General features: G+C 43.6%; 1 protein-coding gene across 2 annotated transcripts; it reads left to right on the forward strand.

Moving 5' to 3' along the window:
* Positions 1 to 17,168: 17,168 nt before the first annotated feature.
* Positions 17,169 to 31,308, forward strand: LOC121557162 (sialoadhesin). 2 transcript variants are annotated; one of them, XM_041871004.2, is made up of 12 exons: positions 17,169 to 17,542; positions 17,825 to 18,136; positions 24,930 to 25,157; positions 25,415 to 25,774; positions 25,895 to 26,119; positions 26,334 to 26,660; positions 26,821 to 27,075; positions 27,246 to 27,509; positions 30,225 to 30,321; positions 30,406 to 30,460; positions 30,550 to 30,767; positions 31,180 to 31,308. In XM_041871004.2, the coding sequence occupies exons 1-12, from the start codon at positions 17,488 to 17,490 to the stop codon at positions 31,259 to 31,261; spliced, it is 2,478 nt and encodes an 825-aa protein (XP_041726938.2). In that variant the 5' UTR covers positions 17,169 to 17,487; the 3' UTR covers positions 31,262 to 31,308. The 2 variants fall into 2 exon arrangements, with proteins under 2 accessions (XP_041726938.2, XP_045063923.1); XM_045207988.1 differs by lacking the exons at positions 30,225 to 30,321; positions 31,180 to 31,308 and having other exon boundaries at positions 30,550 to 30,679.
* The last annotated feature ends 40,781 nt before the right edge of the window (positions 31,309 to 72,089 follow it).

The raw sequence follows: 72,089 nt of genomic DNA on the forward strand, positions 1-72,089 counted from the left end.
GGTTAAAATAGGAGAGCAGATAGTAGTAGAGAGAATAGTGATACTATCATGGAGGACAGGATGAGGTCTTTGATTTTAATGACAGACAAGGAGAGGTATCTGATCAGTACCGCTCGTTAGGGAAGAGAGAAACTAAAGGGAGTGGTTTGATTCTTCTGTTGTGAAAATTAGAGATAGATGGGCAGGTTCCAGCAGCTCATTCTGTAAGATCAGTGAGGAATCTTGAGGGTCCATGTCTGGTGAGAATTCCACCACCAAACATGTTAGAGACGGTCGTTCGACCTCTATCAAGTATGTGTCAATCTTATGCTTTGTCATGACTGTGGTATCAGCAACAGTCAGTAACAGATAAAATAATGTCATTGTCAAAACATTTGTTTAAGGTTAGGGTTAGGTGGTATTGGGTTAAGTGAATTAACTTGTGTGCATTTGTTAGATGGAAAGTAAAATCAGGTAACAGCAAGCCCTGAAGTATTGGAGGTGAAACCAGTGAGGGTTAAAAGTTGTTTTTGTTCTAATAAAACATATGAGGTAAGGGGTATGTTTATGGGAATATCAGATTGTGATGTTATATGATAACTTTGGGTATGTATGACCTTAAGGGTAGTAATGAGAAATATGTTACTTTTTATGTACCAGTTAGTAGGAACAGCAGGACTTTGATGGTTAAAAGATTAGCTTTTGCCTGACAATGTGACTATGGGGAATTTTAGAGATATTTGGAGGGTTTGTGGTGATAAAGCATATATATTCTTACATTATGGATGGACAGGATTTTGTTACATGTCAACGTTGAAGCTTCCATATGAGGTTTCTACCATTATAAGAGGGGTAGCACCGGATACAGAAATCTGAAGCTATATTTGAAATTGGATGAAAAGAGACATGCTACATGTCATAGTCTTCAAGCCTATCATTGAAGTATAAATCTAAGGGAGAAGGGGGGACTTTTTCCATGGTATGGTGTAACATTTGGGAAGATCATATTGATAATATTAGGTATACTTTGAGTCCAGATAGTTCAGATGGTTATATATGCATTGAAGAATATAAGGGATGTGTTTGGGAGATCTGAGAAGTCTTGGTTGCAAAATCAGGTAGGCCAGTAGGGGCAGTGATGGGTTACATTTAGTTTCAGCTTTGATAACACTGTGTGATGTTTGTAATTTGTTACTGACCTTTGAGAAAGCTATGATATTGAGATAGGTTGGAGAGTGATGCCTGGAGACAACACTCAGATGCCGGTGTTGACTGTTCCTGATCTGGATAAAGATGGACAAGTAGAACTGAATGGATAAATATCATTTTTGATTATTTGATGATTTTTCAATTTTTTCAATATTAGTGTGATTTTTAGTATGATTTATGAATCAAAGGGGGGAATAGGTTTATGTGATTCATGCATCATTTATATATCATTTTTATATTCTTAGTGGATATTGATGTTTAATTTGAAAGGGTTGTTTTGCAAAAGATACTGTTTGGTCGTTTCTTTTCTTTTCTTCCAGAAGCATTTGGGGGAACATGTGACTCAAACAAGGACAATATGAAGGGACAATATGAAACAATATGACTGGAGGAGATGAAACAAGGAGGGTGTGGCCGATTCCATCATCAACAGTCCATTGGAAGAGGAGACTACGGGGAGATGAAGTGTAGTGGACTACATTCCAGTGTCTGCAATGAAATATTTGCATGTGTAATACATAATTGTGTCATATTCTTAGGGATTAATTTTTGTAGAAGGATATTTGATGTTATTGAATACATGTGAGGATCTTAGATGTTTTTGTTTATTTCGTGAATGATTAGGGACAGGGAATTAGGCAGGGAGAGGTTCACTGTAAGGTCCAATGGGTTGACCAGCCTTGCAATGGATGTTTTTGGATAGGATTTTGTTTGCAGGGGCTTACATGTGTATTTAATTGCATCATACTTTCAAATGCATTTACATGGGTTATGAGTTTATCTGGAGTACCGAAGGTAGTTGCCTGGGGCAGAGGGACCGTGAGAGAATTTTACTGTCTTGATTGATGGATGGAAGGTTGCCGGACAGTTTTTCGCTCCTACACTCCATAGAGATTTGTTCATATTTCATAGTAATGTATTCACACTTCATAAAGATAGTAATGTATTCACACTTCATAAACAGTTATTCATATTTCATAGAAAGGTATTTACACTCTAGAGGAGAATGTTTTTGGTTTAATGTTAAACCTACTCAATAAGATAAATTGTTACTAGTCATAATCCTATTCTGTTTGTTTTCGAGACTGTTCGTCTCGAAGGGGGGAATATCGTATATGAAGATTATGTCTTTGTTAAATGTTTTTCATGAAGAAATGGAATGTTGTTTATGTTAGTATATGTTTTAGTGTAACGTCATGTACAACAGACAGGAAGTGTGTTGTAGACAGGGGAGACTGGTGATTGGCCAGAAGAGGGAGCATCATTGTCTATAAATAGGGGCTAGACTACAGAAAGGGCGGAACGGCCATGACAATCTGAGGAGCCGTTCTCCGGACACCGCGGGTCTGTACTTATGCTGTAACCTCGTGATTTTAATAAAAGCCTCTAACATGATGCAGCTTGAACGGACTCTTTGTTGACAGAAATAATGGCCACCATTCACTCGATACGACAGCTGTAACATTGCCTTTAAAAAGCCATATCGTCTACAAGCGCATTAGATTGAATCAAGGCCTAGATACGTTGTTAGTTGTTACCTGGAAGAAGTTGTTAATCTGATCCTAGATATGTGGTTAGTTGTTACCTGGAAGAAGTTGTTAATCTGACATTAGATCTGTGGTTGGTTTTGTTACCTGGAAGAGTTGTTAATCTGATCCTAGATCGGTGGTTAGTTGTGTTGTATGGAAGAAGTTGTTAATCTGATCCTAGATATGTGGTTAGTTGTGTTACCTGAAATAAGTTGTTAATCTGATCCTAGATCTGTGGTTAGTTGAGTTACCTGTTGAATTGTTCTGCATTCAGTGGTACGTCCACATTCCGATCATACTGTATCATAGATGGAGTGCATGATATCAGTCATCTCCAGGAACACACACACAAACACACTCACACACATACGCATGCGCGCACACACTGTCACACACACACACACACACACACACAGTCATACCAGGCCAATAGGGCTCTGGTCAAAAGTAGTGCACTATATAGGGATTAGGGACGCATTCAGTGTAACAGAATATGACAGCGGCATGTTTTACTACTACAGACATCAGTGTTTGTGTGATTAAATGTGGCTTTGTTAAGTAGTAGCCAGTGTTGTGTTTCACCATTCAATCTGATTCATTTCCAGTTTGTTATATTGTTATTAGACCAACATTATAGAGGACATTGTTATTAGGAGGCTGCAGTAATGTTGAGATGCCAGTAGGGGGAGCTCTAGTCTAGAACACTGGAACCTTCAGTAGCACTTTGATTTTACATTTTTAGTCATTTAGCAGACGCTCTTATCCAGAGCGACTTACAGTTAGTGAATACATATTTATTATTTACTTTATTTTTATACTGTCCACCCCCCCCGTGGGAATCAAACCCACAACCCTGGCGTTGCAAACGTCTACCTCCACTTTTATACTGCCCCCCTCCCCTACACTGGGCCAATTGTGCGCCGCCCATGAGTCTCCCGGTCGCGGCCGGCTGCGACAGAGCCTGGATTCGAACCAGGATCTCTAGTGGCACAGTTAGCACTGCGATGCAGTGCCTTAGACCACTGGGCCACTCGGGAGTGGTGCAGCTGATGAGGAGTGTAAATTGAATGGGTTTGTAGAATAGAATGAATGACATCATAGAACTGACCAAATGAAAATTGAACTTTGACCTGTTCCATGTAGAACTCAGAGGGAGAAAGGTAACACATTCTAAGATATTATAAACATTCCAAATAGTAGGCTATAGTAAACACATTCTAAGATATTATAAACATTCCAAATAGTAGGCTATAGTAAACACATTCTAAGATATTATAAACATTCCAAATAGTAGGCTATAGTAAACACATTCTAAGATATTATAAACATTCCAAATAGTAGGCTATAGTAAACACATTCTAAGATATTATAAACATTCCAAATAGTAGGCTATAGTAAACACATTCTAAGATATTATAAACATTCCAAATAGTAGGCTATAGTAAACACATTCTAAGATACTATAAACATTCCAAATATTAGGCTATAGTAAACACATTCTAAGATACTATAAACATTCCAAATAGTAGGCTATAGTAAACACATTCTAATATACTATAAACATTCCAAATAGTAGGCTATAGTAAACACATTCTAAGATACTATAAACATTCCAAATAGTAGGCTATAGTAAACACATTGTTTACATGAAAGTGTATGTGGTCAAAAGAATACAGTGGAAATAGCCCACATTTTGCCCATTAGAAAAAATGTAAGACCAATCCTCAAATGAAAAAAGGCAACTATATATGCATTCTGTTGTACATTTTCTATTGAAATAAAACCTCCCGCTTATGACGCGCTGGTCTGGTCCTCATACATGTCAAAGAGGAAGGAAAGGAAGTTCTGCATCAGCTACCACCTACTTCTTGTTTCCGCGCACTGCCAGTCAGTTGACTCACTGTACAAGACCTCTCTCCTTCACTCTGTAAGTACTCTTGACAATATCTTGAAATTTAGTCATATACTAAATATACATTTTACTTCTTGTTACCTTCGTAGCTTGTTAGGCAACATAGCAGAAACATTCAATCTCTGCTCTGTGTTATGAACACAATTATATCGTATCTACTTTTGACTTCATATTTACGTTGTTGTTGTTGTTTCACGCCTGAGAGTGCCTGTAATTACGCCAGCTGGCTGCCTACAATGATTACATAAAATAATTGCCTACCATTCAGCTGTTTTCTAACCTCATTGTCTGAACCGTTAATGTTAGGTAGCAAGTGGCTACTGTGCTTGAAAATTAGCAAGCTTGTTGCAACCTGGGTAGCTACTTGTAAACAATAGCTGGAACGACCGAGCGAACAGACGCGAACTGGCTGAGCGAACAGACGCGAACTGGCTGAGTCAATTCAGTGGCTAGCTTTGCACTTGGCTAGCTAACAGTAGCTGCTAGGGGTAAGTCATAACCTACACTTGTGTTTTGTTTTTTACATATTGATAGCCCGAGTCGCTCAAGGAATTCGGGACATGGGTGACTAGTTAATGTTAGTTTGGCTCTCTCTGTGTGTTCGTGCCGTGAAAGGAGGGGTTCTTCTTTGTCTGAAAGCAATGGCTAGCTAGTTTGCTAACTAACTGGCTGAATAAGTTGACGACGGACTCGCTCAAGCTGTCGGGACTAACCCACAACGTTAGACACGGACACGAACGATCTGCTTGCATGTTGATACACTGGTGGTTGTTGTGGCTGAGTATTGGTGCTAAACCCTGCTGTTGGAGACCGGCATGCTAGCTGGCTGTGGCGTCTTATGACGAGGTGCCCGGACGTTTTTCACGGAATAATACTGCACCTAGTTAGCTAGCTGAATAAACTAGGTTAGTCTATTCCTAGAAAACATTGAACCGCTGTAGTTTACAACAATTATAGTTTCTGAGGTGGAAGTTGGGAGAGTTATATTTTGGAGTTGTGGTGAGGGAGGCCCCGCTCTCTCCTTTCCCAGATGTTAAGTTCATTTTATTCCGATCTCCTCTGCATTATTGTAGCCATCTGCTGCAGCCTGTCAACTATGCCTCTGCCTATCCCTGTTCTCTCCTCTCCGCACAGGCTACACAAACGCCTCACACCGCGTGGCTGCTGCCTCTCTAACCTGGTGGTCCCTGCACGCACGACCCATGTGGAGTTCCAGGTCTCAGGCAGCCTCTGGAACTGCCGTTCTGCTGCCAACAAGGCAGACTTCATCCCAGCCTATGCTACCCTCCAGTCCCTCGACTTCTTGGCGCTGACGGAAACATGGATTACCACTGAAAACACTGCTACTCCTGCTGCTCTCTCCTCGTCTGACCATGTGTTCTCGCATACCCCGAGAGCATCTGGTCAGCGGGGGAGGTGGCACAGGAATCCTCATCTCTCCCAAGTGGACATTCTCAATTTTTCCCCTGACCCATCTGTCTATCTCCTCATTTGAATTCCATGCTGTCACAGTCACTAGCCCATTTAAGCTTAATATCCTTGTCATCTATCGCCCTCCAGGTTCCCTTGGAGAGTTCATCAATGAGCTTGACGCCTTGATAAGTTCCTTTCCTGAGGATGGCTCACCCCTCACAGTTCTGGGGGATTTCAACCTCCCTACGTCTACATTGACTCATTTCTCTCTGCCTCCTTCTTTCCACTCCTCTCCTCTTTTGACCTCACCCTCTCACCGTCCCCCCCCTACTCACAAGGCAGGCAATACGCTTGACCTCATCTTTACTAGATGCTGTTCTTCTACTAATCTCACTGCAACTCCCCTCCAAGTCTCCGACCACTACTTTGTATCCTTTTCTCTCTCCCTCTCCTCCAACACTACTCACTCTGCCCCTACACAGATGGTAATGCGCCGTCGCAACCTTCCCTCTCTCTCTCCCGCTACTCTCTTCTCTTCCATCCTATCATCTCTTCCCTCTGCTCAATCCTTCTCCCTCCAATCTCCTGATTCTGCCTCCTCAACCCTCCTCTCCTCCCTTTCTGCATCCTTTGACTCTCTATGTCCCCTATCCTCCCGGCCGGCCCGGTCCTCCCCTCCAGCTCCGTGGCTTGATGACTCATTGCGAGCTCACAGAACAGAGCTCCGGGCAGCTGAGCGGAAATGGAAGAAAACTAGACTCCCTGCAGACCTGGCATCTTTTCACTCCCTCCTCTCTACATTTTCTTCATCTGTTTCTGCTGCTAAGGCCACTTTCTACCACTCTAAATTCCAAGCATCCGCCTCTAACCCTAGGAAGCTCTTTGCCACATTCTCCTCCCTCTCTGTGGATGACTTCGTCAACCATTTTGAAAAGAAGGTTGACGACATCCGATCCTCGTTTGTTAAGTCAAATGACACTGCTGGTCCTGCTCACACTGCCCTACCCTATGCTTTGACTTCTTTCTCCCCTCTCTCTCCAGATAAAATCTTGCGACTTGTGACGGCAGGCCGCCCAACAACCTGCCCGCTTGACCCTATCCCCTCCTCTCTTTTCCAGACCATCTCCGGTGACCTTCTCCCTTACCTCACCTCGCTGATCAACTCATCCTTGACCGCTGGCTATGTCCCTTCAGTCTTCAAGAGAGCGAGAGTTGCACCCCTTCTCAAAAAACCAACACTCGATCCCTCTGATGTCAACAACTACAGACCAGTATCCCTTCTTTCTTTTCTCTCCAAAACTATTGAGCGTGCCGTCTTTAGCCAACTCTCTTGCTATCTCTCTCAGAATGACCTTCTTGATCCAAACCAGTCAGGTTTCAAGACTGGTCATTCAACTGAGACTGCTCTTCTCTGTGTCACAGAGGCTCTCCGCACTGCTAAAGCTAACTCTCTCTCCTCTGCTCTTGTCCTTCTAGACCTGTCTGCTGCCTTTGATACTGTGAACCATCAGAACCTCCTCTCCACCCTCTCCGAGCTGGGCATCTCCGGCGCGGCTCACTCTTGGATTGCGTCCTACCTGACCGGTCGCTCCTACCAAGTGGCGTGGCGAGAAGCTGTCTCCGCACCACGTGCTCTCACCACTGGTGTCCCCCAGGGCTCAGTTCTAGGCCCTCTCCTATTCTCGCTATACACCAAGTCACTTGGCTCTGTCATATCCTCACATGGCCTCTCCTATCATTGCTACGCTGACGACACACAACTAATCTTCTCCCTTTCCCCCTTCTGATAACCAGGTGGCGAATCGCATCTCTGCATGTCTGGCAGACATATCAGTATGGATGACGGATCACCACCTCAAGCTGAACCTCGGCAAGACGGAGCTGCTCTTCCTCCCGGGGAAGGACTGCCCTTTCCATGATCTCGCCATCACGGTTGACAACTCCGTTGTGTCCTCCTCCCAGAGTGCGAAGAGCCTTGGCGTGACCCTGGACAACACCCTGTCGTTCTCCGCTAACATCAAGGCGGTGACCCGATCCTGTAGGTTCATGCTCTACAACATTCGGAGAGTATGACCCTGCCTTACACAGGAAGCGGCACAGGTCCTAATCCAGGCACTTGTCATCTCCCGTCTGGATTACTGCAACTCGCTGTTGGCTGGGCTCCCTGCCTGTGCCATTAAACCCCTACAACTCATCCAGAATTCCGCAGCCCGTCTGGTGTTCAACCTTCCCAAGTTCTCTCACGTCACTCCGCTCCTCCGCACACTCCACTGGCTTCCAGTTGAAGCTCGCATCTGCTACAAGACCATGGTGCTTGCCTACGGAGCTGTGAGGGGAACAGCACCTCCGTACCTTCAGGCTCTGATCAATCCCTACACCCAAACGAGGGCACTGCGTTCATCCACCTCTGGCCTGCTGGCTCCCCTACCTCTGCGGAAGCATAGTTCCCGCTCAGCCCAGTCAAAACTGTTCGCTGCTCTGGCATCCCAATGGTGGAACAAGCTCCCTCACGACGCCAGGACAGCGGAGTCACTCACCACCTTCCGGAGACATTTGAAACCCCACCTCTTTAAGGAATACCTGGGATAGGATAAAGTAATCCTTCTACCCCCCCCCCCCCCCACCCCAAAAAAAAAAAAAAAAAAAAAAAACATTGTAAAGTGGTTATCCCACTGGCTATAAGGTGAATGCACCTATTTGTAAGTCGCTCTGGATAAGAGCGTCTGCTAAATGACGTAAATGTAAATGTAAATGTACATCAGGGCCAGTATTCATAAAGTGTCTCAGTGTCCCCCAGTGTTGATCCAGGATCAGAGCCCCCGGTCCATATAATTATTATTTAAAAGGTATGTATGTACATTACCAGTGAAAAGTTTGGACACACCAACTCATTCAAGGGTTTTTCTTTATTTTTTCTATGTTTTACATTGTAGAATAATAGTGAAGACATCAAAACTATGAAATAACACACATGGAATCATGTACGGTCGTGGTCAAAGGTTTTGAGAATGACACAAATATTAATTAAAGTCTGCTGCCTCAGTTTTTATGATGGCAATTTACATATGATCCAGACAGTTATGAAGAGTGATCAGATGAATTGCAATTAATTACAAAGTCCCTCTTTGCCATGAAAATGAACTTAATCCCCCAAAAACTTTTCCAATGCATTTCAGCCATGACACAAAAGGACCAGCTGACATCATGTCAGTGATTCTCTCGTTAACACAGGTGAGAGTGTTGAATTGAGTTAGAATAACAGACTGGAAGCTTTAAAAGGAGGGTGGTGCTTGAAATCATTGTTCTTCCTCTGTTAACTACACTGCTCAAAAAAATAAAGGGAACACTTAAACAACACAATGTAACTCCAAGTCAATCACACTTCTGTGAAATCAAACTGTCCACTTAGGAAGCAACACTGATTGACAATACATTTCACATGCTGTTGTGGAAATGGAATAGACAACAGGTGGAAATTATAGGCAATTAGCAAGACACCCCCAATAAAGAAGTGGTTCTGCAGGTGGTGATCACAGACCACTTCTCAGTTCCTATGCTTCCTGGCTGATGTTTTGGTCACTTTTGAATGCTGGCGGTGCTTTCACTCTAGTGGTAGCATGAGACGGAGTCTACAACCCACACAAGTGGCTCAGGTAGTGCAGCTCATCCAGGATGGCACATCAATGCGAGCTGTGGCAAGAAGGTTTGCTGTGTCTGTCAGCGTAGTGTCCAGAGCATGGAGGCGCTACCAGGAGACAGGCCAGTACATCAGGAGACGTGGAGGAGGCCGTAGGAGGGCAACAACCCAGCAGCAGGACCGCTACCTCCGCCTTTGTGCAAGGAGGAGCAGGAGGAGCACTGCCAGAGCCCTGCAAAATGACCTCCAGCAGGCCACAAATGTGCATGTGTCTGCTCAAACCGGGCCCGACGTCCACAGGTGGGGGTTGTGCTTACAGCCCAAAACCGTGCAGGACGTTTGGCATTTGCCAGAGAACACCAAGATTGGCAAATTCGCCACTGGCGCCCTGTGCTCTTCACAGATGAAAGCAGGTTCACACTGAGCACATGTGACAGACGTGACAGAGTCTGGAGACGCCGTGGAGAACGTTCTGCTGCCTGCAACATCCTCCAGCATGACCGGTTTGGCGGTGGGTCAGTCATGGTGTGGGGTGGCATTTCTTTGGGGGGCCGCACAGCCCTCCATGTGCTCGCCAGAGGTAGCCTGACTGCCATTAGGTACCGAGATGAGATCCTCAGACCCCTTGTGAGACCATATGCTGGTGCGGTTGGCCCTGGGTTCCTCCTAATGCAAGACAATGCTAGACCTCATGTGGCTGGAGTGTGTCCGCAGTTCCTGCAAGAGGAAGGCATTGATGCTATGGACCGCCCGTTCCCCAGACCTGAATCCAATTGAGCACATCTGGGACATCATGTCTCGCTCCATCCACCAACGCCACGTTGCACCACAGACTGTCCAGGAGTTGGCGGATGCTTTAGTCCAGGTCTGGGAGGAGATCCCTCAGGAGTCCGTCCGCCACCTCATAAGGAGCATGCCCAGGCATTGTAGGGAGGTCATACAGGCACGTGGAGGCCACACACACTACTGAGCCTCATTTTGACTTGTTTTAAGGACATTACATCAAAGTTGGATCAGCCAGTAGTGTGGTTTTCCACTTTAATTTTGAGGGTGACTCCAAATCCAGACCTCCATGGGTTGATACATTTGATTTCCATTGATAATTTTTGTGTGATTTTGTTGTCAGCACATTCAACTATGTAAAGAAAAAAGTATTTAATAAGATTATTTCATTCATTCAGATCTAGGATGTGTTGTTTAAGTGTTCCCTTTATTTTTTGAGCAGTGTATGTTTACCTGCAAGGAAACACGTGCCGTCAACATTGTTTTGCACAAAAAGGGCTTCATAGGCAAGGATATTGGGCGCCCAAGAAAGTCCAGCAAGCGCCAGGACCATCTCCTAAAGTTGATTCAGCTGCGGGATCGGGGCACCACCAGTGCAGAGCTTGCTCAGGAATGTTAGCAGGCAGGTGTGAGTGCATCTGCACGCACAGTGAGGCGAAGGCTTTTGGAGGATGGCCTGGTGTCAAGAAGGGCAGCGAGGAAGCCACTTCTCTCCAGGAAAAACATCAGGGACAGACTGATATTCTGCAAAAGGTACAGAGATTGGACTGCTGAGGATTGGGGTAAAGTAATTTTCTCTGATGAATCCCCTTTCCGATTGTTTGGGGCATCTGGAAAACACCTTGTCCGGAGAAGACAAGGTGAGCACTACCATCAGTCCTGTGTCATACCAACAGTAAAGCATCCTGAGATCATTCATGTGTGGGGTTGCTTCTCAGGCAAGGGAGTGGGCTCACTCACAATTTTGCCTAAGAAGACAGCCATGAATAAAGAATGGTACCAACACATCCTCCGAGAGCAACTTCTCCCAACCATCCAAGAATAGTTTGGTGATGAACAATGCCTTTTCCAGCATGATGGAGCACCTTGCCATAAGGCAAACGTGATAACTAAATGGCTCGGGGAACAAAACATCGACATTTTGGGTCCATGGCCAGGAAACTCCCCAGACCTTAATCCCATTGAGAACTTGTGATCAATCCTCAAGAGGCGGGTGGACAACCAAAAACCCACAAATTCGGACAAATTCCAAGCATTGATTATGCAAGAATGGGCTGACATCAGTCAGGATGTGGCCCAGAAGTTAATTGACAGCTTGCCAGAGTGGATTACAGAGGTCTTGAATAAGAAGGGTCAACACTGCAAATATTGACTCTTTGCATAAACTTAATGTAATTGTCAATAAAAGCCTTTGGCACTTCTGGAATGCTTGTAATTATACTTCAGCATCCCATAGTAACATTTGACAAAAATATCTAAAAACACTGAAGCAGCAAACTTTGTGAAGACCAATACTTGTGTCATTCTCAAAACTTTTGATCACGACTGTAGTAACCAAAGAAGTGTTAAACAAATCAAAATATATTTTCTATTTGAGATTCTTCAAATAGCCACCCTTTGCCTTGATGACAGCTTTGCACACTCATGGTATTCTCTCAACCAGCTTCATGAGGTTGTCACCTGGAATGCATTTCAAATAACAGGTGTGCCTTCTTAAAATATAATTTGTGGAATTTCTTTCCATTTCAATGCGTTTGAGCCAATCAGTTGTGTTGTGACAAGGTAGGGGGGGTATACAGAAGATAGCCCTATTTGGTAAAATACATTTACATTTTAGCAGACGCTCTTATCCAGAGCGACTTACTTGAGCAATTAGGGTTAAGTGCCTTGCACATTGACAGATTTTTCACCTAGTTGGCTCAGGGATTAGAACCAGTGACCTTTCGGTTACTGGCACAACGCTCTTACCCACTAAGCTACCTGCCGCCCTACCTGCTGCCCAAGTCCATATTGTGGCAAGAACAGCTCAAATAAGCCCAGAGAAATTACAGTCCATCATTACTTGAATTTCAAGAACTTTGAAAGTTTCTTCAAGTGCAGTCGCAAAAACCATCAAGCGCTATGATGAAACTGGCTCTCATGAGGACAGCCACAGGAATGGAAGACCCAGAGTTACCTCTGCTGCAGAGGATAAGTTCATTAGAGTTACCAGCCTCAGAAATTGAAGCCCAAACAAATGCTTCACAGAGTTCAAGTAACAGACACATCTCAACATCAACTGTTCAGAGGAGACTGTGTGAATCAGGCCTTCATGGTTGAATTGCTGCAAAGAAACCACTACTAAAAGACACCAATAAGAAGAAGAGACTTGCTTGGGCCAAGAAACAAGAGCAATGGACATTAGACCGGTGGAAATGTGTCCTTTGGGTTGGAGTCCAAATTGGAGATGTTTGGTTCCAACCACTGTGTCTTTGTGAGACGTGATGTGGGTGAACAGATGATCACTGCATGTGTATTTCCCACCGTAAAGCATGAAGGATGAGGTGTTATGGTGTGGGGGTGCTTTGCTGGTGACACTGTCTGTTTGTCTGTTATTTAGAATTCAATGCACACTTAACCCAATGGCTACCACAGCATTCTGCAGTGATACGCCATCCCATCTGGTTTGGGCTTAGTGGGAATATCATTTGTTTTTCAAAAGGACAATTACCCCAAACACCTCCAGGCTGTATAAGGGATATTTTACCAAGAAGGAGAGCGATGGAGTGCTGCATCAGATGACCTGGACTCCACAATTCCCCGACCTCAACCAAATTGAGATGGTTTGGGATGAGTCGGACCGCAGAGTGAAGGAAAAGCAGCCAACAAGTGCTCAGCATATGTGGGAACTCCTTCAAGACTGTTGGAAAAGCATTCCAGGTGAAGCTGGTTGAGAGAATGCCAAGAGTGTGCAAAGCTGTCATCAAGGCAAAGGGTGGCTATTTGAAGAATCTCAAATATAAAATATATATTTTTTGGTTACTACATGATTCCATGTGTGTTATTTCATAGTTTTGATGCCTTCAATATTATTATACAATGTAACAAATAGGACAAATAAAGAAAAACCCTTGAATGAGTAGGTGTTTTAAAACTTTTGACCGGTAGTGTATGTATGTATGTATAAATGTATATACAGTGGGGAGAACAAGTATTTGATACACTGCCGATTTTGCAGGTTTTCCTACTTCCAAAGCATGTAGAGGTCTGTAATTTTTATCATAGGTACACTTCAACTGTGAGAGATGGAATCTAAAACAAAAATCCAGAAAATCACATTGTATGATTTTTAAATAATCATTTTGCATTTTATTGAATGACATTGCATGACATAAGTATTTGTAATACCAACATGTTTCAAGCAAACCACCATAGTCCCCGTGCCCAAGGACTCTAAGATAACCTGCCTAAATGACTACCGACCCGTAGCACTGACGTCTGTAGCCATGAAGTGCTTTGAAAGGCTGGTCATGGCTCACATCAACAGCATTATCCCAGAAACCCTAGACCCACTCCAATTTGAATACCGCCCCAACAGATCCACAGATGATGCAATCTCTATTGCACTCCACACTGCCCTTTCCCACCTGGACAAGAGGAACACCTACGTGAGAATGCTATTCATTGACTACAGCTCAGCATTCAACACCATAGAGCCCTCTAAGCTCATCACTAAGCTAAGGATCCTGGGACTAAACACCTCCCTCTGCAACTGGATCCTGGACTTCCTGACGGGCCGCCCCCAGGTGGTAAGGGTAGGTAACAACACATCTGCCACACTGATCCTCAACACGGGGGCCCCTCAGGGGGTGCATGCTCAGTCCCCTCCTGTACTCCCTGTTCACCCATGACTGCATGGCCAGGCACGACTCCAACACCATCATTAAGTTTGCCGACGACACAACAGTGGTAGGCCTGATCACCGACAACGATGAGACAGCCTATAGGGAGGAGGTCAGAGACCTGGCCGTGTGGTGCCAGGACAACAACCTCTCCCTCAACGTGACCAAGACAAAAGAGATGATTGTGGACTACAGGAAAAAAAAGAGGACTGAGCACGCCCCTATTCCATCGACGGGGCTGTAGTGGAACAGGTTGAGAGCTTCAAGTTCCTTGGTGTCCACATCACCAACAAACTATCATGGTCCAAACACACCAAGACAGTCGTGAAGAGGGCATGACAAAGCCTATTCCCCCTCAGGAGACTGAAAAGATTTGGCATGGGTCCTCAGATCCTCATAAAATTCTACAGCTGCACCATCGAGAGCATCCTGACTGGTTGCATCACCGCCTGGTATGGCAACTGCTTGGCCTCCAACCACAAGACACTACAGAGGGTAGTGCGTACGGCCCAGTACATCACTGGGGCCAAGCTTCCTGCCATCCAGGAAATCTATATCAGGCGGTGTCAGAGGAAGGCCCTCAAAATTGTCAAAGACTCCAGCCACCCTAGTCATAGACTGTTCTCTCTGCTACCGCACGGCAAGCGGTACCGGAGTGCCAAGTCTAGGTCCAAAAGACTTCTCAACAGCTTCTACCCCCAAGCCTTAAGACTCCTGAACAGCTAATCATGGCTACCCGGACTATTTGCACTGCCCCCCACCCCATCCTTTTACGCTGCTGCTACTCTGTTAATTATTTATGCATAGTCACTTTAACTCTACCCACATGTACATATACTTCAACTACCTCAACTATCCGGTGCCCCCGCACATTGACTCTGCACCGGTACCCCCCTGTATATATAGCCTCCCTACTGTTATTTTATTTTACTTCTGCTCTTTTTTTCTCAACACTTTTTTTGTTGTTGTTTTATTTTTACTTTTTTTGTTAAAAAGAAATGCACTGTTGGTTAAGGGCTGTAAGTAAGCATTTCACTGTAATGTCTGCACCTGTTGTATTCGGCGCATGTGGCCAATAAAATTTGATTTGATTTTATTTGATTTGATACATCAGAAAAGCAGAACTTAATATTTGGTACACAAACTTTTGTTTGCAATTACAGAGATCATACGTTTCCTGTAGGTCTTGACCAGGTTTGCACACACTGAAGCAGGGATTTTGGCCCACTCCTCCATTCAGACCTTCTCCAGATCCTTCAGGTTTCGGGGCTGTCGCTGGGCAATACGGACTTTCAGCTCCCTCCAAAGATTTTCTATTGGCTTCAGGTCTGGAGACTGGCTAGGCCACTCCAGGACCTTGAGATGCTTCTTACGGAGCCACTCATTAGTTGCCCTGGCTGTGTGTTTCGGGTCGTTGTCATGCTGGAAGACCCAGCCAAGACCCATCTTCAATGCTCTTACTGTTGGAAGGAGGTTGTTGGCCAAGATCTCGCGATACATGGCCCCATCCATCCTCCCCTCAATACGGTGCAGTCGTCCTGTCCCCTTTGCAGAAAAGAGTCCCCAAATAATTATGTTTCCACCTCCACGCTTCACGGTTGGGATGGTGTTCTTGGGGTTGTACTCATCCTTCTTCTTCCTCCAAACATGGTGAGTGGAGTTTAGACCAAAAAGCTCTATTTTTGTCTCATCAGACCAAATGACCTTCTCCCATTCCTCCTCTGGATCATCTAGATGGTCACTGGCAAACTTCAGATGGGCCTGGACATGGGCTGGCTTGAGCAGGGGGACCTTGCGTGCGCTACAGGATTTTAATCCATGACGGCGTAGTGTGTTACTAATGGTTTTCTTTGAGACTGTGGTCCCAGCTCTCTTCAGGTCATTGACCAGGTCCTGCCGTGTAGTTCTGGGCTGATCCCTCACCTTCCTCATGATCATTGACGCCCCACGAGGTGAGATCTTGCATGGAGCCCCAGACCGAGGGTGATTGACCGTCATCTTGAACTTCTTCCATTTTCTAATAATTGCACCAACAGTTGTTGCCTTCTCACCAAGCTGCTTGCCTATTGTCCTGTTGCCCATCCCAGCCTTGTGCAGGTCTACAATTTTATCCCTGATGTCCTCACACAGCTCTCTGGTCTTGGCCATTGTGGAGAGGTTGGAGTCTGTTTGATTGAGTGTGTGGACAGGTGTCTTTTATACAGGTAACGAGTTCAAACAGGTTCAGTTAATACAGGTAATGAGTGGAGAACAGGAGGGCTTCTTACAGAAAAACTAACAGGTCTGTGAGAGCCGGAATTCTTACTGGTTGCTAGGTGATCAAATACTTATGTCATGCAATAAAATGCAAATTAATTACTTAAAAATCATACAATGTGATTTTCTGGATTTTTGTTTTAGATTCCGTCTCTCACAGTTGAAGTGTACCTATGATAAAAATGACAGACCTCTACATGCTTTGGAAGTAGGAAAACCTGCAAAATCGGCAGTGTATCAAATACTTGTTCTCCCCACTGTATGTATGTATGTATGTATGTATGTATGTATGTGTGTGTATGTGTGTATGTGTGTGTGTGTGTGTGTGTGTGTGTGTGTGTCACTTGATGTTTAGCCTCACTGCTTGGGGATAGGAGCTATCATTGAACCTGGTGGTCAGTCTTCAGGCTGCTGTACAGCTTGACGGACCGTAGAGTATTGAACATTTATCCTCCTTTATTTGGAGTTCTGAGAATAAAACAACTTCAGAACGATCAATATAGAAATATCTGTTTACAGTACTACAGATCTGTTCAATAAGTGATTGTTGTTGTTGTTGATGTTGTTGATGATGATGATGACTTTATTTAATCCATTAGGAAATTATTTTTGCTTCATACATCATGTCATCTTAAATAGAAAGACGTAGACAGACATGAAACACGTCACACACATTAAATACATATAGACTTACAGACAGACAGTAATCACATAGACAACCATATAGCACAATACAACTCAACACAATATGAGCCTGGTTAATTTTCAGTAATGAGGCCCTGTACCCCATTTACAGTTTATACTTCAATGTATCAGTTGTAGTTATTCACCAGATATAGAGTGAGTTGTTGTTTATGTTTCTAAGACTGCAGGGTGGGAGATGCAACAATGGCCTTGAGAACAGCAGGAAGTGTGTTGGTGGTCTTTCTCTGGTCTGTAGCAGGTATGGTCTCATTCTTATATTTTAGTTGCTCTGTTTAACAATCTACAGACATTTCTAAAAGGATAAGAATCATAATATTATTCTGGTGTGTTCTGTTAGGCGTCTCCACTTCCCTTTAAATAGTTATCTTTCACACCTCACTGAGTGATGCTTATCTGTGGTTTCCATTCACACTCAACTCAACAACTACGGCAACAAATTGTGGACAAACCCTACTGTTAGTGTGAGCCAAAAGACCTTGACTTAATTATGATACCATTGTATTGTGTGACTGTGTTTCAGTGGTACTGGGTCAGAATGGCTGGAGTGTGAGCTACACCAAGAATAATATCTGTACCTTGAAGGGGTCAACAGTGGAGCTGTCCTGCTCCTACACATATCCCAGAGGTTATACAGTCACGACAACCAAATGGTATAAATGGAAGAATTCGATCTGGACTGAAATCCAAGATAAATATGAGGATCGTATAGAGTACCGTGGGAACAAGGAGAATGACTGCACCCTGAGAATCACAGACCTGAGAGAGGAGGATTCAACATCATATTACTTCTTATTATGGACATATGGCTCATATGTTACTCTCTCTGTCACAGGTACTGTAATCTGACATAAAGAGTATAGTTACCACTTCAAATGATTTATTACATTTTCAGTGAGTGTCACGGATTCTGCCGAGGCTGCTCCTCCTCCTTGTTCGGGCAGGCTTCGGCGTTCGTCGTCCCCGGAGTACTAGCTGCCACCGTTGAATGTTTCGATGTTTGATTGCTTCTGCCTGTCTATTGCACCTGTGTCCGTTTGTGTCTGATTATGTGTTCTATAAGTTGCCTGTTTTGTATTGGTTAGGTTGTGTGTTGTTTTCGCATGTCAGTTAGTGCTGCGTGTTTGCTCTGTTTGTTGTTTTGGAGTTTACGCACAGTTTGCGTAATCGCTCGCCTCTGTGTGTTTTTGAGGTCGATTATTGTATTTTTGCCTGGTGGTTAACTAGTAAACTTTGTTGGACTAAGCTTCGGTGTCCTGCGCCTGACTTCCACACCACACTTACATCAGCCCTTGACAGAACAACACACCATTATGGAGTCAGCAGGAGCAGCGGCGGCACCCAAGTCGCTGGAGGATCGGATCAGCGACCAAGACACCATGATCCGGCAACTTGGGGCCGCCATGAACGAACACGCCATGAACACTCTACGCCGGTTGGTTACGGGAGAGGTGCCCACGCCTTCGCACACCTTACCATCACCATCGGCCAGTCCTCCTCTCCCAGCACCGGAACCCAGTGGCATTCGGCTCTCGCTCCCGAGGGCATTTGATGGTTCTGCAGCCGGGTGTCAGGGGTTCCTCCTGCAGGTGGAACTATACCTGGCCACCATACACCCGGTGCCCTCGGGATACGAGAGAGTCTCCGCCCTCATCTCCTGTCTATCCGGCAAGGCGTTGGAGTGGGCCAACGCCGAATGGAGGGGAATAGACGCCACTACCATCACCTACGCGGAGTTCTCCCGCCGCTTCAGGGCTGTGTTCGATCATCCACCTGAGGGGAAGGCGGCGGGGGAGCGTCTGTTCCACCTCCGACAGGGGAAGAGGAGTGCACAGGAGTTCGCCATGGAGTTCCGGACTCTAGCGGCGGATGCGGGGTGGAATGAGAGGGCCCTCATCGACCATTACCGGTGTAGCCTACGAGAGGACGTTCGTCGTGAGCTGGCCTGCAGGGACACCAACCTATCCTTCGACCAGTTGGTGGACATTTCCATCCGTCTCGACACCCTGCTGGCTACCCGCGGACGTCCCGAGTGGGGGTCGTCCATTCCACCCTCCAGCACTTCCGAGCCGATTCCCATGGAGCTCGGGGGTGCTGGCGCTAGGGAGATGAGGAGAGAGAACCCGAGGGGGGCCGTCCCCTGCACCAACTGTGGCCGTGGAGGACACACTGCGGCTAGGTGCTGGGGAGGGTCTCCTGGAAGAGGGGACAACAGGTCACGCACCGGGGAGTCATTTCAGGTGAGTAGGCAATCAATCAATCAATTTTATTTTATATAGCCCTTCTTACATCAGCTAATATCTCGAAGTGCTGTACAGAAACCCAGCCTAAAACCCCAAACAGCTAGTAATGCAGGTGTAGAAGCACGGTGGCTAGGAAAAACTCCCTAGAAAGGCGAAAGCCTAGGAAGAAACCTAGAGAGGAACCAGGCTATGAGGGGTGGCCAGTCCTCTTCTGGCTGTGCCGGGTGGAGATTATAACAGAACCATGCCAAGATGTTCAAAAATGTTCATAAGTGACAAGCATGGTCAAATAATAATCAGGAATAAATCTCAGTTGGCTTTTCATAGCCGATCATTAAGAGTTGAAAACAGCAGGTCTGGGACAGATAGGGGTTCCATAACCGCAGGCAGAACAGTTGAAACTGGAATAGCAGCAAGGCCAGGCGGACTGGGGACAGCAAGGAGTCACCACGGCCGGTAGTCCCGACGTATGGTCCTAGGGCTCAGGTCTCTCAGTTGGCTTTTCATAGCCGATCATTAAAGAGTTGAAAACAGCAGGTCTGGGACAGGTAGGGGGTTTCGTAGCCGCAGGCAGAACAGTTGAAACTGGAATAGCAGCAAGGCCAGGCGGACTGGGGACAGCAAGGTGTCATCATGCCCGGTAGTCCTGACGTATGGTCCTAGGGCTCAGGTTCTCAGAGAGAAAGAGAGAACGAGAGAATTAGAGAGAGCATACTTAAATTCACACAGGACACTGGATAAGACAGGAGAAGTACTCCAGGTATAACCAACTAACCCCAGCCCCCGACACATAAACTACTGCAGCATAAATACTGGAGGCTGAGACAGGAGCGGTCCGGAGACACTGTGGCCCCATCCGAAGAAACCCCGGACAGGGCCAAACAGGAAGGATATAACCCCACCCACTCCGCCAAAGCACAGCCCCCGCACCACTAGAGGGATATCCCCAACCACCAACTTACAATCCTGAGACAAGGCCGAGTATAGCCCACAGAGGTCTCCACCACAGCACAAACCAAGGGGGGGCGCCAACCCAGACAGGAAGATTACGTCAGTAACTCAACCCACTCAAGTGACGCACCCCTCCCAGGGACGGCATGAAAGAGCACCAGCAAGCCAGTGACTCAGCCCCCTGCAACAGGGTTAGAGGCAGAGAACCCCAGTGGAGAGGGGAACCGGCCCGGCAGAGACAGCAAGGGCTGTTCGTTGCTCCAGCCTTTCCGTTCACCTTCACACTCCTGGGCCAGACTACACTCAATCATATGACCTACTGAAGAGATAAGTCTTCAGTAAAGACTTAAAGGTTGAGACCGAGTCTGCGTCTCTCACATGGGTAGGCAGACTGTTCCATAAAAATGGAGATCTATAGGAGAAAGCCCTGCCTCCCGCTGTTTGCTTAGAAATTCTAGGGACAATTAGGAGGCCTGCGTCTTGTGACCGTAGCGTACGTATTGGTATGTACGGCAGGACCAACTCGGAAAGATAGGTAGGAGCAAGCCCATGTAACGCTTTATAGGTTAACAGTAAAACCTTGAAATCAGCCCTTGCCTTAACAGGAAGCCAGTGTAGGGAAGCTAGCACTGGAGTAATATGATCAAATTTCTTGGTTCTAGTCAGGATTCTAGCAGCCGTATTTAGCACTAACTGAAGTTTATTTAGTGCTTTATCCGGGTAGCCGGAAAATAGAGCATTGCAGTAGTCTAACCTAGAAGTAACAAATGCATGGATTAATTTTTCTGCATCATTTTTGGACAGAAAATTTCTGATTTTTGCAATGTTACGTAGATGGAAAAAAGCTGTCCTTGAAACAGTCTTGATATGTTCGTCAAAAGAGAGATCAGGGTCAAGAGTAACACCGAGGTCCTTCACAGTTTTATTTGAGACGACTTTACAACCATCGAGATGAATTGTCAGATTTAACAGAAGATCTCTTTGTTTCTTGGGACCTAGAACAAGCGCCCCACTTACCCAGAGCTCTCTGTTGGTCACATGAGTATACCTGTGAGATTTCCACAGGTGGCACCTCATTCCCAGCATAAGGCTCTAGTAGATTCAGGCGCAGCTGGGAATTTTGTTGATCGTGAATTTTGTTATAGGCTAGGAATTCCCCTTCGGCCGGTAGATGCCCCTTTTCCTGTTCATGCCCTAGACAGCCGGCCGCTGGGGTCGGGGTTGATCAGAGAAGTCACAGCACCACTTAAGATGACGACGCAGGGGGGTCATGAGGAGATCATTCAGTTTTATCTGATCGACTCTCCTGCGTATCCCGTGGTGCTGGGGCTTCCCTGGTTAAGTGCCCATGATCCTACCATTGCGTGGCAACAGAGGGCTCTTATGGAGTGGTCTGCACAGTGTGTAGGGAAATGTCTAGGTGTTTCCTTAGGGGCGACCTCGGTGGAGAGTCCGAACCAAGTGCCCGCAATGCGCATTCCCCCTGAATATGAGGATTTAGCACTTGTGTTCAGCAAAACTAGGGCAACACGGCTACCACCTCATAGACAGGGGGATTGTGCAATAGATCTCCAAACAGGAGCGGCACTTCCGCGGAGCCGTGTGTATCCCCTGTCTCAAGAAGAGACAGCGGCTATGGAGACGTACATAGCCGAGTCCTTGGCACAGGGATACATCCAGTCCTCCACTTCCCCGGTTTCCTCGAGTTTCTTCTTTGTGAAGAAGAAGGACGGGGGTTTGCGCCCGTGTATTGATTACCGTAGTCTCAATCAGATCACGGTTAAGTACAGTTACCCTCTTTCTCTGATTGCGACTATGACGGAGTCATTACGCGGAGCGCGGTTCTTCACAAAGTTGGATCTCAGGAGCGCGTACAATCTGGTGGGCATTAGGGAGGGGGATGAATGGAAAACAGCATTTAGCACCACCTCGGGTCATTACGCGTATCTCGTCATGCCATACGGGTTAATGAATGCTCCTTCAGTCTTCCAATCCTTTGTTGACGAGATTTTCCGGGACATGCATGGGCAGGGTGTGGTAATATACATTGACGACATCCTAGTGTACTCTTCTACCCGAGCCGAGCATGTAGCCCTGGTGCGCCGAGTATTGAGGAGGCTGTTGGAGCATGACTTGTATGTTAAGGCAGAGAAATGTCTGTTTTTCCAGGAGTCCATCTCCTTTTTGGGTTATCGATTGTCCGCGTCAGGTGTGAAGATAGAGGTTGACCGTGTGTCGGCCGTGCGTAATTGGCAAACTCCAACCACTGTAAAAGAGGTGCAGCAGTTTTTGGGTTTTGCTAATTACTACCGGAGGTTTATCCGGGGCTTTGGACAGGTGGCAGCTCCCATTACGTCCCTGCTAAAGGGGGGTCCGGTGCGTTTGCAGTGGTCAGCTGAAGCGGACAGGGCATTTGTTAGACTGAAGAACCTGTTCACTTCGGCTCCGGTGCTGGCGCATCCGGACCCCGCTTTACCATTTCAAGTTGAGGTAGACGCGTCCGAGGCCGGTATTGGGGCAATCATGTCGCAACGGTCCGGCACGCCACCCAAGCTCCGCCCCTGTGCGTTCTACTCTAAGAAGCTCAGCTCGGCGGAGCGTAATTATGACGTAGGGGACAGGGAGCTGTTGGCTGTAGTCCAGGCCCTAAAGGTGTGGAGGCATTGGCTTGAGGGGGCTCAACACCCTTTCCTCATTCTGACTGACCACCGTAACCTGGAGTACATCCGGGCAGCTAGGAGATTAAACCCTCGTCAGGCTAGGTGGAACATGTTCCTGACCCGGTTTGTTTTTAAGATCACATACATCCCAGGGTCCCAGAACGGTAAGGCAGACGCCCTGTCCTGGCGGTATGACACAGAGGAGAGGTCCATTGAGCCTACTCCCATACTGCCGGAGTCTTGTCTGGTGGCTCCGGTGGTGTGGGAGGTCGATGCGGAGATCGAGCGGGCACTGCGTACCGACCCTACTCCCCCCGAGTGTCCTGTGGGGCGGACGTACGTTCCGCTCGAGGTTCGTGACCGCCTTATTTATTGGGCTCATACATCAACCTCCTCTGGACATCCAGGTATTGGCCGGACAGTGCACTGCCTTAGCGTGAAATACTGGTACCCAAAGTTAGCTAGGGATGTGAGGGTTTATGTCTCCTCCTGCTCGGTGTGCGCCCAGTGTAAGGCGCCTAGACATTTGCCCAGGGGAAAGTTACATCCCCTGCCCGTCCCACAACGACCATGGTCCCACCTCTCGGTGGATTTTGTGACCGACCTTCCCCCCTCCCAGGGGAATACCACCATTTTGGTCGTTGTGGATCGGTTTTCCAAGGCCTGTCGTCTCCTACCAATGCCGGGTCTCCCTACTGCCCTACAGACCGCTGAGGCCCTATTTACCCACGTGTTCCGGCACTATGTGGTCCCCGAGGATATTGTGTCTGACCGAGGTCCCCAGTTCACCTCCAGAGTCTGGGGGGCGTTCATGGAAAGCTTGGGGGTCTCGGTGAGCCTTACCTCGGGGTACCACCCAGAGAGCAATGGGCAGGTTGAACGAGTCAACCAGGATGTGGGTAGGTTTCTGAGGTCCTATTGCCAGGGCCGGCCGGAGGAGTGGTCTAGGTATATCCCCTGGGCAGAGATGGCCCAGAACTCTCTCCGCCACTCCTCCACCAATTTAACACTTTTCCAAGAAGATGAGATAGGAGAGACCCCTCCGCCCCCATTGGACATCGAGGGGGCCCCGGCGTACAGGGTCCGGACCATCTTGGACTCGAGGCGCCGGATGAGTGGTCTCCAGTATCTCGTGGAGTGGGAGGGGTACAGTCCGGAGGAACGGTGCTGGGTGCCTAGAAGGGACATCCTAGATCCATCCCTCCTGACTAAGTTCCACCGTGGGCATCCCACGCGCCCGGGTCCACGTCCTCCTGGCCGTCCCCGAGGCCGGGGTCGGCGCACGGCTGGGGCCACGCGTCAAGGGGGGGGTACTGTCACGGATTCTGCCGAGGCTGCTCCTCCTCCTTGTTCGGGCAGGCTTCGGCGTTCGTCGTCCCCGGAGTACTAGCTGCCACCGTTGAATGTTTCTATGTTTGATTGCTTCTGTCTGTCTATTGCACCTGTGTCCGTTTGTGTCTGATTATGTGTTCTATAAGTTGCCTGTTTTGTATTGGTTAGGTTGTGTGTTGTTTTCGCATGTCAGTTAGTGCTGCGTGTTTGCTCTGTTTGTTGTTTTGGAGTTTACGCACAGTTTGCGTAATCGCTCGCCTCTGTGTGTTTTTGAGGTTGATTATTGTATTTTTGCCTGGTGGTTAACTAGTAAACTTTGTTGGACTAAGCTTCGGTGTCCTGCGCCTGACTTCCACACCACACTTACATCAGCCCTTGACAGTGAGAACCTTGGAATGGTGCTGACAGACAGATGTTCTCCATTGTTGTTTCATAACTTCAGATCTAAAGGTGACTGTGGGAATGTGGACAAGATGGGAGTATTGGAAGACACTGACCTGCAGCACCACCTGTACTCTGACTGGTAACCCCACCTACATCTGGTACAAGAACGGACAACATCTAGATGAGAGCACCTCCCCCCAGTACAAAGACCCAGTCTCCAGTAACAATGAAGACAGCTACTCCTGTGCTGTAAAAGGCCATGAGGATCTCCGGTCTCCTGCAGTCTGTGAGTGTGGATTAAACCCTGACAAAGCCTGTAAACTGAAAAGTTGGTGATGACTTATTAAATGCTCAGAAACTTCCATTTACATTTACTGTTGAAGTAAACTACAATATTTCCAAAGTGGAACTTGCTATTGATATATTCTTGGCAAGAAACTTTTAGAAAATAAAATAAATGAAATAACAAAAATCTTTATGTTTCAGGCATTCAGAGTCAGGAAATACAGTATAATGTACTCATCTAATTCCATTATATTTCAGGTGTCCAGGGTCAGGACTGCAAAAGAGTGACTTACACCAAGAGGAGAATCTGTGTCTTGAAGGGGTCATCAGTGGACATATCATGTACTTATGGCAGTGGTTATGATAACGTCACATCATCACTCTGGTTTAGTCCTAAACAGAGTGCTAGGTGGAGTGGTAAGTTGATCCCTGAGGACATAACCACAGACCCAGGGTATGCAGGTCGTGTGGAGTATGGTGGAGAGAAGGAGAGAGGTCACTCCACCCTGAGAATCACAGATCTGAGAGAAGAGGACTCAGCTGAGTACAAGTTCATATTCAACACACATACATCAAGATGGGGATACAGCTTCACTGGAACAACTCTGACTGTCACAGGTTACACTGAACAAATGATCATGTTTATACACACATTTCTATGTGATGTTTAATTATAATTATTTTATCCATAATACTTGATTGATTTAAGTATCTTGTTGTCATTTCCCCTGTATTCAGACCTGCAGGTGAAGGTGACTGCTGCCACAGAGGCAGGAAGGAGGACCCTGACCTGTATCACCACCTGTACTCTGAGTGACAACCCCAACCCCACCTTCATCTGGTACAAGAACGGACACTATGTAAAGGAGGACTCATCCAGCTTGTACTCAGACAACTTTAGTGATGAAGACAGTTACTCCTGTGCTGTAAAAGGCCATGAGGATCTCCACTCTCCTGCACTGTGTGAGTGTGGACTTTTTCTTTAAGATGTAATATCAATACAGTTTTGTTCAGGTTGTGAGACTTATTTAAATGAATCAGTAAATATCGATCATTATTTAATAATTATGGTTTTCACTACTGTAAACTGTTTAACTAGTTTTCTTCTACTTTATAAACAACATCAGTTGTAATTTAAGATTTATATAGAGTGTTTTATGGTCTTTTTGTATTTCAGGTAAGGAGTGTTGGGGTGTGACTTACACCCATCAGAGGATCTGTGCCTTGAAGAGGACAACAGTGGACATATCCTGCTCTTACACATATCCCAGATATCATGAGATCAAAAAAGCTTTCTGGTTTACTAAATGGTCTGGTATGGATGCTGAAGATCTGAGCTCAGTGCCAGGGTATGAGGGTCATATAGAGTACCTTGGGGATAAGAAGAGTGACTGTACCCTGAGAATCACAGACCTGAGATTGAGTGACTCTGCTGAGTACAGGTTCGGATTCATAACATCCGGAGGAAAGTTTGCTGGCTCACCTGTCTCCCTGACTGTCACAGGTAATCTGTCACTCATCTCACATCTATTACTGTAATGACCTTATTAAGGTCAGTCATACAGACACAGTAGTGGTATGTGATGGAAAAAAAACAAATCTAGTATATCATATAAGAGGACATATACAGGAGGAGAATAATGATGTGTTTCCTTTTACTCTAGATGTTGTGTTGGAGATGGATCCTACATCTGTGTCAGAGAGGGAGAATGTCACACTGACATGTAGAACCAAATGTACACTGGACCCCATCACAGCCTACAGTTGGTATAAGAATGGACAGCCTATACCAAACAGCAACACCTCCTCTCCTGTCTATAGCCTATTCCCAGTCAGCAGTGAGGATGCAGGAAGATACTCCTGTGCTGTGGAAGGCCATGAGGATCTCCCCTCTCCTGAAGACACTCTCAATGTTAGATGTAAGTACATGTGGTTTAAATGTTTAGTTTGCTATATTAACATTGCAGTGACAGATATTAGCTCCACATGACACTTGAATTGATCATCTTCAATAAGAGGGTGAATCTAAATGTAATTGTGTGGAAAAGTACAATTATGGAAAGTTTATATAATATTTTTTTTACATCAGATGGACCAAGGAACACCTCAGTGTCAGTCAGTCCCTCTGGTGAAATAGTGGAGGGCAGTTCAGTGACTCTGACCTGCAGCAGTGATGCCAACCCACCTGTGGACAAATACATCTGGTACAAGAAGAACGTAACCTCACCAAAAGCATCAGGACAGACTTACAACATCCTCAACTTCAGCTATGAGGACAGAGGAGAATACTACTGTGAGGCCCAGAATGGAAGAGGATCTATGAACTCTGCAGCTCAGATGATCACTGTAGCAGGTAAAGTTCCATCTTCAATATTTCAATACAATATTATGTTCAATAAGAAATTATGTTTCAAGGTAATCTTCTTCTAGTTTGCCTTATTACACTTTGGTTTATAACTGTGCATAGGCTTATATATACAAGTATTGCATTATTGTCCTGTATTGCCGTATATTCATTTTCAGTTTATAATAACATGGACTCATATCATCTATATCAGGGGTGTCAAACTCATTTTAGCTCAGGGGCCACATGGAGGAAAATCTATTCCCAAGTGGGCCGGACCGGAAAAATCATGGTATATATAACTTAAAAACAACAACTTCAGATTGTTTTCTTTGTTTTAATAAGATCAACATACAACATAAAGCTGGAGCCTGAGGACAGTGTGTCCAAAATAGTACAAGCACAACATCACTATTAATCATAAAACACGTCAAGTTTATTTGAAAATTCTAAAGAAAAAGAACACACAAACACACAATGCCTCAGTGATTAACAGAACTGTTTCACAGATCACAGAACTATATCAGGGTGTCATTTCTCAGGCAGAAATGTAGATAAAAATAATGAAATCCTGTTCCCCAAACAAGTGCAAGAACCACAGAGTCAAGAATAGGTTAAATATACAAATAAAATAAAATCAATTAAAAACAATAGCACATCAACATAAAAACATATAAACATAAAGCTGGAGCCTGAGGACAGTGTCCAAAAGCACAACATCACTATTAATCATAAAACACCTTAAGTTATTTGAAAGTTCTGAGGACAAAGAACACACAAACACACAATGCCTCAGTGATTCACAGAAGTATATCACAGATCACAGAACTATATCAGGGTGTCATTTCTCAGGCAGAAATGTAGATAAAAATAATGAAATCCTGTTCCCCAAACAAGTGCAAGAACCACAGAGTCAAGAATAGGTTAAATATACAAATAAAATCAATTTAAAACAATAGCACATCAACATAAAAACATCAACATAAATCTGAAAGTGTTGCTCAAACTCCCGTAACAGTCCCGTTATTTTATCTTTGAACTGCTTCATGTCTGCCACATGTTGGGTCGCGCACACATTTTTCAGACAGGGGAAGTGAGCTGCATCACCACCGGCAAGTTGCGTCTCCCACAATGACAGCTTCAACTTGAAAGAACGTATGCTGTCATAATACTGCGTGACAACTTTGTTGCGCCCTTGCAGCTGTTTGTTCAAGTTATTCAGGTGCTCTGTAACATCCACCATAAATGCAAGGTCCTGCATCCATTCTGCGGAATGAAATTCTAACACTGGTTTGCCCTTTTCTTCCATGAACTGTTCAATTTCTTCTCGTAAATCAAAGAAACGCCTCAGCACAGCACCTCGGCTTAACCATCTTACCTCAGTGTGGTATGGCAGGCCATAGAAGTGGTCTTTCTCTCTGAGAAGGCTGTCAAACTGACGGTGATTCAGGCTTCTGGATCGGATGAAATTAACAGTTTGGATGACCACCTTCATGACGTTATCCATCTTTAATGACTTGCAACACAAAGCCTCCTGGTGCAAAATACAGTGAAAAGTCAAAAAATCACGTCCTCCATTTGCAGATTGCACTTTCTCTCTGAACTTTGTCACAACGCCTGCTTTTTTCCCGATCATTGAGGGCGCACCATCTGTAGCCAGGCTGACAGCGCGGGACCAGTCCACTCCGACCCTGTCCAGCGCGCCGACGAGTGCAGTAAAAATATCAGCTGCTGTCGTTGTATCTGTCATCGGCACCAACTCCACGAACTCCTCGGTGACGGTCAATGTGTCATCAACTCCGCGGATGAAAATGGCCAGTTGTGCAACATCTGTAATGTCCGTGCTTTCATCAATTGCAACCGAAAACGCAATAAATGACTTTACTTTTTGCTTCAACTGGCTGTCCAAATCCACTGAAAGATCGGAAATCCTGTCTGCAACTGTGTTTCTTGTCAGGCTGATATTTGCAAAAGCCTGCCGCTTTTCAGGGCACACAATCTCCGCTGCCTTCATCATGCATGTTTTTACAAATTCACCCTCACTAAATGGTTTTGAAGCCACTGCGATTTCATTAGCAATGAGGTAGCTAGCTTTCACTGCAGCGTCACTGATGTCTCGGCTGTGAGTAAACACAGACTGCTGTTTCTTCAGACCCGCCAACAGTTCATTCACCTTCTCTCATCTCCGCTGTCCTTGAAAGTTGTCATATTTGTCGGCATGAAGACTCACATAGTGGCGACGAAGGTTATATTCTTTCAGCACTGCAACATGCTCTGAACACACCAAACATACAGCTTTCCCATTCAATTCCGTGAATAAATAGGATGACCATTTTTCTTGGAACACTCTGCACTCTGCGTCCACTTTCTCTTTTTGACAGAGACATATTGGGGCAATGAGGGTGCCAAAGCACATAATGTTAAAAGTAGAAGCCGTAATAAATATCGCGGACAAAACAAAGTAGCTCATTGGCTGCACGTGCTTGACCTACTTGCTCTGCCCCGGTATAAACAGTTTGCTTGCTTAACACAATTGCTATTGCGCCATCCAGTGGACGCAATTGGAACAGCAGTTTATTTTATTGAAAAATTGCAGCGCATTTTTATACTTTACAAAAGTTTTTTTTTTTTGTATCATCTCGCGGGCCGGATTAAACCCGTTTGCGGGCCTGATCCGGCCCGCGGGCCGTACGTTTGACACCCCTGATCTATATCATCTTTTAGGGAAACAAACCTCAGTTATGACTCCAGCTGTAGGAATCACAGTGATTGTTCTGGTTCTCATACTGGCTTCATGTCTCTTTGGCTTCATGTGGTTAAGGTGAGTGAAAATGCATATTTTAAAGATTTTTTCACTTTATTAACTTCATTAACTCATTCATATATTCATTCATTCACAAAACAGGAAGAAAGCATTCAAAACCACCTCTGACACAAGACACACAGCAGACATGGGACAGGTGAGTCTTATTGCTTTGTGGGACATTACTACTCTTCATACTGTCTGTCCCCAGGTCTATTTATATTCTCTGTCCTCTCTCTCCATCAGGGAGAATCTAGTCCAGTGTATGACGATGTCTCAGGCATGGCCATGACCCCTACTGCAACACAGACAGCAGCCAACGTAGACCAGGATGTTGTTCACTACACCAGCGTCCACTTCTCTCACTCCAAAAACCAGGAAGTGCCTCTGTACTCCCCTGTCCAACTGCCTCAACCCCAGAAACAGGACGAGGATGTCCTGTACACTGCTGTGAAATTCACCAAGTGAGCATATTCTGCCTTTACAACAACATAGAGTCAATACTAGAACATTGTGACCACACAGACAGCATCAAGGTCATTCATATGTTGCTGCTTATTGAAGATGTAGACAATGATGTCATCAATATGTAAAACTGTTGACCCCTAGTGACCAGCCATTGTTCCCTGAGAACTCCCTCCATTAACATCTGAAGGGTTGAAGGAGCATTCTTCAGGTCAAATGACATTTACTATGACATGTCTATAATGAAGGAGTGATGTGATGTGATGAGGGTTTCAAGGAACTGTTCTGTCTACGTTCCAAATGGCACCCTATTCCCTATTTAGTGCACTACTGGTCACAAGTACCTCACTATAAGGGAGTAGGGTGACATTAGGGACACACATTCAGTTTCATTTCTGTTTCTTTCTCCAGGTCTGCGGTGGCACAAGCAGCTGAGGAGAACCCCTCTGTTCTCTACAGTACAGTCAAGAAACCCAGAACCAGGAAGACCTGAACACAACAAACCCAGAACCAGGAAGACCTGAACACAACAAACCAAGAACCAGGAAGACCTGAACACAACAAACACAGAACCAGGAAGACCTGAACACAACAAACCCAGAACCAGGAAGACCTGAACACAACAAACCCAGAACCAGGAAGACCTGAACACAACAAACCCAGAACCAGGAAGACCTGAACACAACAAACCCAGAACCAGGAAGACCTGAACACAACAAACCCAGAACCAGGAAGACCTGAACACAACAAACCCAGAACCAGGAAGACCTGAACACAACAAACCCAGAACCAGGAAGACCTGAACACAACAAACACAGAACCAGGAAGACCTGAACACAACAAACCCAGAACCAGGAAGACCTGAACACAACAAACCCAGAACCAGGAAGACCTGAACACAACAAACCCAGAACCAGGAAGACCTGAACACAACAAACCCAGAACCAGGAAGACCTGAACACAACAAACCCAGAACCAGGAAGACCTGAACACAACAAACCCAGAACCAGGAAGACCTGAACACAACAAACACAGAACCAGGAAGACCTGAACACAACAAACCCAGAACCAGGAAGACCTGAACACAACAAACCCAGAACCAGGAAGACCTGAACACAACAAACCAAGAACCAGGAAGACCTGAACACAACAAACACAGAACCAGGAAGACCTGAACACAACAAACCCAGAACCAGGAAGACCTGAACACAACAAACCCAGAACCAGGAAGACCTGAACACAACAAACCCAGAACCAGGAAGACCTGAACACAACAAACCCAGAACCAGGAAGACCTGAACACAACAAACCCAGAACCAGGAAGACCTGAACACAACAAACCCAGAACCAGGAAGACCTGAACACAACAAACCCAGAACCAGGAAGACCTGAACACAACAAACACAGAACCAGGAAGACCTGAACACAACAAACCCAGAACAAGGAAGACCTGAACACAACAAACCCAGAACCAGGAAGACCTGAACACAACAAACCCAGAACCAGGAAGACCTGAACACAACAAACACAGAACCAGGAAGACCTGAACACAACAAACCCAGAACCAGGAAGACCTGAACACAACAAACCCAGAACCACACGGCCAAGGCAACAAAGAAGTGGCTCAAGAAGAAGCACATGAAGGTCCTGGAGTGGCCTAGCCAGTCTCCAGACCTTATTCCCATAGGAAATCTGTGGAGGGAGCTGAAGGTTCGAGTTGCCAAACGTCAGCCTCGAAACCTTAATGACTTGGAGAAGATCTGCAAAGAGGAGTGGGACAAAATCCCTCCTGAGATGTGTGCAAACCTGGTGGCCAACTACAAGAAACGTCTGACCTCTGTGATTGCCAACACGGGTTTTGCCACCAAGTACTAAGTCATGTTTTGCAGAGGGGTCAAATACTTATTTCCCTCATTAAAATGCAAATCAATTTATAACATTTTTGACATGCGTTTTACTGGATTTTTTTGTTGTTATTCTGTCTCTCACTGTTCAAATAAACCTACCATTAAAATTATTGACTGATAATTTCTTTGTCAGTGGGCAAACGTACAAAATCAGCAGGGGATCAAATACTTTTTTCCCTCACTGTAACTATAGAGAACATACAAAAAAAGGATATGGTAATACAAAATAAAAGTTTACACACTCCCAGGAATGTCATACATGATGGATAATAATATAAATCATTAGCTTTCACACATCTAGATGGCCGGGTGGGGTGGGTGTGGAGCCAGAGACAGCAGGGGTTCAATCTGTAGAACCCAGTTCCTACATTTGAATATAAAAATTGATTTGATCAAACAAAACTATGCTACATTTTATAACTGGGACCCTTAGGATGACAAATCAGAGCAAGATTACTGAATGTAAGTACATTATTTACCTTCAGAGGTGAATGTAACAAACCAGTTGCTGTGATAAGTTTTTTGTTCTTATGCACTGTCCTCAAACAATAGCATGGTATTTTGTCACTGTAATAGCTACTGTAAATTGGACAGCGCAGTTTGATTAACAAGAGTTTAAGCTTTCTGCCCATGTAAGACATGTCTATGTCCTGGAAAGTTTGCTGTTACTTACAACAGTCATGCTAATCACATTAGCACACGTTAGATCAACTGTCACGTGTACGGGACACCGACCCTGTAGAGGTTAAAATATGATGAATATGAAAGGGACCTTAACATTTTTTTATATTTTTTAAGTTGACATTTTTTTAAGTTTAATATATTTTAAGTAAAATTGTAAATAGTTACAATTACAATAACGTTTTCCAAAAATGCATTTAGGAAGTAGGCAGCCTCGAGGTCCAGTTAAATTGTATATAACTATATATATTTTTATGTTATATTTCTGAAACAATCATCAGACTTGTGAGACTATATATAAAGGCTAACAACCATAGTTATTGTGTTTCTATTATATTGTATTACTTCATATGGTACTATTATCAAGGCTCTGTCGTCCGCGACCGGGAGACCCATGGGGCGGCGCACAATTGGCCTAGCGTCGTCCAGGGTAGGGGAGGGAATGGGCCGGCAGGGATATAGCTCAGTTGGCAGAGCATGGTGTTTGCAATGCCAGGGTTGTGGGTTCAATTCCCACGGGGGGCCAGTAAAAAAAAAATGTATGCACTCACTGTAAGTCGCTCTGGATAAGAGCGTCTGCTAAATGACTAACATGTAAATATAGTAGGTTGCTTGATTTTTTTGCGTATATTTTTTCTAATTTCTAATAACAAAGGTATGGCACAATTCTGCCTTAATGTCCAGGAAAGAGTTCTGCTTGACGCAACGTTTCTTATCGCTTTTATCCCCCAAAAAATGTTTTGTAAGCTAATGTGTGAAGTGTGACATTCAAAAAAAAAAACTTTTAAGAATAAACGTCATTGTCATTGTTTTTATCTTGTTATAACAGTATCTTCAGTGGAGAGAAAATGGAAAGCTTTCAAAATCAAACCTCTTCTACTGTACAGTAACTACAAATAATACATTTACTTTGGTTTGCATAGCAATAGTGGTTTATTCACCTTCATCATCATCATCATCATCATCATCATCATCATCATCATCATGTCTGTATAAAATTTATACAAACACTTTCAGAAGGAGCAATGTCCAGCACCTAGACACAAAACCAGTTACATTAAATATTATGTATTGTCATTTTTAAAACACACATCATGCAGACACAATATGGAATCACATGGATGTTTGGAGGTAGTTCTATCAGCAAGGGCATTCCATTCCAGAACACTGAGAGATGGAACATTACGGAAATATATTTACATTTTAGTCATTTAGCAGACGCTCTTATCCAGAGCAACTTACAGTTAGTGAGTGCATACATTATTTTATTTATTTTTTCATACTGGCCCCTCATGGGAATCAAACCCACAACCCTGGCGTTGCAAACGCCATGCTCTAACAACGCTACATCCCTGCCGGCCATTCCCTCCCCTACCCTGGGCCAATTGTGCACCGCCCATGAGTCTCCCGTCCGCGGCCGGCTGCGACAGAGCCTGGATTCGAACCAGGATCTCTAGTGGCACAGTTAGCACTGCGATGCAGTGCCTTAGACCACTGGGCCACTCGGGAGTGGTGCAGCTGATGAGGAGTGTAAATTGAATGGGTTTGTAGAATAGAATGAATGACATCGTAGAACTGACCAAATGAAAATGGAACTTTGACCTGTTCCATGTAGAACTCAGAGGGAGAAAGGCAACACATTCTAAGATATTATAAACATTCCAAATAGTAGGCTATAGTAAACACATTCTAAGATATTATAAACATTCCAAATAGTAGGCTATAGTAAACACATTCTAAGATACTATAAACATTCAAAATAGTAGGCTATAGTAAACACATTCTAAGATACTATAAACATTCCAAATAGTAGGCTATAGTAAACACATTCTAAGATACTATAAACATTCCAAATAGTAGGCTATAGTAAACACATTCTAAGATACTATAAACATTCCAAATAGTAGGCTATAGTAAACACATTCTAAGATACTAAAAACATTCCAAATAGTAGGCTATAGTAAACACATTGTTTACATGATAGTGTATGTGGTCAAAAGAATACAGTGGAAATAGCCCACATTTTGCCCATTAGAAAAAATGTAAGACCAATCCTCAAATGAAAAAAGGCAACTTGATATGCATTCTGTTGTACATTTTCTATTGAAATAAAACCTCCCGCTTATGACGCGCTGGTCTGGTCCTCATACATGTCAAAGTGGAAGGAAAGGAAGTTCTGCATCAGCTACTTCTGCCCTGACTACTTTAAATATGTATCAACCACAGAATTGACTGAGCACATGTGACAGACGTGACAGAGTCTGGAGACGCCGTGGAGAACGTTCTGCTGCCTGCAACATCCTCCAGCATGACCGGTTTGGTGGTGGGACAGTCATGGTGTGGGGTGGCATTTCTTTGGGGGGCCTCACAGCCCTCCATGTGCTCGCCAGAGGTAGCCTGACTGCCATTAGGTACCGAGATGAGATCCTCAGACCCCTTGTGAGACCATATGCTGGTGCGGTTGGCCCTGGGTTCCTCCTAATGCAAGACAATGCTAGACCTCATGTGGCTGGAGTGTGTCCGCAGTTCCTGCAAGAGGAAGGCATTGATGCTATGGACCGCCCGTTCCCCAGACCTGAATCCAATTGAGCACATCTGGGACATCATGTCTCGCTCCATCCACCAACGCCACGTTGCACCACAGACTGTCCAGGAGTTGGCGGATGCTTTAGTCCAGGTCTGGGAGGAGATCCCTCAGGAGACCATCCGCCACCTCATCAGGAGCATGCCCAGGCATTGTAGGGAGGTCATACAGGCATGTGGAGGCCACACACACTACTGAGCCTCATTTTGACTTGTTTTAAGGACATTACATCAAAGTTGGATCAGCCTGTAGTGTGGTTTTCCACTTTAATTTTGAGGGTGACTCCAAATCCAGACCTCCATGGGTTGATAAATTTGATTTCCATTGATAATTTTTGTGTGATTTTGTTGTCAGCACATTCAACTATGTAAAGAAAAAAGTATTTAATAAGATTATTTCATTCATTCAGATCTAGGATGTGTTGTTTAAGTGTTCCCTTTATTTTTTGAGCAGTGTATGTTTACCTGCAAGGAAACACGTGCCGTCATCATTGCTTTGCACAAAAAGGGCTTCATAGGCAAGGATATTGGGCGCCCAAGAAAGTCCAGCAAGCGCCAGGACCGTCTCCTAAAGTTGATTCAGCTGCGGGATCGGGGCACCGCCAGTGCAGAGCTTGCTCAGGAATGTTAGCAGGCAGGTGTGAGTGCATCTGCACGCACAGTGAGGCGAAGACTTTTGGAGGATGGCCTGGTGTCAAGAAGGGCAGCGAGGAAGCCACTTCTCTCCAGGAAAAACATCAGGGACAGACTGATAATCTGCAAAAGGTACAGAGATTTGACTGCTGAGGATTGGGGTAAAGTAATTTTCTCTGATGAATCCCCTTTCCGATTGTTTGGGGCATCTGGAAAACACCTTGTCCGGAGAAGACAAGGTGAGCACTACCATCAGTCCTGTGTCATACCAACAGTAAAGCATCCTGAGACCATTCATGTGTGGGGTTGCTTCTCAGGCAAGGGAGTGGGCTCACTCACAATTTTGCCTAAGAAGACAGCCATGAATAAAGAATGGTACCAACACATCCTCCGAGAGCAACTTCTCCCAACCATCCAAGAATAGTTTGGTGACGAACAATGCCTTTTCCAGCATGATGGAGCACCTTGCCATAAGGCAAACGTGATAACTAAATGGCTCGGGGAACAAAACATCGACATTTTGGGTCCATGGCCAGGAAACTCCCCAGACCTTAATCCCATTGAGAACTTGTGATCAATCCTCAAGAGGCGGGTCGACAAACAAAAACCCACAAATTCGGACAAATTCCAAGCATTGATTATGCAAGAATGGGCTGCCATCAGTCAGGATGTGGCCCAGAAGTTAATTGACAGCTTGCCAGAGTGGATTACAGAGGTCTTGAAAAAGAAGGGTCAACACTGCAAATATTGACTCTTTGCATAAACTTAATGTAATTGTCAAAAAAAGCCTTTGGCACTTCTGGAATGCTTGTAATTATACTTCAGTATCCCATAGTACCATCTGACAAAAATATCTAAAAACACTGAAGCAGCAAACTTTGTGAAGACCAATACTTGTGTCATTCTCAAAACTTTTGATCACGACTGTAGTAACCAAAGTGTTAAACAAATCAAAATATATTTTATATTTGAGATTCTTCAAATAGCCACCCTTTGCCTTGATGACAGCTTTGCACACTCATGGTATTCTCTCAACCAGCTTCATGAGGTAGTCACCTGGAATGCATTTCAAATAACAGGTGTGCCTTCTTAAAATATAATTTGTGGAATTTCTTTCCATTTCAATGCGTTTGAGCCAATCAGTTGTGTTGTGACAAGGTAGGGGGGGTATACAGAAGATAGCCCTATTTGGTAAAATTCATTTACATTTTAGCAGACGCTCTAATCCAGAGCGACATACATGAGCAATTAGGGTTAAGTGCCTTGCTTAAGGGCACATTGACAGATTTTTCACCTAGTTGGCTCAGGGATAAGAACCAGCGCCCTTTCGGTTACTGGCACAACGCTCTTACCCACTAAGCTACCTGCCGCCCTACCTGCTGCCCAAGTCCATATTATGGCAAGAACAGCTCAAAAAAGCCCAGAGAAATTACAGTCCATCATTACTTGAATTTCAAGAACTTTGAAAGTTTCTTCAAGTGCAGTCGCAAAAATCATCAAGCGCTATGATGAAACTGGCTCTCATGAGGACAGCCACAGGAATGGAAGACCCAGAGTTACCTCTGCTGCAGAGGATAAGTTCATTAGAGTTACCAGCCTCAGAAATTGAAGCCCAAATAAATGCTTCACAGAGTTCAAGTAACAGACACATCTCAACATCAACTGTTCAGAGGAGACTGTGTGAATCAGGCCTTCATGGTCGAATTGCTGCAAAGAAACCACTACTAAAAGACACCAATAAGAAGAAGAGACTTGCTTGGGCCAAGAAACAAGAGCAATGGACATTAGACCGGTGGAAATGTGTCCTTTGGTCTGGAGTCCAAATTGGAGATGTTTGGTTCCAACCACTGTGTCTTTGAGAGACGTGGTGTGGGTGAACAGATGATCACTGCATGTGTATTTCCCACCGTAAAGCATGAAGGATGAGGTGTTATGGTGTGTGGGTGCTTTGCTGGTGACACTGTCTGTGATTTATTTAGAATTCAATGCACACTTAACCCAATGGCTACCACAGCATTCTGCAGTGATACGCCATCCCATCTGGTTTGGGCTTAGTGGGAATATCATTTGTTTTTCAAAAGGACAATTACCCCAAACACCTCCAGGCTGTATAAGGGCTATTTTACCAAGAAGGAGAGCGATGGAGTGCTGCATCAGATGACCTGGACTCCACAATTCCCCGACCTCAACCAAATCGAGATGGTTTGGGATGAGTCGGACCGCAGAGTGAAGGAAAAGCAGCCAACAAGTGCTCAGCATATGTGGGAACTCCTTCAAGACTGTTGGAAAAGCATTCCAGGTGAAGCTGGTTGAGAGAATGCCAAGAGTGTGCAAAGCTGTCATCAAGGCAAAGGGTGGCTATTTGAAGAATCTCAAATATAAAATATATATTTTTTGGTTACTACATGATTCCATGTGTGTTATTTCATAGTTTTGATGCCTTCAATATTATTATACAATGTAACAAATAGGAAAAATAAAGAAAAACCCTTGAATGAGTAGGTGTTTTAAAACTTTTGACCGGTAGTGTATGTATGTATGTATAAATGTATATACAGTGGGGAGAACAAGTATTTGATACACTGCCGATTTTGCAGGTTTTCCTACTTCCAAAGCATGTAGAGGTCTGTCATTTTTATCATAGGTACACTTCAACTGTGAGAGACGGAATCTAAAACAAAAATCCAGAAAATCACATTGTATGATTTTTAAATAATTAATTTGCATTTTATTGCATGCCATTGCATGACATAAGTATTTGTAATACCAATATGTTTCAAGCAGACCACCATAGTCCCCGTGCCCAAGGACTCTAAGATAACCTGCCTAAATGACTACCGACCCGTAGCACTGACGTCTGTAGCCATGAAGTGCTTTGAAAGGCTAGTCATGGCTCACATCAACAGCATTATCCCAGAAACCCTAGACCCACTCCAATTTGCATACCGCCCCAACAGATCCACAGATGATGCAATCTCTATTGCACTCCACACTGCCCTTTCCCACCTGGACAAGAGGAACACCTATGTGAGAATGCTATTCATTGACTACAGCTCAGCATTCAACACCATAGTGCCCTCTAAGCTCATCAATAAGCTAAGGATCCTGGTACTAAACACCTCCCTCTGCAACTGGATCCTGGACTTCCTGACGGGCCGCCCCCAGGTGGTAAGGGTAGGTAACAACACATCTGATACACTGATCCTCAACACAGGGGCCCCTCAGAGGTGCATGCTCAGTCCCCTCCTGTACTCCCTGTTCACCCATGACTGCATGGCCAGGCACGACTCCAACACCATCATTAAGTTTGCCGACGACACAACAGTGGTAGGCCTGATCACCGACAACGATGAGACAGCCTATAGGGAGGAGGTCAGAGACCTGGCCGTGTGGTGCCAGGACAACAACCTCTCCCTCAACGTGACCAAGACAAAAGAGATGATTGTGGACTACAGGAAAAAAAGAGGACTGAGCACGCCCCATTCTCATCGACGGGGCTGTAGTGGAACAGGTTGAGAGCTTCAAGTTCCTTGGTGTCCACATCACCAACAAACTATCATGGTCCAAACACACCAAGACAGTCGTGAAGAGGGCACGACAAAGCCTATTCTCCCTCAGGAGACTGAAAATATTTGGCATGGGTCCTCAGATCCTCAAAAAATTCTACAGCTGCACCATCGAGAGCATCCTGACTGGTTGCATCACCGCCTGGTATGGCAACTGCTTGGCCTCCGACCGCAAGGCACTACAGAGGGTAGTGCGTACGGCCCAGTACATCACTGGGGCCAAGCTTCCTGCCATCCAGGACCTCTATACCAGGCGGTGTCAGAGGAAGGCCCTCAAAATTGTCAAAGACTCCAGCCACCCTAGTCATAGACTGTTCTCTCTGCTACCGCACGGCAAGCGGTACTGGAGTGCCAAGTCTAGGTCCAAAAGACTTCTCAACAGCTTTTACCCCCAAGCCTTAAGACTCCTGAACAGCTAATCATGGCTACCCGGACTATTTGCACTGCCCCCCCACCCCATCCTTTTACGCTGCTGCTACTCTGTTAATTATTTATGCATAGTCACTTTAACTCTACCCACATGTACATATTACTTCAACTACCTCAACTATCCGGTGCCCCCGCACATTGACTCTGCACCGGTACCCCCCTGTATATATAGCCTCCCTACTGTTATTTTATTTTACTTCTGCTGTTTTTTTCTCAACACTTTTTTTGTTGTTGTTTTACTTTTAAAAAAAGAAATGCACTGTTGGTTAAGGGCTGTAAGTAAGCATTTCACTGTAATGTCTGCACCTGTTGTATTCGCGCATGTGGCCAATAAAATTTGATTTGATTTGATTTGATTTGATACATCAGAAAAGCAGAACTTAATATTTGGTACAGAAACCTTTGTTTGCAATTACAGAGATCATACGTTTCCTGTAGGTCTTGACCAGGTTTGCACACACTGCAGCAGGGATTTTGGCCCACTCCTCCATTCAGACCTTCTCCAGATCCTTCAGGTTTCGGGGCTGTCGCTGGGCAATACGGACTTTCAGCTCCCTCCAAAGATTTTCTATTGGGTTCAGGTCTGGAGACTGGCTAGGCTACTCCAGGACCTTGAGATGCTTCTTACGGAGCCACTCATTAGTTGCCCTGGCTGTGTGTTTCGGGTCGTTGTCATGCTGGAAGACCCAGCCACGACCCATCTTCAATGCTCTTACTGTTGGAAGGAGGTTGTTGGCCAAGATCTCGCGATACATGGCCCCATCCATCCTCCCCTCAATACAGTGCAGTCGTCCTGTCCCCTTTGCAGAAAAGCATCCCCAAATAATTATGTTTCCACCTCCACGCTTCACGGTTGGGATGGTGTTCTTGGGGTTGTACTCATCCTTCTTCTTCCTCCAAACATGGTGAGTGGAGTTTAGACCAAAAAGCTCTATTTTTGTCTCATCAGACCAAATGACCTTCTCCCATTCCTCCTCTGGATCATCCAGATGGTCACTGGCAAACTTCAGATGGGCCTGGACATGCGCTGGCTTGAGCAGGGGGACCTTGCGTGCACTACAGGATTTTAATCCATGACAGCGTAGTGTGTTACTAATGGTTGTCTTTGAGACTGTGGTCCCAGCTCTCTTCAGGTCATTGACCAGGTCCTGCCGTGTAGTTCTGGGCTGATCCCTCACCTTCCTCATGATCATTGACGCCCCACGAGGTGAAATCTTGCATGGAGCCCCAGACCGAGGGTGATTGACCGTCATCTTGAACTTCTTCCATTTTCTAATAATTGCGCCAACAGTTGTTGCTTTCTCACCAAGCTGCTTGCCTATTGTCCTGTTGCCCATCCCAGCCTTGTGCAGGTCTACAATTTTATCCCTGATGTCCTTACACAGCTCTCTGGTCTTGGCCATTGTGGAGAGGTTGGAGTCTGTTTGATTGAGTGTGTGGACGGGTGTCTTTTATACAGGTAACGAGTTCAAACAGGTTCAGTTAATACAGGTAATGAGTGGAGAACAGGAGGGCTTCTTACAGAAAAACTAACAGGTCTGTGAGAGCCGGAATTCTTACTGGTTGGTAGGTGATCAAATACTTATGTCATGCAATAAAATGCAAATGAATTACTTAAAAATCATACAATGTGATTTTCTGGATTTTTGTTTTAGATTCCGTCTCTCACAGTTGAAGTGTACCTATGATAAAAATGACAGACCTCTACATGCTTTGGAAGTAGGAAAACCTGCAAAATCGGCAGTGTATCAAATACTTGTTCTCCCCACTGTATGTATGTATGTATGTGTGTGTATGTGTGTGTGTGTGTGTGTGTGTGTGTATGTGTGTATGTGTGTGTCACTTGATGTTTAGCCTCACTGCTTGGGGATAGGAGCTATCATTGAACCTGGTGGTCAGTCTTCAGGCTGCTGTACAGCTTGACGGACCGTAGAGTATTGAACATTTATCCTCCTTTATTTGGAGTTCTGAGAATAAAGCAACTTCAGAACAATCAATATAGAAATATCTGTTAACAGTACTACAGATCTGTTCAATAAGTGATTGTTGTTGTTGTTGATGTTGTTGATGATGATGATGACTTTATTTAATCCATTAGGAAATTACTTTTGCATCATACATCATGTCATCTTAAATAGAAAGACGTAGACAGACATGAAACACGTCACACACATTAAATACATAGTGCAATAGACTTACAGACAGACAGTAATCACATAGACAACCATATAGCACAATACAACTCAACACAATATGAGCCTGGTTCATTTTCAGTAATGAGGCCCTGTACCCCATTTACAGTTTATACTTCAATGTATCAGGTATAGTTATTCACCAGCTATAGAGTGAGTTGTTGTTCATGTTTCTAAGACTGCAGGGTGGGAGATGCAACAATGGCCTTGAGAACAGCAGGAAGTGTGTTGGTGGTCTTTCTCTGGTATGTAGCAGGTATGGTCTCATTCTTATATTTTAGATGCTCTGTTTAACAATCTACAGACATTTCTAAAAGGATAAGAATCATAATATTATTCTGGTGTGTTCTGTTAGGCGTCTCCACTTCCCTTTAAATAGTTATCTTTCACACCTCACTGAGTGATGCTTATCTGTGGTTTCCATTCACGCTCAACTCAACAACTACGGCAACAAATTGTGGACAAACCCTACTGTTAGTGTGAGCCAAAAGACCTTGACTTAATTATGATACCATTGTATTGTGTGACTGTGTTTCAGTGGTACTGGGTCAGAATGGCTGGAGTGTGAGCTACACCAAGAATAGTATATGTACCTTGAAGGGGTCAACAGTGGAGCTGTCCTGCTCCTACACATATCCCAGAGGTTATACAGTCACGACAACCAAATGGTATAAATGGAAGAATTCGATCTGGACTGAAATCCAAGATAAATATGAGGATCGTATAGAGTACCGTGGGAACAAGGAGAATGACTGCACCCTGAGAATCACAGACCTGAGAGAGGAGGATTCAACATCATATTACTTCTCATTTACAGCAGGCTTATGGACATATGGCTCAGATGTTACTCTCTCTGTCACAGGTACTGTAATCTGACATAAAGAGTATAGTTACCACTTCAAATGATTTATTACATTTTCAGTGAGAACCTTGGAATGGTGCTGACAGACAGATGTTCTCCATTGTTGTTTCATAACTTCAGATCTAAAGCTGACTGTGGGAATGTGGACAAGCGGGGAGTATTGGAAGACACTGACCTGCAGCACCACCTGTACCCTGATTGGTAACCCCACCTACATCTGGTACAAGAATGGACAACATCTAGATGAGAGCACCTACAAGGTCAAATACTCAGTCTCCATTAACTATGAAGACAGCTACTCCTGTGCTGTAAAAGGCCATGAGGATCTCCGGTCTCCTGCAGTCTGTGAGTGTGGATTAAACCCTGACAAAGCCTGTAAACTGAAAAGTTGGTGATGACTCATGCACATGATCTCTTGGTACCTTACATGTTATGTGAGTTGATTATTTTCTGTCACCTTCAACACCAGATGGCCCAAAGAACACCTCAGTGTCAGCCAGTCCCTCTGGTGAAATAGTGGAGGGCAGTTCAGTGACTCTGACCTGCAGCAGTGATGCCAACCCACCTGTGGACAAATACACCTGGTACAAGAAGAACATAACCTCACCAAAAGCATCAGGACAGAGTTACAACATCATTAACATCAGCTCTGAAGAAAGTGGAGAATACTACTGTGAGGCTGAGAATACAATAGCATCTAAGAACTCTACAGCTCTGATGATCATTGTAGCAGGTCAAGATTCATCTTCAATACTTCAATACAAAACTACATGTTTCAATTTAATCTTAATCATTATACTTTGGATTATTACTCCTTAGTTTATAACTATACATTGTGTTATAAGATCCCTTAACAAGTATTGCATTAATGTCCTGTATTTCAGTTTATTTTTAGTTTATTATATCATGCCATGTACTCACATCATCCATATAATATTATAGGGAAATAAACCTCAGTTATGACTGCAGCTGTTGGAATCATAGTGGTTGTTCTGGTTCTCATCCTCTGTCTCTCTGGACTCATGTGGTTCAGGTGAGTGAAAATTCATATTTTTATGTTGTTTATTTTTTAAATGTAGCACTCTGGACATCTCAAGACAATTATTATGACATGTCTATAATGAGGGAGTGATGTCATGATGGTTTTGATGAACAGTTCGGATGAGTTCCAAATGGCACCCTATTTCCTATTTAGTGCACTACTTTTATCCTGAGCCCATAGGCCCTGGTGAAAGATAGTGCTTTATAAAGGGTATAGGGTGCCACCATTTGGAACACAACTTTTGTTTCATTTTTGTTTCTCTCTTCAGACCCGCAGCACAATCAGCTGAGGAGGACTCCTCTGTTCTCTACAGTACAGTCAACAAACCAAGAACCAGGAAGACCTGAACACAACAAACCCAGAACCAGGAAGACCTGAACACAACAAACCCAGAACCAGGAAGACCTGAACACAACAAACCCAGAACCAAGAAGACCTGAACACAACAAACCCAGAACCAGGAAGACCTGAACACAACAAACCCAGAACCAGGAAGACCTGAACACAACAAACCCAGAACCAGGAAGACCTGAACACAACAAACCCAGAACCAGGAAGACCTGAACACAACAAACCCAGAACCAGGAAGACCTGAACACAACAAACCCAGAACCAGGAAGACCTGAACACAACAAACCCAGAACCAGGAAGACCTGAACACAACAAACCCAGAACCAGGAAGACCTGAACACAACAAACCCAGAACCAGGAAGACCTGAACACAACAAACCCAGAACCAGGAAGACCTGAACACAACAAACCCAGAACCAGGAAGACCTGAACACAACAAACCCAGAACCAGAAAGACCTGAACACAACAAACACAGAACCAGGAAGACCTGAACACAACAAACCCAGAACCAGGAAGACCTGAACACAACAAACCCAGAACCAGGAAGACCTGTACACAACAAACCCAGAACCAGGAAGACCTGAACACAACAAACACAGAACCAGGAAGACCTGAACACAACAAACACAGAATCAGGAAGACCTGAACACAACAAACCCAGAACCAGGAACACCTGAACACAACAAACACAGAACCAGGAAGACCTGAACACAACAAACCCAGAACCAGGAATACCTGAACACAACAAACACAGAACCAGGAAGACCTGAACACAACAAACAGAGATCCAGGAAGACCTGAAAACAACAAACACATAACCAGGAAGACCTGAACAGAACAAACCCAGAACCAGGAAGACCTGAACACAACAAACCCAGAACCAGGAAGACCTGAACACAACAAACCCAGAACCAGGAAGACCTGAACACAACAAACACAGAACCAGGAAGACCTGAACACAACAAACACAGAACCAGGAAGACCTGAACACAACAAACCCAGAACCAGGAAGACCTGAACACAACAAACCCAGAACCAGGAAGACCTGAACACAACAAACACAGAACCAGGAAGACCTGAACACAACAAACACAGAACTAAGAAGACCTGAACACAACAAACACAGAACTAAGAAGACCTGAACACAACAAACTCAGAACCAAGTAGCAAGAAGACCTGAACACGACGAACCCAGAAACAAGAAGACCTGAACACAACAAACAGAGAACCAAGAAGACCTGAACACAACAAACCCAGAACCTAGAAGACCTGAACACAAGAAACCCAGAACCAAGAAGGCCTGAACACAACAAACACAGAACTAAGAAGACCTGAACACAACAAACTCAGAACCAAGAAGCAAGAAGACCTGAACACAACGAACCCAGAAACAAGAAGACCTGAACACAACAAACACAGAACCAAGAAGACCTGAACACAACAAACCCAGAACCAAGAAGACCTGAACACAACAAACACAGAACCAAGAAGACCTGAACACAACAAACACAGAACCAAGAAGACCTGAACACAACAAACACAGAACCAAGAAGACCTGAACACAACAAACCCAGAACCAAGTAGACCTGAACACAACAAACCCAGAACCAAGAAGACCTGAATACAACAAACCCAGAACCAAGAAGACCTGAACACAACAAACACAGAACCTAGAAGACCTGAACACAACAAACACAGAACCAAGAAGACCTGAACATAACAAAACAAGAACCAAGTAGACTTGAACACATCAAACCCAGAACCAAGAAGACCTGAACACAACAAACCCAGAACCAAGAAGACCTGAACACAACAAGTTTCACAAAAACCTTGTAGTGTACAGCACATTCGGAAAGTATTCAGACCCCTTGACTTTGTCCACATTTTTGTTACAGCCTTATTATAAAATGTATTAAATAAAAATAATAAATACATCTACACACAATACCCCATAATGACAAAGTGAAAACAGGTTTTCAGTCATTTTTGCAAATGTATTAAAAATAAAAACAGAAATACCTTATTTACATAAGTATTCAGACGCTTTGCTATGAGACTAGAAATGGAGCTCAGGTGCATCATGTTTCCATTGATCATACTTGAGATGTTTCTACAATGTGATGGAGTCCAAAACTAGGCCTCACACCTCTATTCTCCTACTATCATATTGCTATCAGATCCAGAATGTTTTCCATAGCTTTAAGTACTGTAGAAAGTTATTATAATATCGTGAGACACAGGGATGGTGGGTTGTGTTTAGGAGTAGTATTAACCTGAAACACAGTGATGGTGGGTTGTGTTTAGGAGTAGTATTAACATGAAACACAGTGATGGTGGGTTGTGGTTAGGAGTAGTATTAACATGAGACACAGTGATGGTGGGTTGTGTTTAGGAGTAGTATTAACATGAGACACAGTGATGGTGGGTTGTGTTTAGGAGTAGTATTAACATGAGACACAGTGATGGTGGGTTGCGTTTAGGAGTAGTATTAACCTGAGACACAGTGATGGTGGGTTGTGTTTAGGAGTAGTATTAACATGAAACACAGTGATGGTGGGTTGTGTTTAGGAGTAGTATTAACATGAGACACAGTGATGGTGGGTTGTGTTTAGGAGTAGTATTAACCTGAAACACAGTGACAGTAGTTTGTGTTTAGGAGTAGTATTAACATGAGACACAGTGATGGTAGGTTGTGTTTAGGAGTAGTATTAACCTGAAACACAGTGATGGTGGGTTGTGTTTAGGAGTAGTATTAACTTGAGACACAGTGATGGTGGGTTGTGTTTAGGAGTAGTATTAACATGAGACACAGTGATGGTAGGTTGTGTTTAGGAGTAGTATTAACCTGAAACACAGTGATGGTGGGTTGTGTTTAGGAGTAGTATTAACATGATATACAGTGATGGTGGGTTGTGTTTAGGAGTAGTATTAACCTGAATCACAGTGACAGTAGGTTGTGTTTAGGAGTAGTATTAACATGAGACACAGTGATGGTGGGTTGTGTTTAGGAGTAGTATTAACCTGAAACACAGTGATGGTGGGTTGTGTTTAGGAGTAGTATTAACATGAAACACAGTGATGGTGGGTTGTGTTTAGGAGTAGTATTAACATGAGACACAGTGATGGTGGATTGTGTTTAGGAGTAGTATTAACATGAGACACAGTGATGGTGGGTTGTGGTTAGGAGTAGTATTAACATGAGACACAGTGATGGTGGGTTGTGGTTAGGAGTACTATTAACATGAAACACAGTGATGGTGGGTTGCGTTTAGGAGTAGTATTAACATGAGACACAGTGATGGTGGGTTGTGTTTAGGAGTAGTATTAACATGAAACACAGTGATGGTGGGTTGTGTTTAGGAGTAGTATTAACATGAGACACAGTGATGGTGGGTTTTGGTTAGGAGTAGTATTAACATGAAACACAGTGATGGTGGGTTGCGTTTAGGAGTAGTATTAACCTGAGACACAGTGATGGTGGGTTGTGTTTAGGAGTAGTATTAACATGAAACACAGTGATGGTAGGTTGTGTTTAGGAGTAGTATTAACCTGAAACACAGTGATGGTGGGTTGTGTTTAGGAGTAGTATTAACATGAGATACAGTGATGGTGGGTTGTGTTTAGGAGTAGTATTAACCTGAATCACAGTGACAGTAGGTTGTGTTTAGGAGTAGTATTAACATGAGACACAGTGATGGTGGGTTGTGTTTAGGAGTAGTATTAACCTGAAACACAGTGATGGTGGGTTGTGTTTAGGAGTAGTAATAACATGAAACACAGTGATGGTGGGTTGTGTTTAGGAGTAGTATTAACATGAGACACAGTGATGGTGGATTGTGTTTAGGAGTAGTATTAACATGAGACACAGTGATGGTGGGTTGTGGTTAGGAGTAGTATTAACATGAGGCACAGTGATGGTGGGTTGTGGTTAGGAGTAGTATTAACATGAAACACAGTGATGGTGGGTTGCGTTTAGGAGTAGTATTAACATGAGACACAGTGATGGTGGGTTGTGTTTAGGAGTAGTATTAACATGAAACACAGTGATGGTGGGTTGTGTTTAGGAGTAGTATTAACATGAGACACAGTGATGGTGGGTTGTGGTTAGGAGTAGTATTAACATGAAACACAGTGATGGTGGGTTGCGTTTAGGAGTAGTATTAACCTGAGACACAGTGATGGTGGGTTGTGTTTAGGAGTAGTATTAACATGAAACACAGTGATGGTGGGTTGTGTTTAGGAGTAGTATTAACCTGAAACACAGTGATGGTGGGTTGTGTTTAGGAGTACTATTAACATGAAACACAGTGATGGTGGGTTGCGTTTAGGAGTAGTATTAACATGAGACACAGTGATGGTGGGTTGTGTTTAGGAGTAGTATTAACATGAAACACAGTGATGGTGGGTTGTGTTTAGGAGTAGTATTAACATGAGACACAGTGATGGTGGGTTTTGGTTAGGAGTAGTATTAACATGAAACACAGTGATGGTGGGTTGCGTTTAGGAGTAGTATTAACCTGAGACACAGTGATGGTGGGTTGTGTTTAGGAGTAGTATTAACATGAAACACAGTGATGGTAGGTTGTGTTTAGGAGTAGTATTAACCTGAAACACAGTGATGGTGGGTTGTGTTTAGGAGTAGTATTAACATGAGATACAGTGATGGTGGGTTGTGTTTAGGAGTAGTATTAACCTGAATCACAGTGACAGTAGGTTGTGTTTAGGAGTAGTATTAACATGAGACACAGTGATGGTGGGTTGTGTTTAGGAGTAGTATTAACCTGAAACACAGTGATGGTGGGTTGTGTTTAGGAGTAGTATTAACATGAAACACAGTGATGGTGGGTTGTGTTTAGGAGTAGTATTAACATGAGACACAGTGATGGTGGATTGTGTTTAGGAGTAGTATTAACATGAGACACAGTGATGGTGGGTTGTGGTTAGGAGTAGTATTAACATGAGGCACAGTGATGGTGGGTTGTGGTTAGGAGTAGTATTAACATGAAACACAGTGATGGTGGGTTGCGTTTAGGAGTAGTATTAACATGAGACACAGTGATGGTGGGTTGTGTTTAGGAGTAGTATTAACATGAAACACAGTGATGGTGGGTTGTGTTTAGGAGTAGTATTAACCTGAAACACAGTGATGGTGGGTTGTGTTTAGGAGTAGTATTAACATGAGACACAGTGATGGTGGGTTGTGTTTAGGAGTAGTATTAACCTGAAACACGGTGATGGTGGGTTGTGTTTAGGAGTAGTATTAACATGAGACACATTGATGGTGGGTTGTGTTTAGAAAACCGTTCGGACACTACAGACATTTCCGCGATTTTCCGGATGTCTCATCGTCTGATGAACCCCGCTCTAGCTCTGCCACCTTTCAACACAGACGTGGAAGTGCGACATCGACGGATGCAGTGGAATGAGATGCATCCAATGCTGGTGGATGCAGTGGATTGAGATGCATCCAAAGCAAAAAAACTATCTCTAAACTTAAACTGATGGATTTTGATGGGGATTTTTTTTATTGGGTTACTTATATAGATTGACACAGTGTGTGTGTCAATCAACTCTAGGGGGTTAATGTAATAACTTGCCGGTTAACGTAATAAAATGTTGAACGGTTAAAGTAATAACTTTTTCCCGCTTAATGTAATAAGTTATTATGCTTTCCGGTGGTTATTATGTTATCAGGTGAGTAACAACTTTTTTGAAGAACGACATATAACTTCAACCGTTCATCTAATAAAATATGTTTTTATGTACCATGATGTACCCGGCATGAGACACATGGCTACAACATTTTGACTGAGTCTGAAGGAAGGTCCTGTTTTATCCGGAGTTTTAACAAGAAAATTGATCTATTTTCACACATTCTGAGTAAGCCTGCAGTGACAACAGTTTTGACAGAGTTTGGTGAAGGCACAGGAGGCAAAGATAAGATTGCAACACAAGAAACCTCTCTTCCTGTTGTTGTTCTTGCTGACTTCTTCAAAACCAACACCGTTGAGTAACACATTGAGACGTCAAACTGTCAAACACATGTTGCATTTTCCTTATTCGGTTAATCAGTCTGAAATGTGTACCATAGGCATATTTTATGTATTACTGGTGATTGACATAAATGACTTGTCTAAATAGCATGCAGCAATCAAACATTAATAATAATGGTTCTCATCAACAGGCCTTTGGTCAGCCATGATGATAACGTGATAAAATAATGTAAAATATTCCCTCAGTACCACATTATATGAAGGGGGTGTACATTACACATTTATGAAACCAGTCTTAACCCCTTCATTATTGTTGCAGTATCATTCCTTACAACAGTCATAACACATTTATTTGACATCATTCGTAAGGAATTTTCAAAATAACAGTCCCTTCGAATAGGTCTTTATTTATCAGTACAACAAAAATTAATATTATTACTGTCATAGCACCCAACCCCCCTGACACGCTATTTACGCAACAGTCTGGGAACACTGGGTAAGCCTCAGAGCATTACCCAGGTAGCATTAGCAATTAGGCATTTATATGCCTTGCTCAAGGCTACAATGGCAGAAGGGGTTGGAAACACAGCTGGGTGTAAATAGTGTATTTCCTATACTTGAACTAGCTGTACTTGATGATTGAGCTTGTTTGGGGCAATGGAGCAAACAGAATAGTCCCAAAAGTGCAAAGAAAAACATCAATCTGGCACTCCAGGCAGGCTCAAGCAAACGCTCAAAATATTTGAACGATTTAAAATACTATTTGAACCCAGGTCTGGATAACACCAGTGCAATTGGTGTCATTTTAACATCTTAATGGATGTGTTCTGACGATGGTCCCCTCCCTCCTTTCCTCTCGTCCTCAGGTCTCCCTGTCCCTCTCTCTGGGTGGGGAACGTTACCGTGGACCTCAGTGAGAAACACATATGTATCCAGAGTACCAAAGAGAGATGGAGATACAAAGGTCCCTCCATCCCGAGAATCACAGACCTGAGAGAGGAGGACTCAGCTGAGTATCGCTTCACTTTTTAACCATCCTGTTAACACAGAGGTGTATGTGATATTATACGTACCATTTCAGACCTGCAGGTGGAGGTGACTCCTGCCACTGTGACAGAGGGACAGAAGGTGACACTGACCTGTAGCACCACCACCTGTACTCTGACTGACAACCCCAACCCCACCTACATCTGGTACAAGAACAGATAGAATGTATAAGAGGACTCCTCCCCCCATGTACTCCATCAGCAGTGAGGATGAAGACAGTTACTCCTGTACTGTCACTCACCACCTTCCGGAGACATTTGAAACCCCACCTCTTTAAGGAATACCTGGGATAGGATAAAGGATAAAGGATATCTGGATAAGAGCGTCTGCTAAATGACGTAAATGTAAATGTAAATGTACTGTAAAAGACCAGGAGGATCTCAGCTCTCCTGCAGTGTGAGTACAGTACAGTAGTACGCTTTTTTTTTACTCATTGTTAATTTAACTTTGACTATATCCACTGTGTTTAACATCAGTGAAAACGTAGAACATCGTGTCAGTCAGTCCATCTGGTGAAATAGTGGAGGGCAGTTCAATGACTCTGACCTGCAGCAGTGATGCCAACCCACCTGTGGACAAATACACCTGGTACAAGAAGAACGCAACCTCACCAAAAGCATCAGGACAGAGATACAACATCACTAACATCAGCTCTGAGGACAGTGGAGAATACTACTGTGAGGCTGAGAATAAATATGGACGCCTCAACTCTTCTTCTGTGCCTGCAGACTTTCAATGTAAGTACACCTACCTAACCTTTGCATGCTCATTGGAGAAACACACAGACAGATTAACAATAATAATGAGTCAAATTAGCAATGTTATATAAAAACAACATCACAACATCAACGCTGAAGACAGTGGAGAATAATACTGTGAGGCTAGCAACATTAAAGGGACAGAGACTTCCATTCCTGTCCATATTAATGTCATGTGTAAGTATGTCATGTTCTGTTTTTATTTGGTCATATTCTCTTTCTGGTGCTCTGTTGTATGACTGATTTAAAATACATATGTTCTAACCTCTTGACACAAACTCACGATCCTGCAGCAGTGTTTCCCTGGGTTCCTGTGGTGGGGGTGGGGGTTGTCCTGACTCCTGGAGCTCTTCTAGTCACCATCTACTGCAGAGAGAGAGAGAGAGAGCGAGAGAGAGAGAGAGAGAGAGAGAGAGCGAGAGAGAGAGAGAGAGAGAGAGAGAGAGAGAGAGAGACAGAGACAGAGACAGAGACAGAGACAGAGACAGAGAGAGAGAGAGAGACTCTCAGAGATTAATAAGAATAGTAACAAGGTTTATAACTATGGAATACACATTTTAGATGAATAGATTGCATATACAGGCAACTGACAAAATAACATTAACTTGAGTAAATGAGGGAGGGATACAGTGTATTGAAAGCAGGTGCTTCCACACAGGTGTGGTTCCTGAGTTAATGAAAAAATTAACATCCTATCATGCTTAGGGTATAAAATGCTGGGCAGGCCATTATTTTGGCCATCATTTTGGCTACCATGGCTATGCCCCCCATAGGATGACAATGCCCCCATCCACAGGGCACAAGTGGTTACTGAATGGTTTGCAAACCATATGCCATGGCCGTTTCAGTCGCCAGATCTCAACCCAATTGAACACTTATGGGAGACTCGGGAGCGGCGCCTGAGACAGCGTTTTCCACCACCATCAACAAAACACCAAATTATGGAATTTCTTATGGAAGAATGGTGTCGCAACCCTCCAATAGAGTTCCAGACACTTGTAGAATCTATGCCAAGACACATTGAAGCTGTTCTGTCTCGTGGTGGCCCAACGCCCTATTAAGACACTGTATGTTGGTGTTTCCTTTATTTCTTGGCAGTTACCTGTATATTGACAGTACAAAGTTTTAATGAAATTGACATCACATTTAAAAAAATATTTTTTATCTACAAAGTCTATTTTGTTGTCGGCAGCTGTTGGGTGACCCAAACAAAACACCAGCAAACACCAACACATGATGTTATACACACCCTCTGAACTCACACACACACATACGCACGTACACACAGGCACACACACACTACACAGAAATGTGATCTAAAATAGAGTGAGAGAGGGGAGGAGAGGAAGGGAGGAGGGGAGGAGGGGAGGGGAGGAGGGGAGGAGTGGAGGGGAGAAGGGGAGGAGAGGGGAGGAGGGAGGGGAGGGGAGAAGGGGAGGAGGGGAGGGGAGAAGGGGAGGAGGAAGGGAGGAGGAGAAGAGGGGAGGGTGTGTTTGTTTTTAAAATCAGGAAGGGGGACAGAGCGAGTGAAAAGAGAGCGAGAAAGACAGACATGGTGGTGAAATAGACAGACTGTTATTTCAGACATATTACGTGCTTGACTCACATACACTGGCACACGCACACACACACAAACACAAATACATGCACGCGCACGTTCAGACACAGTGACACAAGCACACAGACGGTGACACACACAATCAAAACTACTGCAATAGTCTATAATGTAATGGTCTATAACTAGGAACCAGAGGTTTTCATTACATATAGCTGGTCTATAACTAGGAACCAGAGGTTTTCATTACATATAGCTGGTCTATAACTAGGAACCAGAGGTTTTCATTACATATAGCTGGTCTATAACTAGAGAACGAGAGGTTTCATTACATATAGCTGGTCTATAACTAGGAACCAGAGGTTTTCATTACATATAGCTGGTCTATAACTAGGAACCAGAGGTTTTCATTACATATAGCTGGTCTATAACTAGGACCCAGAGGTTTTCATTACATATAGCTGGTCTATAACTAGGAACCAGAGGTTTTCATTACATATAGCTGGTCTATAACTAGGAACCAGAGGTTTTCATTACATATAGCTGGTCTATAACTAGGAACCAGAGGTTTTCATTACATATAGCTGGTCTATAACTAGGAACCAGAGGTTTTCATTACATATAGCTGGTCTATAACTAGGAACCAGAGGTTTTCATTACATATAGCTGGTCTATAACTAGGAACCAGAGGTTTTCATTACATATAGCTGGTCTATAACTAGGAACCAGAGGTTTTCATTACATTTAGCTGGTCTATAACTAGGAACCAGAGGTTTTCATTACATATAAGCTGGTCTATAACTAGGAACCAGAGGTTTTCATTACATATAGCTGGTCTATAACTAGGAACCAGAGGTTTTCATTACATATAAGCTGGTCTATAACTAGGAACTAGAGGTTTTCATTACATATAGCTGGTCTATAACTAGGAACCAGGGGTTTTCATTACATATAAGCTGGTCTATAACTAGGAACCAGAGGTTTTCATGGTCTATAACTATTCTTTGTTTAACCTTTATTTTAACAGGGAAGACATATTGAGACCTAGGTCCTATATCCAAATGTGCCCTGTTTAATACAATATAAATATACAAAAACACAGTCAAGGGAAGCACAAATAAAACATCAAAAATCATCCAGAAAAACAGTTACATTCCTCCACAAATAAGTCCCCAATCAATATTTTAAATTCCCCGAACGGCACCAGAACATCAAGATTAAATGTATTTTAAATTTTATTCCAGCAACACGATGCATTAAAACAAAAAATACTATTTACCTGGATCGTTGGAGACCTTAGGAACTTCAAGAGTCAACCAATCATGTGAACGGGTTAGACAGCTCAGGTGTCTATAGTTCAACAGCAAAGTTAGATAAGACAGAGGTTTATGAAGAAGGGCCTAGAGAGTAGAGATTTTTGCTCACCGTTCTTGTGATCATTTTGACCCCACGGGGTGAGATCTTGCGTGGAGCCCCAGATCGAGGGAGATTATCAGTGGTCTTGTATGTCTTCCATTTTCTAATAATTGCTCCCACAGTTGATTTCTTCAAACCAAGCTGCTTACCTATTGCAGATTCAGTCTTCCAAGCCTGGTGCAGGTCTACAATTTTGTTTCTGGTGTCCTTTGACAGCTCTTTGGTCTTGGCCATAGTGGAGTTTGGAGTGTGACTGTTTGAGGTTGTGGACAGGTGTCTTTTATACTGATAACAAGTTCAAACAGGTGCCATTAATACAGGTAACGAGTGGAGGACAGAGGAGCCTCTTAAAGAAGAAGTTACAAGTCTGTGAGAGCCATAAATCTTGCTTGTTTGTAGGTGACCAAATACTTATTTTCCACCATAATTTGCAAATAAATTCATAAAAAATCCTACAATATGATTTTCTGGATTTTTTTTTTCAATTTGTCTGTCATAGTTGACGTGAACCTATGATGAAAATGACAGGCCTCTCTCATCTTTTTAAGTGGAAGAACTTGCACAATTGGTGGCTGACTAAATACTTTTCCCCCACTGTATATGGAATTGTTTTAATAAGGTCATACCAAGGATAATTTTGTTATTTTATTTTGAATTTTAAGACCCCTTGAAGTATAACATTATTTTTGGCCTTACTGCTATTAGTTGTGGGTGCTGTGTGTGTTATATGGGTTGTGTGTATGTTGTGTGTGTGTGTGTGTGTGTGTGTGTGTGTGTGTGTGTGTGTGTGTGTGTGTATGTGTGTGTGTATGGTCTCGTGTCAGCTGAGCAATAGAGATTAAATATGTTTTATTCTGCATCTTTCTGAAAACAACATGATTCACTGTGTTATGCAGAAAACAACATGATTCACTGTGTTTTTAGTGTATTGTCCTGGCATGTACTCTTATATCACGTACAAGCTGTCCTCTTGCTAGGACCCCCTCCCAAAAGAGCTTTCTGATCTCAAGGGTGTTTTCCTGATTAATTATAAATGAATAAGGAAGTCCTGCTTTTTACAGCATCCTTTATTGATATCCTATTGAAGTTATCCTCTAAATAAATAGACCTATCTTTTGGGGCGTTCAAATGCTGTTGCATTTATCATAAGTTTGGCTTCACCCTCCAAGTTCTAATTGCCTGAGTTGCCGAGTTGTGACGTTTCAATCTTTGACCTTCTCAACCAAAAGATTACAACAAATCAGGTTCTGACCAATAGAAACTTATCAAATGCGGACAATGTGGCTAGTTTGACCATATTGTCAATGTTCAGAAAGCTAGCTAACTTTATTTTAGCAAAGTTAGCTTGCTTATCAAGCTAGCTAAAATCTTATTGGTTGATGAATTGTTCCGATTTCAAAAGCACTTGAATACAATCATGTCGGACTTACGATTTCCCACTTCCCACGAGCACATGAATGCCCCATCAGTCCTAATGTTTGGTTGTGCTGGTCACCTCTTTTCTCTTACCAGACATACTGTGGTGTATCAACATTTATTTTATAAGTGGCCCTGGTACCAGAACCAGAACCAGCCCAGGGTACCAGAACCATTATAATTGATGGTGAAATATTTTGGACTGAAATATTCATTTCCTGAGGTCTTAGAGGTATTGGATACCGCGGTAGGTTTCAACATTAACTTGGACTTTAATTATTTATAGATACTGTTTATCTTATGTATGAAACGTTTCATTGCTTTCGATAGTTAAGCACCCTTATACTGTATAATTTTATAGTAAACTCTGTAATACTGAATAGTTGCAATCTACTGTAGGCTTAGTTTTTTTTTATCACTTTGGTGCAATTTTCACAAGTATGAGATACAGCGCCTTGCAAAAGTATTCATCCCCTTTGGCGTTTTTCCTATTTTGTTGCATTACAACCTGTAATTTAAATGGATTTTTATTTGGATTTAATGTAATGGACATACACAAAATTGTCCAAATTGGTGAACTGAAATGAAAAAAATAACTTGTTTTAAAAAATAAATTTAAAAATATATAATGGAAAAGTGGTGCGTGCATATGTATTCACCCCCTTTGCTATGAAGCCCCTAAATAAGATCTGGTGCAACCAATTACTTTCAGAAGTCACATAATTAGTTAAATGAAGTCCACCGTTGTGCAATCTAAGTGTTACATGACCTGTCACATGATCTCAGTATACAGTGGGGAGAACAAGTATTTGATACACTGCCGATTTTGCAGGTTGTCCTACTTACAAAGCATGTAGAGGTCTGTAATTTTTATCATAGGTACACTTCAACTGTGAGATACGGAATCTAAAACAAAAATCCAGAAAATCACATTGTAGGATTTTTAAGTAATTAATTTGCAGTATTTGATACATCAGAAAAGCAGAACTTAATATTTGGTACAGAAACCTTTGTTTGCAATTACAGAGATCATACGTTTCCTGTTTAGAAACAATTACATAATACTAACTATTACAAATTGGTGGTCCTAGAAAATAAATATTAGTTATTGAAAAAGTACTTGAAAGTCCTTTAAATTTTAAATCTGACTTGCCTCCGTCTGTACAAACCCTGTTTATTTACTCTGGACAAGCAAGAAGCTTCAAAGACTGAAACTATTTTAAGGCTAATAAACCTCTAAAGTTGATTTCCAAACTGTATCAAGGGTTGGCAAGAGGCTTTTCCAGATGACACAAAACATGTCAAACTAAAATGTGAGGACAAAAAGAAAAAAATCTAAGTGAAAGGTGTTGAATGTAAGACTGCCTGCATTAGAAGTGATACCCGTTCGGAGCTTTGTACTAAGAGTTTTGAAAATTCACCATATAGTACCAAAGCGATGAAAATAAACAGTAAAATAGTGAGATTGAAGGACTTTTTGTCTTTTTTATTTATGTGTGTGTTTGTGTGTTTTTCTCCCCCACAGATGAGAGGAGCAGAGAGACTCATCTTCCTGGCCTGGCTGCTGCAAGGTACGGCCTGTGCTTGGTCCCTTCTTTGATCAACTTTGTTTATTTGTTTCACACTTTAAAAAAGCAAAGACAAAGATATTGATAAAGTAACAACAGAGAAAATACTACCCTTGTATACCACCAATATTGACCTGTTTAATTCTATGTAAAAGAAGGGTAAAAAAAATCCTGTCAATTGAATTGTGCACAGAGTTTCCACACAGGGATGCAATTCCTTTGATGATTTGTCACCAGTTAAGTTACCTAATTTCAGAAATGATGTTGGTTTTCTTCATTACAGCTAACCCTCTCCCCATCCCAAAATAATTAACCCTATCTCTGACTAACCCTCTCCCCCATCCCAAAATAATTAACCCTATCTCTGACTAACCCTCTCCCCCATCCCAAAATAATTAACCCTATCTCTAACTAACCCTCTCCACCATCCCAAAATAATGAACCCTATCTCTGACTAACCCTCTCCCATCCCAAAATAATTAACCCTAACCCTATCTCTAACTAACCCTCTCCCCATCCCAAAATAATTAACACTATCTCTGACTAACCCTCTTTCCATCCCAAAATAATTAACACTATCTCTGACTAACCCTCTTTCCATCCCAAAATAATTAACCCTATCTCTGACTAACCCTCTCCCCCATCCCAAAATGATGAATCCTATCTCTAACTAACCCTCTACCCAGTCCTAATAGTGACATTAAAATGCAAATCAATTTATAACATTTTTGACATGCGTTTTTCTGGATTTTTTTGTTGTTATTCTGTCTCTCACTGTTCAAATAAACCTACCATTAAAATTATAGACTGATCATTTCTTTGTCAGTGGGCAAACGTACAAAATCAGCAGGGGATCAAATACTTTTTTCCCTCACTGTATTGTCTTTATCTTTCTACCTTTTATTATCTGATAAAGAAAATTGTAAGAAATGTGCTGTATAAATAAAGTTTGATTGATACAAAGTGGCAGTGTGGCTAGCTCAGTGTAGGGATGGGAGTGGATCGTTGGAGATAGAAGTTACTGTTTGTCAGACAGCACTGACAGGCGCAAGGGTGTAACTTTGAATTGCATTTTGGGGGTGTCGGATCAATGGGTTCCAGGGTCAACACCCTTCTAGGGGGGTTAATGGGCATGCCCACCCCGGGAGATGTATTTTTTTTTGTTGCTGTGAAATACAATTATCTGTAAGGTCCCTTAGTCCAGCAGTGAATTTCCAACCCAACACAGATTCAACCACATAGACCAGGAGGTTTTCCAATGCCTCGCAAAGAAGGGTACCTATTGGTAGATGGGTTAAAAAACAAAAACAAGAAGACATTGAATATCCTATTAAGAATGGTGAAGTTATTAATTATCAAATCAAATCACATGCGCCAAATACAACAGGTGTAGACCTTACAGTGAAACGCTTACTTACAAGCCCATAACCAACAATGCAGTTCAAGAAATAGTTAAGAAAATATTTATTAAATAAAAAGTAAAGAAATAAAATCAAAAAGTAACACAATAAAATTACATAACAATAACGAGGCTATATACAGGGGGTACCGGTACTGAGTCAATGTGCGGGGGTACAGGTTAGTCAAGGTAATTTGTAAAGTGACTATACATAGATAATAAATAGCGAGTAGCAGCAGTGTAAAAACAAAGGGTGGGGGGTGGGGGGGAAAGAGGGGGGGTCAATGTAAATAGTCCGTTGCAGTGGTATCTGTCCAGCCTACCTGTCAAATATTCACCGGACACGCCCATCAGGGAAAAGCCTCTGGGCAGAACTCACCATTCGTCAACCACCGGAGGACACACCCACTCCACTCTACCTCAGCTCCAACTCTCAGGGCTCTGCCAGCCTCCAGCTCTGTGTCTCTTCCACAGGTAATGCTGCGTTCATAACCAAATGGAAAAGTGGTATTTACCACATACAACTGGGAAAAATCCACTTGAATACCCCTCCAACTGGTAATTACTGACCTGTACCTATTCGTGAGAGTCTCACCTTTCGCTGGTGGAGTCATATTAGTGTGTAGGCCAAACTGTTCGGACGCTACAGAAGTTGGCACATCACCGTAGAGCAAAACGGAGAACAAGATTAGTTTGGACGCAACAGATGTTTTTGTGAGAAGACCGATTTTGGTGATGTCTCCTGACAAACAGATGTGGAAGGCCAACATCGGCGGATGCGGTAGATTGAGACGGCCTACCCAAATGTTTTTATATCTCTAGCTTAAAGTGGCAATCAGCAGTTGAAACTATAACAAAGTGTGCTGTGCTCCTCGCCCTGTTTCAGAAAAATTCTGAGTGATGGGGCTGGAGAAATGTAACCACTCCCAAATTCATAGACAGAGCTATTAATACTGTTTTGAGGCTCTATAGTGTTTGTGTACATTTACTTTGTTTACAAACATTGGAGTAAAACAACCTCATATTTGGAGTTCTGATGTGGTACGACAGCTGAACTAACTAACTAATGAGGCATGTTGGCACTCACATCTCCAACTCTATCATCAAGTTTTCAGATGACACAACAGTGGTAGGCCTGATTACCAACAACGACAGCCTGCAAGAAAGAGGTGAGGGACCTGGCGGAGTGGTGCCAGGATAATAACCTCTCCCTCAACGTCAACAAAATGAAGGAGCTGATCGTGGACTTCAGGAGACAGCAGGGGGAGCATGCCCCCGTCCACATCGACAAGGTGGAGAAGGTGAAAAGCTTCAAGTTCCTCGGCGTACACATCACTGACAAACTGAAATGCTCCACCCACACAGACAGTGTTGTGAAGAAGGCGCAACAGCGCCTCTTCAACCTCAGGAGGCTGAAGAAATTCAGCTTGGCCCCCTAAGACCCTCATGAACTTTTACAGATGCACCATTGAGAGCATCCTGTCGTGCTGTATCACCGCTTTGGAACTAGAACGTCCGTAACCATAGCGCTTTCCAGTGGGTGGTGCGGTCAGCCCAGCGCATCACCGGTGGAACACCGCCTGCCCTCCAAGACATCTACAGCACCTGGTGTCACAGGAAGGCCAAGAAGATCACCAAGGACCTCAGCCACCCTAGCCACGGCCTGTTTACCCCGCTACCGTCTAGAAGGCGGAGACAGTACAGGTGCATCAAAGCTGGGACCGAGAGAGTGATAAACAGCTTCTATCTCCAGGCCATCAGAGGGTTAAACAGTCACCACTAGTCGGCCTCCGCCCAGTACCCTGTCATGAACTTTAGTCACTGTTACTAGCTGGCTACCACCCGATACTCTACCCTGCACCTTAGAGACTGCTGCCCCATGTACATAGTCATTGAACACTGGTCACTTTAATAATGGAACACTGGTCACTTAAATAATGCTTTACATACTGTTTAACCCATTTCATATGTACAGCACCAGTCAAACGTTTGGACACACCTACTCATTCAAGGGTTTTTGCTTTATTTTTACTATTTTGCTACATTGTCGAATAATAGTGAAGACATCAAAACTATGAAATAACACATATGGAATCATGTAGTAACCAAAAAAGTATTCAGACCCCTTGACTTTTTCCACATTTGGTAGGTTACAGCCTTTTTCTGAAATTGATTAAACTGTTGTTGTTTTCCCCATCATCAATCTACACGCAATACCACATAATGACAAAGCAAAAACAGGATTTTCAACATTTTTGCTAATTTATAAAAAATACAAAACAGAAATATCACATTTACATACGTAATCAGACCCTTTACTCTGTACTTTGTTGAAGCATCTTTGGCAGCGATCACAGCTCTTCTCACGCTCTGTCAGGTTGCATGGGGAGCGTCGCTGCACAGCTATTTTCAGGTCTCTCCAGAGATGTTCGATCGGGTTCAAGTCTAGGCTCTGGCTGGGCCACTCAAGGATATTCAGAGACATGTCCCGAAGCCACCCCTGCGTTGTCTTGGCTGTGTGCTTAGAGTCATTGTCCTGTTGGAAGGTGAAGTTTCACCCCAGTCTGAGGTCCTGAGCGCTCTGGAGCAGGTTTTCATCAAGGATCTCTCTGTACTTTGCTCCGTTCATCTTTTCCCCGATCCTGACCAGTCTCCCAGTCCCTGCCACTGAAAAACATCCCCAAAGCATGATGCTGCCACCACCATGCTTCATCTTAGGGATGGTGCCAGGTTTCCTCCAGACGTCCTTTAGGTGACTTTTGGCAAACTCCAAGTGGGCTGTCATGTGCCTTTTACTGAGGAGTGGCTTCCGTCTGGCCACTCTACCATAAAGGCCTGATTGGTGGAGTGCTGCAGAGATGGTTGTCCTTCTGGAACGTTCTCCCATCTCCACAGAGGAACTCTGGAGCTCTGTCAGAGTGACCATCGGGTTCTTGGTCACCTCCCTGACCAAGGCCCTTCTCCCTCAATTGCTCAGTTTGGCCGGGCGGCCAGCTCTAGGAAGAGTCTTGGTGGTTCCAAACTTCTTCCGGTTTGTGTAGTTCCCCTAAGGAAAAGCACCTTTAGTAAATCTGCTTTTTCTGTGAGAGCTTCCCATGTCTGGAATACACTGCCATCAGACACACACAACTGCACCACATATCACACTTTCACAAAATGCTTGAAGACATGGCTAAAGGTCAATCAGATTTGTGAACATGGTCCCTAGCTGTGTGTTGCCGCTTTCCATGTCTGTTGTCTGTAACTTGTGAGGTGTGGAAACACTTTGTTGCTTTTATGAATTTTGTCTTGCTGCTTTTTGTTCTATGTTGCTCTGTCTGTATGCTACGTCTTGCTTGTCCTATGTTGCTATGTCTGTATGCTATGTCTTGTTCTATGTTGTTATTGTCTATATTGTAATTGTTTTTAATAACCTGCCCAGGGACTGCGGTTGAAAATTAGCCGGCTGGCTAAAACCGGCACTTTTACTGAAATGTTGATTAATGTGCACTGTCCCTGTAAAAATAAACTCAAACTCAAACTCAAACTCAAGAATGATGGAGGCCACTGTGTTCTTGGGGACCTTCAATGCTGCAGAAATGTTTTGGTACCCTTCCCCAGATCTGTGCCTCGACACAATCCTGTCTCGGAACTCTACGGACATTTCCTTTGACCTCATGGCTTGCTTTTTGCGCTGACATGCACTGTCATTTTTTATTTAATCCATTTTAGAATAAGGCTGTAATGTAACAAAATGTGGAAAAAGTCTGAATACTTTCCGAATGCACTGTATACAGTACACTCACCGGACAGTTTAGGTACACCGACCCCGTTCATGAAAACGGATCGCTCCTACAGACAGTGAGTCACGTGGCCAGAATGGATGTAGCAGCTTGCCCCTACAGATGGATTTTGAAGGGGATTTTTTATTATTATGCTAATTTGGTTCAAGTGCGGGAGTGCCAATCAACTCTAGGGGGTTAAATGCAGCAACAAAACATTATTTATAAAAAGCAATGTATTTATATTGTTTTTTAACACTATAATTAGTTCACAAGCACGATAGCTGTACTTTTAGTTCATGGAAAAAAGTGTCTCAGCTCTCCAAAACAAATGACGATACTGACTGAAGTGAAGTCACCGCCTGCGTTGGCGAAATGGCCATGAATTGAGCAGACCCAACTCCACAGGTAGGAAGACACTAGGGACCGGAAGACCCAACTCCACAGGTAGGAAGACACTAGGGACCGGAAGACACACCTCCAAAGGTAGGAGGAGGCTAGGGACATGTAAGACGCACCTCCACAGGTAAGACGAGGCTAGGGACAGGTAATAAACAGTTCCACAGGTAAAAGGAGGCTTGGGACAGGTAAGACACACCTCCACAGATAAGACAAGGCTAGGGACAGGTAAGACACACCTCCACAGATAAGACAAGGCTAGGGACAGGTAAGACACACCTCCACGGATAAGACAAGGCTAGGGACAGGTAAGACACACCTCTACAAGTAAGAGGCAGCTACGGACAGGTAAGAAAAACAGGGACATGTGGGAAACCTAAGAAAGGACACGTACAGGTGACAGAGAGATGACCAGCCTAATGCTTTATATTTCACTTTATGTTTCACTTCCTGTGACTTCAGGTGACCTGTCTGTGTTGCTGGGGGCTGGAGCTGGTGCTGCTGGAATGGGTCTCCTCGTGGTCTTAGTGCTAACCTGCAGGTCAGACATCAGTCTGTATGTATTAAAGTGCCAGTGTAAAGTTCCATTGTAATTTACCCCCTGGCTGCATACAGTGAATGTGGCTGTTTAGAGGTTTGTGTTTGGCAGTTGGTATTTGGCAGTTTGAAAGTTTGAAATGGGCGGTCGTGTTTCTGGAGGTTGGCTTGATGAAAACTGCCTGTAATGTTTTGTTATGTGTTGTTATGCCCTCAGGAGAATGCATGTCATGCGATCATTTAATTTAAAACAGGAGGACACACCTGAACTTAGACTAACATACTGGGTGAGTTTTCAATGCAACACACAAAAAGGTTCTACTTTTTCATTTTGCCCCTGTAGGGGAACCCTTTCTTTGGCTGTGGATAATATTTTTATAGCGGTTCTTTTAATAACTATTTGTATAACCATTTGTAGAATTGAGGACGGTTCTACCAGGAACAAGAGGGTTCTTCATTACACTGTTAAATATTTACAGTGAAAATACAGTAAATATACAAAAAGTTACTGTATTTTTTTAAATTAAGGTGGTCTAAAGGCACTGCATCTCAGTGCTTGAGGCGTCACTACAGACCCCCTGGTTCGATTCCAGGCTGTATCACAACCGGCCGTGATTGGGAGTCCCATAGGGCGGCGCACAATTGGCCCAGCGTTGTCCGGGTTTGGCCGGTGTAGGCCGTCATTGTAAATAAGAATTTGTTCTTAACTGACTTGCCTAGTTAAATAAAGGTAAAATAAATAAATAAATTGCTGCAATTGACAGTATGCTGCTGTATTCTGATTACTTGGGAGTCAACCTCAGTTGAGATTTGAACTCATAACCTCTTGGTTGCCAGCGATCTGAAAGTCTTGATGATAGAAATTGTTAAAAGATTATAACCAATAGAGGGTTCTGTCATTTGTCCCTATTCAGGAAACCTTTTGGATGCCATATAGAACCCTTCCATTTTTTTGAACTCTCTAACAAGGAACGCAAGCGGGTTCTTGGTTTTTGTCCCTGTAGGGGTGAACTCTTTTGGGTTCTACGTAGAACACTCCATTGAAGAACCCTCTGGTTCCAGGTAGAACCAATGCCAGGTTCTACAGTTATACTTATAGGATACTTCAGATGCACTATAAGTACTTATAAGTACTTCAGATACTTCAGATGGTACACGCTGTTAAAAATTATCTGAAATGTGTTACCAGCTACGGAGTTGCAGTAAAAATGCAATAAAAATGTATATTGTATTTTTACAACTGAACTGTATTTTTATAGTTGAATGATGGTGTTATTGTTGTAAAATGACATTATGCTGCTGTATTCTGATTGCTCTAAGTATGATATTTACTCAGTAGCCAGGAAGTTATTGTAATTTTACTGGATAAGTATTACAGTAGAATCTTGTAAAAGTATGTATTGTGAGCACACTTGGGACTAAACCTATACTGGGATTTGAATTCACTGCTGCGCCGTCAGGTCTGTGGCACTGATAGAGACTGGCCACAGATTTATTGGCAAGGATATTTATCTGCACTTTGCTAAAAGTTGCCCAGAATCAAGTCAATACACCAACATAAAAATAGCAATGCTCAGGTACACTTGACATAAAGCTTGCATAAATACTCTGGGGATTTGAACCTACAACATTTTGGAAATGCATTAATGTTTCAGCATATTTATTACCAACAACATACCTACTCATTCAATGGTTTTTCTTTATTTGTACTATTTTTTACAATTGTAGAATAATAGTGAAGACATCAAAACTATGAAATGACACATATGGAATCATGTAGTAACCAAAAAAGTGTTAAACAAATCAAAATATATTTGAGATTTGAGATTCTTCAAATAGCCACCATTTGCCTTGATGACAGCTTTGCACACTCTTGGCATTCTCTCAACCAGCTTCACCTGGAATGCTTTTCCAACAGTCTTGAAGGAATTGGCACATATGCTGAGCACTTGTTGGCTGCTTTTCCTTCACTCTGCGGTCCAACTCATCCCAAACAATCTCAATTGGGTTGAGGTCGGGTGATTGTGGAGGCCAGGTCATCTGATGCATCACTCCATCACTCTCCTTCTTGGTAAAATAGCCCTTACACAGCCTGGAGGTGTGTTGTGTCATTGTCCTGTTGAAAAATAAATGATAGTCCCACTAAGCGCAAACCAGATGGGATGGCGTATTGCTGCAGAATGCTGTGGTAGTCATGCTGGTTAAGTGTGCCTTGAATTCTAAATAAATCACAGACAGTATCACCAGCAAAGCACCCCCACACCATCAAGCCTCCTCCTCCATGCTTCATGGTGGGAACCACAGATGCGGAGATCATCCGTTCACCAACTCTGCGTCTCACAAAGACATGGCGGTTGGAACCAAAAATCTCAAATTTGGACTCATCAGACAAAAGGACAGATTTCCACTGGTCTAATGTCCATTCCTCGTGTTTCTTGGCCCAAGCAAATCTCTTCTTCTTGTTGGTGTCATTTAGTAGTGGTTTCTTTGCAGCAATTCGACCAAGAAGGCCTGTTCCACGCAGTCTCCTCTGAACGGTTGATGTTGAGATGTGTCTGTTACTTGAACACTGTGAAGCATTTATTTGGGCTGCAATTTCTGAGGTGCAGTTTTCCGGATTGACTGACCTTCATGTCTTTATTATGGACTGTTCTTGTCATAATATGGACTTGGTCTTTTACAAATAGGGCTACCTTTGTATACCACCCCTACCTTGTCACAACACAACTGATTGGCTCAAACACATTAAGAAGGAAAACAATTCCACAAATTAAATTTTAACAAAGCACACCTGTTAATTGCAATGCATTCCAGGTGACTACATCACGAAGCTGGTTGAGAGAATGCCAAGAGTGTGCAATGCTGTCATCAAGGTAAAGGGTGGCTACTTTGAATAATTGTGTTGTTTAGTAGAAGCACCGTTGGCAGTGATTACAGCCTCGAGTTCTCTTGGGTATGACGCTACAAGCTTGGCACACCTGTTTTTGGCGAGTTTCTCACATTCTTATCTGCAGATCCTCTCAAGCTCTGTCAGGTTGGATGGGGAGCGTTGCTGCACAGCTATTTTCAGTTCTCTCCAGAGATGTTCGATCGGTTTCAATTCCGGGCTCTGGCTGGGCCACTCAGGGACATTCAGAGACTTGTCCCGAAGCCACTCCTACGTTGTCTTGGCCGTGTGCTTAAGGTTGTTGTCCTGTTGCAAGGTGAACCTCTTCCCCAGTCTGAGATCCTGAGCGCTCTGGAGCAGGTTTTCATCAAGGATCTCTCTGTAATTGCTCCGTTCATCTTTGCCTCGATCCTGACTAGTCTCCCAGTCCATGCCGCTGAAAAACATCCCCACAGCATGATGCTGCCACCACCATGCTTCACCATAGGGATGGACGCCACTGTGTCCTTGGCGACCTTCAATGCTGCAGAAAGGTTTTGGTACCCTTCCCCAGATCTGTGCCTCGACACAATCCTGTCATGGAGCCCTACGGACAATTCCTTCGACCTCATGGCTTGTTTTTTGCTCTGACATGCACTGTCAACTGTGGGACCTTATATAGACAGGTGTGTGCCTTTCCAAATCATGTCCAATCAATTGACTTTACCACAGGTGGACTCCAATCAAGTTGTAGAAACATCTCAAGGATGGTCAATGGAAACAGGATGCACCTGAGCTCAATTCGAGTCTCAGAGCAAAGGGTTTGAATACTTATGTAAATAAGGTATTTCTGTTTTTATTTGCTATAAATTTGCTAAAAATTCTAGAAGCCTGTTTTTGCTTTGTCATTATGTGGTATTGTGTGTAGATTGTTGAGGATTATTATTTTTTAAAATCCATTTTAGAATAAGGCTGTAACGTAACAAAATGTAGAAAAAGTCAAGGGGTCTGAATACTTTCCGAAGGCACTGTATATACATACCTTAAAGGTATGGACCACAAAGAATGCTTAGTAGCTGTCAAATAATGTTCAGTTAACTTACAGTAAGTTACTGGCAGCTAGTTGCATTTTTTTACATTTTAGTCATTTAGCAGACACTCTTATCCAGAGCGACTTACAGTTAGTGAGTGCATACATTTTCATACTGGCCCCCGTGGGAAACGAACCCACAACCCTGGCGTTGCAAGCGCCATGTTCTACCAACTGAGCTACAGGGGATTGTACAATAATTTTCTGACATTCTGGTTGCCAGTTACGTACTAGCAGTTACTGGCCATAACTTTCTGAAAGCCGGTTGCCAGTTAGGTAACGCAAAATTCACAGCAACTTCCAGGCAACTAGCTGCCATTAAGTTCCAATGAAATGCAGAGTGCAGCTCTTTATTGTAACATGCTCTTACAAGGATTGCAGAATTGACAGTGTCAAAAGAGGCGCTCTACCTTAATAACATAACCAACATCAAATTTGCCCCAAACATAATACTTTTCATTCAGGATGAAAAGTTAATTGCTTTGCCACATTTTTTTTGCAATATTACTTTAGTGCCTTGTTGCAAACAAGATGCATGTTTTGGAATATTTTGTATTCTGTACAGGCTTCCTTATTTTCACTCTGTCAATTTGGTTAGTATTGTGGAGTAACTACAAGGTCTTAGAGACTCACAGCTGCAATCGCTGCCAAAGGCGCTTCAATATTATTGACTCAGGGGTGTGAATACTGTAAATGAGCTATTTTGGTATTACATTTGCTAAAAAAAAAAGAAACATGTTTTCACTTTGTCATTATGGGGTATTGTGTGTAGATGGCTGTAACACAACAAAATGTGGACTAAGTCACGGGGTATGAATACTTTCTTAAGGCACTGTATGCACACTTTACATCAAGTGTCCCTAAGCACTGCTATTCTTACGTTGGCGTTGTCAGATAATCTGACAATTATTGTCTTGATTCAGGGCAACTTTTAGCAAAGTGCAGAAATGTATTCTATAGATCAGTGGCCAATCTCCTCTGTCATGCCCTGCACAAACCAGGTGGCTTTCAGGCCATTAGCAACCAAATATGTTTTGAGTTCAAATCCCAAGTGAGGTATAGTCCCAAGTAACCAACATTCAGCAGATTACTGTCCTTTTACAGTAATAACAACTTAATTCAACTGTAAAAAAAAATACAGTAACTTGTTGTTTACTGTACCAGTAGCCGGTAGTGTACTGTATCGGAACGTTGTGACAGTGTAGCATTTCATTGCATACATTGTAAACATTGTAGAGGGAGGAACAGGGTTGCTCTCATCAAAGCAGTAAATAACCATTCCTGATATGCAAAGAATCATTTGGTGAAAATGGTTACATAACTCACCGTCCCCCGACAAAGTAACCCTCAATAACCTTTTTTTTCTCAGTGCATACACACTCACAGCCCATCCCTCTCTATGTCTCTGTGTACCAGAAAAATGGTGTGGCCAACGAGGCAGCAACAGAAGAAACCACACTGTAGAACCCTAGAGAAACAGAAATACAGGAGACAGCATGGAGATGCTTGGTTTGAACCAAGGTTTTCGTCACTAGCTGTGTCACTCCTTGTTGTTACCAACCCACAACCCCTACCATGATGTCCTAGTGGACCAAACTAATTCAAACCTAGTAGTCCATTGCAAATACAAAGCAAAGTCGTTTGGATTTGATTTCTGTGAATGTGAAAATGGAAAACCACTGTTCAGCTCAGGACGGGTGTGGAAAAACAATAGATTTACATTTCCAACCATGGCATCTAACTCAAACTTCACACATATTCACCAAACATCCGAAAACATATCCCACCTGTCTGTGACACTTTGCAACGCTGAATAATAATAAGATATACATATAAGCTATATTTAGTTATAAAACGTTAACATCTGGGATCATTGGAGGTCTGTCTCAGCAGTCTAATACTGGGATCTGGCTGGCCTACCTTATATCCATTCCTGGCAACTGATTCAAGCTATGTTATCTGGTTTTAGCTATCACATATATTCCTATTGAAAGCTCTCTAAGACATTTCCCATTGCTCATCAGACCTTAATTTGCAACCTGTTGCGCTCTTTCTATCCTTTAATACGTGTTGGGCTTCCCTAGCACCTTCAAATTCATCTCTAGACCTGCTGTTTAATACGTGTTGGGCTTCCCTAGCACCTTCAAATTCATCTCTAGACCTGCTGTTTAATACAGTGGGGAGAACAAGTATTTGATACACTGCTGATTTTGCAGGTTTTCCTACTTACAAAGCATGTAGAGGTCTGTAATTTTTATCATAGGTACACTTCAACTGTGAGAGACGGAATCTAAAACAAAAATCCAGAAAATCACATTGTATGATTTTTAAGTAATTAATTTGCATTTTGTTGCATGACATAACTATTTGATCACCTACCAACCAGTAAGAATTCCGGCTCTCACAGACCTGTTAGTTTTTCTTTAAGAAGCCCTCCTGTTCTCCACTCATTACCTGTATTAACTGCACCTGTTTGAACTCGTTACCTGTATAAAAGACACCTGTCCACACACTCAATCAAACGGACTCCAACCTCTCCACAATGGCCAAGACCAGAGAGCTGTGTAAGGACATCAGGGATAAAATTGTAGACCTGCACAAGGCTGGGATGGGCTACAGGACAATAGGCAAGCAGCTTGGTGAGAAGGCAACAACTGTTGGCGCAATTATTAGAAAATGGAAGAAGTTCAAGATGACGGTCAATCACCCTCGGTCTGGGGCTCCATCCAAGAACTCACCTCGTGGGGGATCAATGATCATGAGGAAGGTGAGGGATCAGCCCAGAACTACACGGCAGGACCTGGTCAATGACCTGAAGAGAGCTGGGACCACAGTCTCAAAGAAAACCATTAGTAACACACTACGCCGTCATGGATAAAAATCCTGCAGCGCACGCAAGGTCCCCCTGCTCAAGCCAGCGCATGTCCAGGCCCGTCTGAAGTTTGCCAATGACCATCTGGATGATCCAGAGGAGGAATGGGAGAAGGTCATGTGGTCTGATGAGACAAAAATATAGTTTTTTGGTCTAAACTCCACTCGCCGTGTTTGGAGGAAGAAGAAGGATGAGTACAACCCCAAGAACACCATCCCAACCGTGAAGCATGGAGGTGGAAACATAATTATTTGGGGATGCTTTTCTGCAAAGGGGACAGGACGACTGCACCGTATTGAGGGGAGGATGGATGGGGCCATGTATCGCGAGATCTTGGCCAACAACCTCCTTCCCTCAGTAAGAGCATTGAAGATGGGTCGTGGCTGGGTCTTCCAGC

Source organism: Coregonus clupeaformis, chromosome 27 (assembly GCF_020615455.1).
Source record: "Coregonus clupeaformis isolate EN_2021a chromosome 27, ASM2061545v1, whole genome shotgun sequence".
Lineage (NCBI taxonomy): Eukaryota > Metazoa > Chordata > Actinopteri > Salmoniformes > Salmonidae > Coregonus > Coregonus clupeaformis.

What these genes read in the sequence shown, in the direction of transcription:
- LOC121557162 (XM_041871004.2), top strand. Translation starts at nt 17,488, where the DNA reads ATGGCCTTGAGAACAGCAGGAAGTGTGTTGGTGGTCTTTCTCTGGTCT. An exon ending in AACAACTCTGACTGTCACAG is followed by an intron (nt 25,775 to 25,894) that starts GTTACACTGAAC and finishes CCCTGTATTCAG; the next exon opens with ACCTGCAGGTGAAGGTGACT. An exon ending in TCAGATGATCACTGTAGCAG is followed by an intron (nt 27,510 to 30,224) that starts GTAAAGTTCCAT and finishes ATCATCTTTTAG; the next exon opens with GGAAACAAACCTCAGTTATG.